Source organism: Corylus avellana, chromosome 6 (genome assembly GCF_965113065.1).
Source record: "Corylus avellana chromosome 6, dhCorAvel1.hap1.2, whole genome shotgun sequence".
NCBI lineage: Eukaryota > Viridiplantae > Streptophyta > Magnoliopsida > Fagales > Betulaceae > Corylus > Corylus avellana.
The window spans coordinates 17,752,744-17,824,832 of NC_142495.1; the positions used below are offsets into that span (position 1 = coordinate 17,752,744).

General features: G+C 36.3%; 3 protein-coding genes and 1 non-coding gene across 5 annotated transcripts; all 4 read left to right on the top strand.

Moving 5' to 3' along the window:
* Nucleotides 1–4,995: 4,995 nt before the first annotated feature.
* On the top strand, nt 4,996–7,779 carry LOC132187060 (uncharacterized). Its single transcript, XM_059601213.2, has 3 exons — nt 4,996–5,597; nt 6,457–6,642; nt 7,242–7,779. The coding sequence occupies exons 1-3, from the start codon at nt 5,133–5,135 to the stop codon at nt 7,518–7,520; spliced, it is 930 nt and encodes a 309-aa protein (XP_059457196.1). The 5' UTR covers nt 4,996–5,132; the 3' UTR covers nt 7,521–7,779.
* Nucleotides 7,780–18,998: 11,219 nt separating this feature from the next.
* Nucleotides 18,999–37,438, top strand: LOC132186826 (protein disulfide isomerase-like 1-6). The gene is made up of 12 exons (XM_059600915.2): nt 18,999–19,737; nt 20,153–20,282; nt 30,697–30,862; nt 31,040–31,158; nt 34,518–34,598; nt 34,689–34,778; nt 34,888–34,959; nt 35,064–35,132; nt 35,602–35,682; nt 36,075–36,209; nt 36,893–36,946; nt 37,035–37,438. Exons 1-12 carry the CDS (start codon nt 19,217–19,219, stop codon nt 37,128–37,130), a joined length of 1,614 nt encoding a protein of 537 aa, XP_059456898.1. The 5' UTR covers nt 18,999–19,216; the 3' UTR covers nt 37,131–37,438.
* Nucleotides 37,439–57,968: 20,530 nt separating this feature from the next.
* Nucleotides 57,969–58,075, top strand: LOC132173158 (small nucleolar RNA R71). Its single transcript, XR_009439254.2, has one exon. It is a non-coding gene; the product is annotated as a small nucleolar RNA R71 (small nucleolar RNA).
* Nucleotides 58,076–62,976: 4,901 nt separating this feature from the next.
* Nucleotides 62,977–67,066, top strand: LOC132186761 (sulfite exporter TauE/SafE family protein 3). 2 transcript variants are annotated; one of them, XM_059600800.2, is made up of 11 exons: nt 62,977–63,195; nt 63,369–63,528; nt 63,626–63,826; nt 63,910–64,002; nt 64,080–64,171; nt 64,256–64,342; nt 64,441–64,491; nt 64,590–64,811; nt 65,604–65,697; nt 66,271–66,411; nt 66,588–67,066. In XM_059600800.2, exons 1-11 carry the CDS (start codon nt 63,001–63,003, stop codon nt 66,671–66,673), a joined length of 1,422 nt encoding a protein of 473 aa, XP_059456783.2. In that variant the 5' UTR covers nt 62,977–63,000; the 3' UTR covers nt 66,674–67,066. The 2 variants fall into 2 exon arrangements, with proteins under 2 accessions (XP_059456783.2, XP_059456784.2); XM_059600801.2 differs by lacking the exons at nt 65,604–65,697; nt 66,588–67,066 and having other exon boundaries at nt 62,998–63,195; nt 66,271–66,396.
* The last annotated feature ends 5,023 nt before the right edge of the window (nt 67,067–72,089 follow it).

Below are 72,089 nucleotides of genomic sequence, written 5' to 3' on the forward strand. Positions count from 1 at the left end.
TAAATTTTTTATTTAAAAAAAATATATATATATATATATACTTTTTCAAAAAAAAAAAAAAAAATTGGGGTGGCCGCCATTTGGGGTGGCTCGGCCACTCCCTTTGGCCATGGTGGTGGCTAGGGGGTGGTCGAGCCACCCCCAAGGTGCCAAGGGGGTGTCTGAAACCACCCCCAATGGGTACAGGGGGTGGCTGAGACACCCCATAGAGCCAAGGGGGTGGCTCACCCCCCAACACACATTGGGGACCCAAATTTTTATTTTTATTTATTTTTTTATTTTGAAATAATATATATATATATATATATATATATATATAAATAAAAAATTTAATTAGGTGGCACGTCATCACCACTTATGCAAAGTGTCAAATTTTAATTGGGCCACGTGTCAGTGACGTGAACTTCCATTAAGTCAACTAACGGTCAATGGACAGAAGGATCAATTTGGTTTTCATCAAAATCACAGGTATCTCCTGTGATAAAAATCAAATCTTAAGCGAAAAAATAAATAAATAAATGAAATCCTATGGGGTATTAGGTATTTAAGGGTGGGGGCCGGGTTGAGGATTATTTATAAAACTATTTAGGTTAAATGTTTGGGGAAACTTCACTGAAGACCCCCAAATTTTTACCCATTTTGAAATACCTCCCTAAACTTCAAAATATCTCAATTTAGTCCATTGAACTTTCAATTGCTCTCAATTTGGACCCCTCTGTCAGATTTTAAATGTTACATGATGTTTATACCCCTGACTTTGTATAAAATTTCAACTTCCCAAACGTTTTTTTTTTTTAAAAAGAAAAAAACATAAATCAGGGATATTTTGGTCTTTTTTTATATTTTTAACGACGAAAATTGACGGATGGGTCCAAATTGAGAGCAATTGAAAGTTCAAGGGACTAAATTGAGAGATTTTGAAGTTTAGGGGGGTATTTCAAAACGAGTGAAAGTTCGGGGATCTTCAGTGAAGTTTCCCCTAAATGTTTTATAAATTTTGGAGAAACTTCACTAAAGACCCCCAAACTTTCACCCGTTTTGAAATACCTCCATTAAACTTCAAAATCTCTCAATTTAGTCCCCTGAACTTTCAATTGCACTCAATTTGGATCATTCCGTCAATTTTAGCCGTTAAAAATACAGAAAAAGACCAAAATATCTATTTTAAAAAAACGTTTTGAAAGTTGAAATTTTATACAAAAGTCAGGGGTATAAACGTCATGTAACGTTTAAAATCTAATGGAGGGGTCCAAATTGAGAGCAATTGAAAGTTCAGGGGACTAAATTGAGAGATTTTGAAGTTTAATGGGGGGTTTTATCAAATCAGGTAGAAGTTCAGAGGTCTTTAGTGAAGTTTCCCCATAAATTTTAGGGGAAACTTCACTTTGGCTCTCTGAACTTCCACTCGATTTTACAAACCCTCTTGAACTTCCAAATCTCTCATTTTGAACTCTTGAATTTTCAATTACTCTCAATGTGGACCTTCCGTCAGATTTTAAATATTACATGACATTTAAACCCCTGACTTTTGTATAAAATTCCAACTTCCAAAACGTTTTTTTATTTTTTTAAAAATGAAAATTAAGGACATTTTGTTCTTTTTATGTATTTTTAATGGTTAAAATTAATGGAAGGGTTCTAATTAAGAGTAATTGAAAGTTCAGGGGTCCAAAATGAGAGATTTGAAAGTTCAGAAGAGATTTGTAAAATCGGGTGAAAGTTTAGGGCGCCAAAATGAAGTTTTCTATAAATTTTATTTTTTATTTTTTGTGAAATACGTGATTCAAGAGCCAAACATGTAATTTTTTGTTTGCATGATGCGAGGTGACACTGCCATGTCAGGGAGTAAAAAAAATAAGAGTAAAAGTGACAGTCTCTTGAGATAAAGATTTATTTTCTTGTCACATTTAGAAAATCAATAAATTGAAAGCTCTCATATTTTTAGATTATTTGGGGGAGCCTTTGGCATGGCAGTATTGTCTCTTACCTTTGCATATCATTTTGGTTAGTGTAATTTTTCCTTTCATAATCTCTACATATGAACTTAGGTAAAGTTTAGAGAATGATTATAAATGTAATGAAACTTCAAGGGGTTTAAATGATATTTCTCCTCTTTTTTATTTTTTATTTTTTTATTGAAAAAAAAGAAGGTGTTAACATTAAGACCACTTAGCATTTCTAATGGAGGAACCAAATGGTACTTTTGTCCAAAATAACTAATCAGATTTGTAAAAAAACCCCTCACATTGGTTTAGCAAAAAAAAAAAAAGCAAAATGGATACTTGATTGGATTAGCCAAAAAAAAAAAAAGAAGGCTATACGTAGCAGCACTTTTAAGGGAGCTATTTTATTTTTTATTGTTTCTCTTACTTGCTTTATCTTTTTCCTAAAATTTTTCCCACTTTTCAAGGGATCATTATGAGAATATTTTTTCACAATTTTTAATAAAAAAATATTAAAAAGATATTTAAATGATATAAATAAAAATATAGCTAATCGGATGTAAATGACCTTTAAAAATTCATTAGCTAAACTAGATAAAGTGGGTTGTGAGGAGCTATTTTGCATAAAAATTTGGCTCCTCCATTGAGAATGGTCAGAGCATCATATTGAGCTATTCAAATAAAGGTTAAATTTAAAGAGAAAAACTCGCTTTTTAAAATTTGAAGAGTCACTTTTAAAATGAACAAAATATCAAACTCTTTATATCTTCATCTACTTTAGTTAATTATTATTATTATTATTTTAATTTTAATTCTTGTTTTGTTCTTGGTAGACGCGAGAGAGAAGAAAAATGAATATACAAGATCAAAAAACTAAATAACTTTAACTTTTTGGCACTTAATATTTACAGAGTGTTGTTGATTAAAGTTAAATTTGAAAGAGCTTGTTAAATGACTTTTTTTTGTGAGTTTTTTCAAATTTTAAAAAAAAATTAAATTTAAAAAGTTCAATGGGGATGCTCTTACAACGTTAAAATGCATTTAAATTCTGATAATAAAAATATATATTCTGGATTTTAAATGAAATTAAGAAAATTCTGATCTCCATCATTGCTGTTGGGTCTGGCGTGATGAATGTCACTGCCATGACCATGTGTTGAATCCACTTCTGTTTGTAGAAAAAGAAGGGGCGCCTTTCCACCAGCACTTGTCCTTTCTTTTCTAAGACCCGGTGTTTTTACAATGAAAATATATATATATATATATATATATATATATATATATATATATATATTTGAAAGACATTACTCATTTTTGATAGTTTGAAAAAATGTTAATACAATTTTTAATTCGGAAAAATATTATAAGTTAAATATTAATTTGAGAGAATGTCTATTGAAAAACAAGAGCAATAGGTCCAGTGAAAACCCAAGGTAAGCCTTTATTATTATTACAAATTTTGAATAGTTTGAAGAAATATTGATAATTTTTATTTGGAAAGAATATTATAAATTGAGTATTAATTTGAGAGAGAAGTTATAAATTGAGTCCCCGCATCATTTCTACGTCAACATCGAATTGGTTCGGAAGAAGGTAGTGCAAGTGGCGCAGACAAGTGGTATGATTATTGGGGCGACGGGTGTGAAAGAGAAAGAAAAGATGGAAAAGGAGGAAAAGGGGAGGGGAGTGGCTCAGTGAGTTCAGGAGGTGAGTAAGCGAGTTTGATTTTCATTAAATTAGGTGTTTTATTCTACACCATATCACTAAATTCATATTGATCTAACAAATTTTAGATTATAAGAGAAAACTAAAATTGACACAAATATTATGTGTGATTGATGGAATTTGGGCCCATGTAAAGCCCAATAATGTATGGTCACCATGCAATTTGCGTTCGAGTAATGCTATAAATTATTATAATATTTTTATTGTGTCTATGCAAAACTTGTGTGTCTTTAAAATTAGGAGAAAATACAGTTTATCTTCTGAAGTTTCAGGAGTTTTTTAATTTTAACTCCAAAGTTCAAAAATTGGCAATCTACCCTCCTGAAGTTTCAAAAATTGACAATTTAAACCCTCCATTTAATTTTTCTGTCAAAATGGACAGAAATCTATGAAATTACATCATTACTCTTAGGCTTTTTTTTTTTTAAATTTCCGTCAAATTTAACGGAAAAAGTAAACGGAAGGTTTAAATTGCAAATTTTTGAACTTTGGGGTTAAAATTGAAAAACTCTTGAAACTTCAGGGGGGGGAACTGCATTTTCTTCTTAAATTATCATTGAATTTGTAATAAATCACTATCAAATTTTGATCTAAAAATAATTTTAAAAGTCAGAAGAGACGCAAGATGGACATGAGAAAAACATTTATTACTCTTAACACTTTTGACCAAAAAACGTAAGAAAATGCTACATTTTCTTCCTTGGTTCTTGTCTTATCCTTTCACTTTTTAAAATTACCACTGGATCTCTAGGGTCATATAGATTCTACACGTAGACTCCACTAATCTAATTGTAATTTTGAAAAGTGGGAGAAGAAAAAAAGAACCAAAGAAAAATGTATAGCACATCTTTACTCTAAAATACACACTCATAAATGTAATTACCATTAAATTCAAAACTCAATAATAATTCATTCAAAATTTAAAAATAATTTTCACTCCCAAATTGTATTTCGCATTGCTCTAGCTTTAGAGTAATTTGGGCATTGAGCCCTACCCACCCTTCTTGCTTTTCAAAAAAAAATTCACTGGACAAAAAATAACAAAAGACAAAGGATAATAAAGTTTATCCTTTGGTGGGGCTAAAGACAGATACGAGATTAACGTAAAAGACAAATTAATAAATATTATTCTTTTACTCACTTAACATGACAATGTCCAAAATATCCTTAATTAATTCAAATAAAATGAGTGGAGCATAGCGAGCGAGGCTGGAAGAATCTAATTAGGTAGTGGTTAAAAAGGGAAAAAAAAAACAATAATTGCGAGCGAGGAAAATATGATATATATTTCCTCCATTTTACTCCATATAGGCTGCCGACACATTCCCGAACCTCCCCCATTACTTTAGGCTTCAATAGGTTCGCTACCCAATCTCCTGCTCCGAACCTCGTTTATGATCCGTTGCTCTTTTTCTCCACAAACCGTCGAGGAACTCTGTTTTTCGCTCTCACTCTGAAGCAACGATGCTTTCGGCGAAATCTGAGTCGGATATCACTAGCTTGGCTCCTTCGTCGCCTTCAAGGTCTCCGAAGCGGCCTGTTTACTACGTACAGAGCCCTTCAAGGGATTCCCACGATGGCGACAAGTCGTCCTCCATGCAGGCCACTCCAATCTACAACAACAGCCCAATGGAGTCCCCTTCCCACCCGTCTTTCGGCCGCCACTCGAGGAACTCGTCGGCCAGCCGGTTCTCGGGTATTTTCCGGTCGTCTTCCGGGAGAAAAGGAGGCAGGAAGAGGAACGACAAGGGGTGGCCTGAGTGTAATGTGATTTTGGAAGAAGGGTCGTACGATGACCTTCAGGACAAGGCGTTTACAAGGCGCTGTCAGGCTTTTCTGGCTTTGTTTAGTTTTGCGTTACTCTTCACTACCTTTTGCTTGATTATATGGGGGGCTAGCCGCCCTTACAAGGCAGAAATTTCCATGAGGGTATGCCATCTTTTCTTCTTTCTTCTCTCATTTTTGCTACAAAAGTTGTATTTAATTATCAATTTGTAGCATCAAATGGGTAAATTTTACTGCTCATACTTTATCTTCAGTTTGCTTGTCTCTCCAGAATGATGAGGTGATGGAAAAATACAACTGCTCTATTTATGCATCTTATACTTGCTGGAATTGTTATGCTCAAGTTTCAGCAATTTTATTCCCATAAGCTATTTTATAACCTTTAAGCCAATTATCAACTAATAATCCTTTTTTTTTTTTTTTTTAAAAAAAAAAAAAAAAAAAAAAAAAACATGTAAATTTTTACTCTCTCCAGTCAATGAGATATAATCCCAGTAGAAGGTCAATGTCTTAATATTTAGGATTGGTTCATGGATACCTCCAAAATTGAGTAGTGGGTATTTTTTTTTTTCTTGAATGGGTAAATTTTTTTAGAAGGAATATAGATTCCAGATTTAACTCCAATCTCCAGTTAATGCAACTTAGTATAAAAGGTAAAGCACAAATGAGCTTTGATTTGATGATTCTCACTCAACCATTTGATATCATTCAATAGCTTATGCTCTTGAAAAGCCCTTTCGACAGTTGCAGGACAAAAAGAAGCATGTATTCTGTATGATTTTAAGCCTTTGAAAAAGCAAACCATGTCTGTGGGCGCAGGATAAGATGTTCATTGACCTTTTAATCCTTTTATAAAGGGATAGATATTTAGAACAACTTCACTTTCTTTGCAATACTGATGTCCCATAAGCTATTGATTCTCTCTTGAGGGGTTCTTTCCTTTTTATTTTTTATTTTTGTTTACTGTTAATTACATATTCTAATAGAGGATGTGATGCTGCAGAGCTTGACAGTACATAACTTATATCTTGGAGAGGGTTCAGACTCCTCTGGTGTTCCAACAAAGATGCTGACAGTGAATGGCTCACTGAAGATGAACATATACAATCCTGCTCCATTGTTTGGCATTCATGTTAGCTCCACCCCTGTCAATCTCATCTATTCAGAGATTACTGTTGCAACTGGTCAGGTCAGAATTCTTTCCACCACCTTCTTTTTTACCCCTACCGAAGTTAATCATGTGAATTAAAAGCAAAGAGGAATTGATAAATGCTTCTTAAACCAAAAAAGTAAATGCCCTTAAACCCACGACCGATTCTACAATTGTTATACAACTGGGATGACATAACTGTAAAATTTAGTCAGTAATTTTTCTTCTTTCAAAGCTCTTGCATATCTAAAGGTTGATTTTCATTGTCACGTTATCTCACTTGTATAATAGTTGTTTAGCAGTCTACTAATGGCATATTTGGGTGTGCGTTTGAGGGGTTTAAAAATACGTTTAATACTCAAAAAGTTCATTTGAAAAAAAAAAAAAAAGTACTCATTTGATAAAAAAATTGAAAGCACTTTTAAAAGTCCAAAAAGGTAAAAAATGATCAAAACACACTTTTGGTAAAAGGTTAAAAATGAAGCTTTTGCCGAAAAACGTTTTTTTGACTTAAAAACTCAATTTCTCAAACACAATTCCAAACGTGTTCTAAATAACATTACTCTAAACCCTAATGATGATAGTTTAGTTGGAAGTTTGAGAATCACAGTACTCATTTGTGTTTCTATGAAATGCAGTTGAAGAAATATTACCAGCCAAGGAAGAGTCACCGTATTGTGTCAGTGAACATGGAGGGCAATAAGGTTCCCCTGTATGGGGCAGGGTCAGGAATGACAATAGCTCCAACTGGTGGGAAAGTTCCGCTGACATTGAACTTTCAAATCCGGTCTCGAGGGGATGTGGTAGGGAAGCTGGTGAGAGTAAAGCACCGAAGGCAAATCTCTTGCCCTTTAGTCATCGATTCCAGTAGCACAAAACCCATCAAGTTCAAAAAGAACTCATGCACATTTGAATGATGATAATTTCATTTGTTGCATCTCGTACTCAAATCTAGCAGTGACATAGTATTTGCCGGTGAATCTCTTCTTCCCCTTTGGTCATCCAATCACATGGACTGCTGGATTTGTATCTGCAGGGAAGAAGAAAAATCTGTATCATGGGAAACATTGTGAGGATTTTGCAAATAAATGTATTTATAATGAGTGCAAATTTGCGTGTGGTGTAAGCAATGTATGATGTTGATGCAGTTTATGTAATGGGTATTAGTTTTTTAAAGCATTGTTGCAAGAATAATACACCTTAGTCCTTATATATGCCTCCGGTGGCCTTGTGCGGGATCAAGATGTTGTTCATTTTACATGTCGTTGGGCCCTAATGTATCCTGACCTGAAAGACACGCAGAGCTATGCAAATTAATTTACGGAAAAACAACAAAGCCTATGAAATCAAGATGTTTTTGCTCTTTTTTCTCATATGGGGCATAACATTGAGATGGTTTCGTGGGCCATTTAAGGACCTAAGTAGTTGTACCAACCTCCAGATCTTTTGAGCAGTCGCTGAGGCTTAAGTGGAACATAAATCAATGACTTAGTAAGTAAGTCGTGCATGAATGCATAAGTATGTAGTGAACTCATTCTTTTACAAAACATGCGAGTATAATATTTTTAATGCATTGAGACTTCTTAGCAAGAAAATAAAATAGAAAATCATGTTGATGTGATCAAGTATACATATAGATACAAGAATATAAAGATGGTCGTAACTCTCATCCATATGGCATATATGTACCATTAACCCGTTTATAGTGAGGTTTGCGCATCTCGTATGACCTCTGGTACAACCCCGATACACTAGACCTTGCACATGGCACGATATCCACTAGTTGATCAATGAAAGTCCTACCATGGGTGACATCACTCAACCTTGTGATACCCGCAACTGGTGACCTCACCCTATAATTTGGTTACATCGGTCACAAATAGCACTTGGTGTAATTGTAATGCCCTGCTCAGCTAACCAACCTATACTTAACTCAGGGCGCCTCCTAAAACTCATTCACGAAGTAAATACGTCCCATGAGATCAAATGAACAATCATAGCGGAAGAATTCTGAACTTAAATTACGATAGCGAATCTAAATAAATTCATTATTCAATAATTATTGAGGGCCAAAACTAAATCTTCTAAAATAATTAAACTTAAGTCAAAACCTTACAATCTTAAATATCCTCAAAACATCTCAAAAAAAACTTTAAAGTAGATAAAGTCTCAAAATATCATAATCAATATCGAGTCTTAATCATATAAATTGAGTCTTAGTCATATAAATTAAATATAGAACGTTGATCATCTCATGCCAAGCGTCCTCATCACTATGCTCATACATATCCTGCAGCCACTCGATATCTAAAACCTCAAAGATGATCCTGACTATGTTCTCTACAAATACAAATCGTCTCCATGGCGTCGTCATCTAACTGTTGATTAATCATACCGTCATAGCTCAACTCTATATAGTTTATATGGCCCCTTACTCCTTCCCAATAGCGTTTGCGCATTCTCGAAAGAACCTCTAGTACACACCTGTGCTCCAGTGTGCACAAACTAGTGGTGTAGTGCCCCAGAATTTTCAAAGCTATTTAAATAGATTATTTCGATAATGATGTTATTTTAATATCCATTGTAGCTAAGGATTTTAATTCTTGGAAAATTTATGGTGTTACAGAGAGTGGTAATTAAAGAATGGTAATTGGTGAAATAATAGGATAGTAAATGGTAGGAAGAATTGTATGGGTAGGTAGAATAGTTAATAGTAGGTATAAGGATGGTAGAATTTTGAATAAGAATGTAGAATAGTCAATGGTAGGTATAAAGAGAGTAGAATTTTAAATAAGAATGTAGAATAGTCAATTGTAGGTATACTAAGTGGGTAGGTGGAATAGTAAAATGAGGGTATAATTGTAAATTGAAGGTAGAATAGTATTTGATTTTCTCCTATAAATAGAGCTCTTCTCCTTCACAATTTCACTACTCCTATCCCATCTCTTGCACATATTCTTCCTTCTTCCGCTTTTTACTCGGTCTTTCTTCTTTCTAAGAGTGTTTATTCAAAACAGAGAGAGAAAGAGCGAGACAAAGCGCTACAAGAAAGAAAGAACATAAGAGATAGCGGACTTTAGAAATAGTTTCAAAAGATATACTAGTGGTGTTAGTCAGATTGGAGCAACTAAATTCCTTCATACCACTTTTAGCTTCAGTCTAGAGGTAAGTAAATTCACTAACTTTTTTAAAATTACTTCATGTCATGCTATTTATTCATTCTTTAGTAAACTGTAAATGATTATTTTATTTACGTATTATGAAGTTATGTTGTATTCATGAAGGATTTCTAAAAGAATTATTTAGAAAGTTTCTATTTATTTAAACGCTTTCTAAGTACAACAAGTTTATATTTGAAAAGGTTTCCAATTTGAGAAATGATGATGATTATAAGAAAGAAAAATGATGATAAACCTTTCTACATGTTGCCCTAAGATGCATCAAAAGAAGTACAAAGAAAAGTACAAGAGATGAGATAAATGTTTATGAAATGAGGGCACATGTATGGAGGAGAGTATTTTTTGCTCCAAGATAAGTGAGAATGAGAAGAGTTCGGTACCGATACTCGGATGGAGGCGAAACCACTGAAGGAGGCTATGCCAGAAGGTGGTATTCCATCAACCAGACCGTTGAGTGCACCAAGAAAGAGTTAATTGACGGTCGGGCATGGCTGTGGCCACAGTTCAGTGCCATGGTCACAAGAACCCGCAACCCTCGTGCACAGGGGTAACAGTGTACATGGGCCCTATTATGAGAAAATGATACTATAATTTCAACGATGATATGCTATGATGATTTACAATGATGATTTATAATGATGCATTATGATGATGATTTATAAAGATGATTTACAACGATGATCTATTACTAGATGTAATAGTATGTATATGTTACGGGAGATGCAACCGTACCTACATATATTATTATGGCTAGAAGTATACTTATTTGCGAAAACGATTTTCAAAACTGAGAACAATTAGTAAAACTATTTATGGTTGTGGATTTTACTTGCTGGGCTCTTTTGGGCTCATTCAGTTTTATTTCTTGTTTTCAGGTAGAAAGGACGCTGTAATAGGAGGCCGGAATGGGGGCAGGAATAATTATTAATTTTCAAAGTCTTTTCATATAAGTTATTGTAATAATATGATATTCCGCAACTAAAGTTTAATGTTTTCTAATTTCGCTTGTAATAAAATCTCTTGAAAAATGTTTTATACATTTATCGTATCCTTTAAAATCAAGTACTCTGATAGACCTTATAGATCTTTGCAAAAAAATTTGTTGTAAAAGAAGAAAAGTGGCAAACTCAGCCTTAACGGGCTGAGGATGTTACAAGTGGTCATCATCATCAGCCCAACTAGGTCCAACCTTGGGTGGTCCACACTACTAATAATGTTGTATGTTGTGACCACCATGTGAACATGGCTGTGCGTGGTCACTCAGCTGTCCTCTTGGACCAATAGCAAATCATAAATCAAACTGAACCATAGGGTCTTGCCTATTTAATGGTAGCCCATGACACAAGGTCATGTCTACTAAATGCACTTATCTTCATTGTATTTTAAATGCATTTTATGTTACTTTTATTCTTGACCCGTGTTCTAAGATGAAGATGTTGGTGTTTTGGTTGAGAAGATGTAATGGGCCTAAGTGGGTGGAAGATGTAGAGAAAATAGTGAGAGGCTTCCTAAAATGTTTGATGGACCTATACAATAAGTTTCATGTGGGGGAGTCGTCTCATTGGTGTGGATATAATAAAATTCGAGTGCTAATTTGAATGTTGGTGATGACTCGGAAGATAGCGATGAACAATATAAGAAGATGTTTCCCACCACCGTGAGGAAGAGAATGATTTGGAGTGTAGGTTGGAGTTGGATTGGTGTTTAATGGATGAGTGTGAAGCAACAACAAATTTTTTTGATATTTTAGCTTGGTGGAAGGTTAATGCACCCAAGAACCATATCCTCGCAGAGATAGCTCGTATAAATTAGTTATTTGCAAATTCACTTTACTTTTTAGGGAAAAATATACGTTAGCCCCCTAAACTATCACTCATTTTGCAATTATGCCTCCGAACTATAAAAAAGTGACATTGATGCCCCACATACTATCATTGTGTGTCAAATTAGACACTTTTGCATTTTTATCCCCAAAATACCCTTGAAGTTATTAAAAAATAAATAAAAAAAGTACCATTTGAACAAAAAAAAAAAAAAGTAAAGAGTATGAAAAAGGTCACCCCTTTTTGTTTTTTGTTTTGTTTGTTTGTTTGTTTGTTTTTTTTTTTTTTTGGCTTAGTTTTTAAGTAATTCTAATTTTTTAAATGTTTATTTTTGAATAACACTAAGGGTATTTTGGGAAGAAAAATGCAAAAGTGTCTAATTTAACATGCCAGTGTAGTATAGGAGGTTCGTATGTGACTTTTTAAAGTTTAGAGGTGTAAGTGCAAAATAGGTGATAGTTCATGTGGCTAAAGTGTATTTTTCCCTACTTTTATTATTTATTAATTAATTTTAGTTATTTATTCATTTAACTTGTTCTATTGTAAATTGGCCTCCCACTCAATCTTCAAGTTCAATGGCTGATTCATCTTTTGCCTAAAGGTTTGCTAGTAATGAAGGTTATTATTTTTTGAATTGTCATGACATTTTAATTACAATTGCAGGTTATCATTTTTTGAATTGTCATAATATTTTAATTACAATACAATTGTATTAAGCACATTTCACATTTGTATATGCTTGTGCCTTAATATTAAGTTTATAAGTTTTTTGTTGGGATCTCCACAGGATTTTGCTAGAAGGCCAAATGGGAGTATGTTGTACACTTTTTAATGTGTTTTACTTGTATGTTGTATACAATGATTGTTGAAATTTTATTTGTATCATATGTTGTGTAGAAGTTAACCTACAAGAATTATGAAAATTTTATTTGTATGTTGTGTTTAAGTCCTTGTTAAAATATTGGTAAATGAGGCATAACTTGTATTCCTAACAAGTTATGATTTACATTGAAGAATTTTTTTTTTTTTTTTAGTATAAGTAAATGTAAACTAACGTAAATTTTGATTCAAATATTTTAGATTTTTTTAATATGGGCTCATTTTGGAGCAATTTGGCCCAATGTGGTATATAGTAATCTATATGCTTGTTAAAGAGTGCACATTTTTATGCCTAAAAGGCACCGAAAAGGCACAAAAAAGGGCAAAAAACATAAAAGTGGGCAAAAAAAGAAGCCCAAAAGGCCCAACTTTTAAAAAGTGGTTATAGCAAGTGGCTATGTGTTTAATAACTGATTAAAGGCAGTTACGGTTAGCGGTTTTAGCAAATAACTGCTAACTGTAACTACATTTTCACCCCTAAGTTTTAATGTAGAAAACTAATGTCATAATTAGGTCATAACTAACATACATAGTCTACTCGAGATATTAAATTTCTCAACAAGGTTGGCATTGTCCCAAGGGACCTGTAATATAATACTGGTGCCCTGGATATTGCACGCTATCATTCATAATACTAGCAGCATGACCGAGTTTAACATCGGGTGGCCCACGCTATTAATAATATACGCCATGTAGTGACCTGCCAATCAAACATTGCTGTGCCGATCACAAATAATCATTGAATCCAAAGCCCATATAACACACATTTGAACGTAGAATCAAGTTTATATAGTAAGCATATGACCATTATACTGCACATACTAGTGTACCACGTCATACGATGCATCTTGATTATTAAGACATTTACCCAATTGCATGAAAACTAATTATGCACATAACATACGAGTGCTCAGTCAGCTGACATATCACAATTTTATGAAAGCAATCGTAAGCATTTATTTACTTCGTACGCTCACTCGAATCCTAAGACATTTCGAGGCTCTGCTATAACGAAACATAGTTTATCGTTATGTGTAGTACTAGAGAACCTATTATAAATACATAAGTAATTAAGAGGCAAACTAGCTAAAAGGTCACAAAACCCTAATTTCACCAATTATGGACACTATTCGAATGTTTTGGCTTGCGGTTGAACATTGGACTCAAGTTTAAACTTTCAGTGAGGTTGTAAAGATACTGTCTATTAGGAAAAGACAATAACTCTTTAAAAGTCTGCTTTAAATTTTGATTCTAAATTCTGAGCAAATTGTGGACTCAGATGTTTCATGGAGGTTGCTTTAATGTATCAAAGAGTGAGACCTATTATTGGTTGAAATAACCTCAATACATTGGGTGATCATATGAAACATTGTGGGATAGCCTTTTCCAAGAGGGAATCCAAATTCTTTGTTGGTGAACAAAGAGATAAGAAATTTACCATTGTTTTAGATTTTATGGATATTATTCTCAAAGTCTTCAACCAAAGCATTTTGGTTGGCATACCAAAATATATACATGTGTTTTGCACAAGTATGAGAATAAGGTAAAATAAAGAGGTAGAGAATTAAGTGATAGTATCCTTAACCTTAATTATGCTACTAAATATTTCATGAAGGAATCATAAGTCAACATTAAGTAAATCAAATGAATTAATTGTTTAATAAAAAATATTTATTGTAATGCGGTCACAATTATTTAGTGGAATTAATTGTGATTAAAATATTGTTGTGTAATTTACAAATATATTTAAGCCAATAATATATTTTTCCTTTAGGTCCCTCACTAAGCTGACGTAATTTAACCATAATAAGGTTTTTCTTACAGAGGAGGGAAGAACGACTGTCCACCGTTCTTCCCTTCTACCCTTCCTTATCCCTCTTCCCCTTACTAGTAGTGCTTGGTGTATTCTTTGTAGTCTCTTCCGAACTTCATGTTTGGTGGGTTTGTTTTAGATCAAGTTTATAGATTTAGTTTTTCAAACTCAGATCTACTCATCTTCACCAGCCAAGGTGTGTCTTCTCGGAGATGTCTATGATGCCGTGCTCATCCGTTGCTGCTTGTATTGGGGATTTTTTTTTTTTTAGTTTTTTGTTTTGATTTTTTGTTATTTTTGTCCTAGTCTTTGGGTCAAGAATGTGAGTTATTTTCTTGACCTTTTAGGCCAATGAGGAGTAGATCGGTGTGGGGGATTATCTATCACGGCCACAAAATAAAGTTTAAGAATTTGGGCTACCCATGTCTTAAATATAGTTTGCGCGAAGCAAATTTGTTTCATAATTGTAATTGTATATTGGTTAGCGGAAGCTGAAGTCATAGATAGTATTTAATTGTAAGAATTTTGGATTGTATCTATGATTTTGTAACCTCATAATTTTTTGCTATGATTTATCAAAGCTTTACGCTCTGTGATGTAACAGCTTTATACTCTTGATCTTTTATCAATAAAATTTGACAATATTTCCTTTTAAAAAAATAAAGGTTTTCTTATTTTTATGCTACTTGTTTTATTTATTTAAAACATTGACTAGAGAGATACAATACATAAATACATGTATTGGAGAGGCTAGGGAATTCCCTGGCCCTATGCGTTGAGTACAGTGGGAAAAGGCTTGGGATAAAACCCAAGCCCAGGGCCCAGCAGCATGTAGTAGACGCAAGGGCTAGGGAAAAATTTCCCTGGCTCTGTGCACCACTTTCTAAGGAGGTGGAGGCTAGGGTTTTAACAAGCCCTAGCCGTCCACTCCTAGTAGTCCCGGTGGAATTGGGTTTCTACTACTGTTGCTACTTTGTCCCACATTAGTTATTGCTCAAACTCTGCTAGCTTGCTAAGCCTATAAATAGAGAAGAGCCTAAGCTCTCAAATCACTCAACTCATCAAGTTTTCTTAATAATTAATTTTTAGAAACTCTCTCAAAATTAATAGTTCTTGTGTTAACTCACGAAGAATAAAAGTTTAAGATTTGAAGAGCAAAGTAAGAGCCCACACTCTGTTGGTTATTATCAGCCATTGGTGAAAAGATCTAGAAGTCTCATCATTCCTGAGATCTATCATGTTCTTGAAAAGAGAAGAACTTGTTTTTCGTGTTCTTGAAAAAAGAAGACTTTGTTCTCCGTGTTCTTGAACAAGAAATAAAATGTTTTTTATGTGCTAAATTATTCATATTTTAGCCCCTTAATTTATATTTGTTAAATCTCTTAGTTTTGTTAGTTTGTGCAATTTTATTTCCTTTTTGTGTTTTATGTCTTTTTATAGGTTTTTGAGGAAAATGAAGCATTCTGGGAAATTCAAGCTGAAAGGGCAATTTTGGGAGATTTTGGAAGTAAGAAGTCTAGAAGTGAGCCATGAAGCAGTTCAATCGAGTGCACATGGCCTAGGATCGATCGCAGGAGTGCGATCGAGCGCACAACCCATGCGATTGAGCGCACTCGGCTGCTAGATAAAATTCAGACACGCGGCAAGATTCCTTTGTCCTCCCAAGCTAGGTTTTCCAAGTCCTAGTTGAACTAGGACTTTAAACCTACAAGTTTACTAGGACTTCTAGGGTTGCTAGGTCTTTCATAAGCCTATAAATAGACCTCTAAGCCTCACAAATTATAGACACAATTTAGAGAGGAAGTTCTAGGAGAAGGATTGACGGCTCTACAAGGAAGTGTTTTTTCGAGTTTATTCTTTTCCTTTTCATTTTATTATGAAGATGATTAACATCAAACTTATATGTAACTAAATACTTTAGTAGGGCTAGATTGAAGCCCTAATCATATCTCTTTAATATTTCAATATTGGCATCTTTGTGATAATCGTTGTTGTGCAAAAATCTACATAAATTAATAGGTAAATAATTGTACGTTTTACTTGCAAGTGCACAAGGTCAACATGGTAGTATAGGGTGCAAGTACAGGATCATTCCCACGAGGATTGCTGAATTTATGTTTAAAAATAAATTCCTTAAGCAAAAACAAAATAAAAATTGATTGTTGATGTGATGATGACAAAGGGTAGGGCTTTGATATCCACCACTAATTATATTAAACTAGTACTTCAATATGCCAATGCTTTGATCAAGTTATGCATATTTAATGTTTGCCAACCTAAGGGCATGGGTGTATACTCTTTAAGCTATTGATTTCCCTAAGCAACGAGTTAGGCATGGGTGTATACTCTAACTCTTCTCTTTCCTAAAGGATTTAGCATGGTATATACTAAGTTGTTCTTTAGAAAATCATATGTTCTATGGAAATCAACAAACACACAGGGCCTAAGGTATGAGTGTGTTCTCCTAGTTCCCTATGTTGATTAACCCAAGAATCGCGGGGTGTGGATTCTTTTGTTACTTAAGTTAAACGCAGGACTGGGTCATCCAAATTGATCTAACTAACAAGTCCATACCACATGCACATGTTGATCAGGCATACACATATGAGGAATTCATGCAAGCAGGTATTAATCAAGTTAAATAGCATAACATGATCATCACAAGGTGCCAATATTGAAATATTAATTTAACATAACTAGGGCTTCAATCTAGTCCTATTAAATAAATTAGCTACACATAGAGTTGATGTTAAACATCTTCATAAAAGAAAAGAAAAGAAAAGAAAGAATAAACCCGAGACTTGACTTGAGAACTCCTATTCTTCTCCTTTCTCAAAGCCTCCATATTCTAAAGGCTTAGAAGTCTATTTATAGGCTTTAGAAGTCCTTGGAAAAGTAGTAAACCCCAGGGTTTTCACAGGGTTCAGTCCTATTACAATTTGGAGTTTGAAAAACCCTAATATGGAAATAGGGACATTATAGCCACCACTTGGAATGTCTCTTGCGCACGGGTGCGCTCGATCGCAGGTTTGCGATCGATCCTTCTTTTGCCTGTGCTCGATCGCTCCTAGCTTGGCTTATGCAGCATCTCCTTTGATATTGTGCTCGATCGCAGGTACCTTGCGATTGATCGCAGTACCATGGAGTTCCAATTTTCCTATATTCTCTTTTTGAGCTTAAATCACCCAGTTCTACTTCACTTTCTTCCAAAAGCCTATAAAAACATCAAAAACACAAAAAGGAAGTAAAATTGCATAATTAACCAAAACCAAATGATTAAAACATGTAAAATAATGGCTGAAAATATAAATATTTTAGCGCTTATCACACCCCCAAACGTACATATTGCTAGTCCCTTAGCAATACAAAACAAAAAATAGGAATGGAAAAACATAAAATAAAAGATAAATCCATCTTTCGTGGGATGTACGATTGCATTTAGCATATGCAACAAGTCTTTTAAACCACTAGGAATTCCCTAGTGAACGAGTGAAGTCTCGTGAGGGTTTTCCAGAAATGTTACCCACAAACATCATGGACAGTTCATGTCATCCCAAAAATTAAAGTATCACTTCAAGATCATGATTTTTATTCATTAGCAAGCTTAAAAAGATGAACCCCATCTTCACAATGAATTGGAATCTCAAAGTGCAATTACTTACAAAGGACATGCTAAAATATCACAAGTTTGAAAACAGTGTAAAGTGAATTAGCACAAAATTGTGAGGCTTTCAAATATTTCCAATATGTAAATGTCTCCAAATCTCAAAATTCACTGAAATTCCTATTAGAATGACACAAGGCATATTTCTTCTTTTTTTTTTTTTTTTTTTTTTGGTCAGGTTGTGCAATGTTGGTTCTCTTAAGCTTTCTAATTGACCATTGTAGCGAGTGTTAAGTCAATGGCTCCCAAACCAGGTAGTTTTAGGGCATTAGGTGTAGAGACACCCCTGAGGACCTACTAACTCGAATAAAAAAAGCTACAAAACCAACTAACCATGACAATGATCAAATCCAAATTTTTCACCTTTTGACGTGAACACTCAGTGCTTTGAAACAAGAGGTCCAGTTACTCAGTGAAAAGCCATCAATGATCATTTATTTCACTTTTATTTTATTTTATTTTAATTTTTAATTTTTAATTTTTTCAATATATATGCCAGACGTCATCTAATAAGTCATCCAATTTCATCCAAGATGCAAAAACACACACATTAGACCTCATGTCATTCTTCACAAATTATGTGCTAATGTGCTTGTGTGATCAGATCAAACATGTGATTTTTCAACTGGCCTAAGCAAGTAACCAAACTAACTGATTCACTCATCAGATCATGTGTTCAAAATTTTAAGCTTACTGAAGAATTCAAGCCACAATTCTTTCTACATCAACCTAAAATTTTTGAGCAACAAGAACATGCATAACTCTTTTTTTTTTTTTTTTTTTTTTAATTTTTAATTTTTTTTTAACAACACACAAAACAAACAACATGAAATTAGGACAGACTGTGTGTGATCATGTGTATCCATACCTCCAAACTTAAATGACACATTGTCCCCAATTGAATCAAATTGAAAGGTCATAATGAAATTTATTGTTTTTAAAATTTGGGTCTTATTAAAAACGCTAAAGAGAGTCTTTTTTTTTATCAAAAAAAAAAAAAAAAAAAAGTTCAAAGGAGGTGTCCACAAAAACATTTCTAGCCCTTTTTGACTAGAAAGTTTGCACGACTACACGTATATCTCGGTTCTCAATTCAGACGGACCCGCAATCAATCGAATCTCTTGTTACGGTAAGGTCTTCCCAAGATTCACAAGCTTCTCAATAAACAGACTGTCGTAGCACAGATCTCATTCAAGACCACGATTACTGCCCACAACAAATCTCAAAACGTCACACTCATATATTGCTCATCACCATGTTTATAAGAAAACACACTTCGAGATTCGTCTTTTTCACCCTCATTCTTTTTCTGTTTCTGAGTTTTCTCATTACCATCAAGGCTTCTGAGCCCACCCCAAATGAAAATGAAGATGAAGATTTGGAGAGTCTTGAGGAATTGATAGCACTGGATGAAGAAAATGAGAAACATGAACAAGAAGGGTCTCCCAGTGTGAGGTCATCAGAGGCTGAGGTTTTAACCAGAGCCCAGAGGATTGTTGTTGAGCTTAACAGTGAGAACACCAAGAGGGTCATTGATGGGAATGAGTTTGTGCTGGTTCTGGGGTATGCGCCTTGGTGTGCAAGGAGTGCTGAGCTTATGCCCCAGTTTGCTGAGGCTGCAACTTCACTCAAGGAATTGGGGAGTTCCCTTTTGATGGCCAAGCTCGACGCCGACCGGTATCCTAAGGCGGCATCGCTTCTTGAGATCAAAGGGTTTCCTACTCTGCTTCTGTTTGTCAATGGGACTTCTCAAGCGTACACTGGTGGATTTTCAGCGTAAGTTGCTGCTTCTTTGTCAAACTATAATTAATTGGACAAAAGGTCGTATTTTAGCCAATCGGCTATATGAATCTTTTATTCATTGTTTTTTCCTGCATAGGGTGGTATGTATTATAAACTTATGGCTTATAATGTGTTTGTCTCCTGTCTTTTAGAGATGGTGGTATGTTTTATAAACTTATGGTTCATGATCTGTTTGTCTCTTGTCTTTGCAGTGTATTCAACTTAAATCAAATATATTTTCCTTAATGGTCCTGTCATAGTGGGCTTTTTCTTTAGATTGCCGATATATTTTGAAGGACTTTCTTCATCTTGTCATGGCATATCTATGTCTTAATTCTTCAATGTAACTGTGCAAAGTTGCAACTTGGAAATTGTATTTAATGTGTTTTGTGGGGTTAATTTTCCTTAGGGAGGAAATTGTGACCTGGGCGAGGAAAAAAACCGGTGTACCTGTTATTAGAATAAGGTCAGTCGCAGAGGCAGAAGAAATTCTCAAAAAGTACCATACTTTTGTTACTGGTCTGTTCAAGAAATTTGAGGTATGTGCATTTGAATCGTTTCAAGAATCTCCTGGAATTCAATTTCTCTGCCTTAATGGTACACCTGCTTTTGAGAACCAGCATTACTTTGAAAGGGATGAATTATCATGTGTTGAAAAAATGTTGTATTAATCAGTTTTATAATGGTATAACCATATGTCAGGGGTCGTGAATGAAACTATTGGTTACTTGGGAACTTGATGCACAAATAATTTCGTTTGTTACTCATGCAATGTGGTCATCCCTTACCTAAAATTGTTAAGTGACCTTTGGTCGTGCTTAATCTTGTCATTTCACCTGTTAATAGCACAGTCTTCAAACTCTGTTTACCAATCGCTAGGTCTTCTTGTGACATTGCTCCTACAATTACTGAAAACATAGCTACTGGAAGTCATATGATTACTAGCAGAATTTCTAAACATAAATTGTAAAATAATTGGTATACTGCAAGGATTTATTGAGATAAATTTGGTAATGACTATAAGCACCAAATATAATCACAAACAAGCTTTTCAACATCGCCATTTGTTCTTTCCAATTTTCTGTGTAATCTTCTTTGAGCAATGGCAACCTTCCCAATATCATTCCACATGGCTGATGTTCTTTCATTTGGTATGTTGGTGAACGTATCTCTTTACTAGGTTATCTGGTTGTTTCTTTATATATTTTCCTGTAAGTGCTGACAGAGTAACATTGGACCAGGAAGGAACTGAGTTCATTAAATACTCAAAGTTGACTTCAAAATGTATGGTTGACATTGGTCTTATGCAAGCATTAAGTTGGGGAATAAGAGTCTCATTCAGGTGTATAATATGTCAACTCCAATTGCGATAAAGACTTGCATGAAAGGTAGGCATTGCTTTGGTCCAGTGCAGCTGAGGCATTGCCTAACATTTCACCTAGTATCGTCTTGTTTAGCTGGGCCACTTTCTTTTTGGGATTAATAGTTTATTAAGAGAAAGGCAAAGGCTTTGTACACGAAGAGAAGGCGTCTAAAATATAGAAAGTTAACAAGATTTGAAGAGGAGTAATTAGGAACATTGACTATGTTTCCACTTGACACAGGCTTATGGGCCCATGACCATCGGGCCATGGAATGTTTGACAACACTAATTCGGATAGATAAAGGCCCCCGGAAAATTCCAATTCCGGCATTCATCGGCTTATTTGAACTGGCACCACCTGAGGGGAGTTGTTGATTGGAGCAAGACATTTTCAGAAGAAAGCGATGATTTGCAGAGGGGAAGAAAGTGGGAGCAACGAGAAAGCAAGGAGCTCAAAGGCAAGAATGAGAGAATGAAGAAGTGAAAGAAGGGGAAAGGAAACATTTATAGGGAGAGGTTCTTGGGAATGCGATCCGTTGCATTTAATGAAGGAAATGATTAGAGGGGGCGGACAGGACAACCGTTGTGACCTTTGGGTTATTCCTCAAAAGATGAGTCCTGGGAACCACCAAAAAGTGGATGCGTGGCTAAGGTGTAAACACGTGCCCCATTATTCTAGGAAGCGTAAACGGGTAAGCCATAGGGAAGTCCTTGTGCGCGTGTGGAGGCAATGATAAATAACGGACGAAAATCTTAATGATTCTTCAAAAGGTGAGCCAAGACAACTCGTCGAGGAAGCGACATGTGTCCTGGGCATGCTCTGGCAGCTTGGGAACCCTGGAATCACCGAAAACCAGTCAAAGGACACTCAATACGTGGCAGAGATCAAAACACACTCATCACGAGGCATTTAATTAAGGCTGTCATTTCTGAAGCATCTTTTCGACAGCCACAGTGGCGGGCCTTACAGATGTTCCCATTACTTGAGCATCATGCAACGGCTACAATCCAGTTGTTGAGGCCAAGATAGATTAAAATGCCACCTCGAGCACCAAAGTGGCCATGTTCTCGGGTAAAATTCTTGCCAGTTCCCGAGACAGTCATAAAGTCCCCATTATCTGAGTGCCTTGCATAAGGGAATTGGGGGGTAACTGTTAGAGATATTCCACCCGACGCAAGCTTATAGGCCCACAATCATCGGGCCATGGAATGTTTGACAACTCTAATTCGGATAGATAAATGCCCCTGAAAAATTCCAATACCGGGATTCATTGGCTTATTTGAAGTAGCTCGACAGTCGGGTTTAGAAGAAGGTAACAAGTACGCGGGTATGAAGCTTCCTGGGAACAGAGGGCTCCTGGGACCTGAAAATGGATTAAGATGATAAAGCGCCAGGACAACGGTGTCTCGGGAAGGGTGCATGCATCCTCTCCATGGAAGATATCCACAGAAAGATACGATGGATCTGTATCCCCCGATTTGGGGAGAACACCACAATTGGCGGAGATTTAGATATGTTCTTCAAATAAGGATAAGACTTATTAAAGATTCCAACCATTGAAGATCACTCTCCATATCAAATCAAATTCTTGATTCTTGGCTGAAGATACCAAGTATAACTCAAACAACCTAGCCTATAAATAGACCCTTTCACCAGGTACAAACCCTAGATTGAATTATTGTGCATTGGGCATACTCTTTCCTCAGAGAGACGGAGGAGGATCCGGCGGAGCACCCCCAGTGAGTTCTCTTAACAATCTACTGTTTTATTGGGATTTTGGAGCGTGAAGGTGAAGAAAGAAGATCAAGCTACCTTGAAGAAAGCATTTTTTCACCATACTGGAAACTGTACCAACAGGCTACAACCTAATTTAAGAGCGAACTCAAAATAGAGGATTTAAACATAGCACATTAGACTTGTAGTCCTCAAAGAGGCACCTTATTCTTTCTCTCCAAACACTCCACATTAAAAGTGCAACAATAACTTTCTTGATAGCCTCCTGTGGTTATCCCATTCCTTGTGTCTTCCAACAATGTAGCAGCTCTAGGATATTGTTAGGCATAGCTCACAAAACACCAAATACGTTGAGAACCAAGTGCCAAAGATAACTAAAGTACTCACAATGGATAAGGAGGTGATTTATAGTCTCCTCATTCTTTTTGCATGGGATCACCAATTCACAAGAGTAAAGTCCTGCCTTCTAAGTTTGTGGAGGCATTCTTGGAGCTAAAAGATACTTCAAATTTGAGAACATGTGGCCAAAGTTAGAGGGTTTTGTAGATAAGGTGAAACAGTGGTGGTCCTCCTATCACTTTCAAGGAACTCCAAGTTACATCCTAGCATGCAAACTTAAGGCTCTAAAATCTGACTTAAAAGCATGGAATGAAGTTGAGCTTGGCGATATAGAGAAAACGAAACATCTTCCTTGAAGGTTTGGAGGAAGAGAGAGGTTTAGTGGAGGAGCATATTTCGAGGAAGGTCGCTGTGACTAATTATTTGGAGAGGATTACGCTTTTGGAGGAGGTGAGTTGGAGGCAAAAATCAAGGGCCCTATGGTTAAGAGAGGGAGACAAGTGCACAAATTTCTTCCATCAAGTGGTCAATTCAAATAGAGAAATTCCATTGAGCAACTGGTGGATAATGGCTAAAGTTGTTAAGATCAGTTAGGATCAAATATCACATTGTGTAGTTTTACAACAAACTATTTACCGAGCATTTTAGTTGGTGCCCCAAATTGGATGGCATCTTGCTCGACTCCTTTGGGAGAGTCCCTTCGAGGATGATGAGGCCTTTGAGGTGGTGAAAGCCGTAAATGGTGACAAGGCTCCGGGTCCTGATGGTTTTACTATAGGTTTTTCCTAAGCTTGTGAGGTGCTTAAAGCAGACATCATGAATGTCTTCCATTATTTTCATGCTAGAGCTACATTTGAAAAAAAGCTTCCATCGCACCTTCATTTCTCTTATTCCAAAGAAACTAGGGGTTGTTGATACCAAGGAGTTTCGACCTATTAGCTTAGTACGTGGAGTATAAGATTGTGGCCTAGGTTCTAGCTAATAGGTTAAAATTGATTGCGGAGAATATCATTTTTAAGCCTCCGAACGCTTTCATCAAGGGTAGGCAAATCCTAGTCTTTGTTCTCATTGCCAATGAGTGCATTGATAGTAGGCTTAAATTCGAGGTTCCAGGTGTCTTATGTAAGTTGGATATTGAAAAGGCTTTTGACCATGTCAATTGGAATTTCCTTTGTATATGTTGAAGAGATGCAGTTTTGGGCGAAGATGGTGTAAATGGGTGGCATATTGTATTTCATCTGTGCACCTTCTCAATCTTGGTGAATGGGAGCCTATTAGGTTTCTTTAGTAGCTCTCATGGCCTAAGACTGGGAGATCCATTGTCTTTTCTTCTTTTTCGTTATTGTTATGGAAGCGCAAAGTAAAATGATTTCACCTCTTGTGGATGGGGGTCTTTTGTTGGGCTTCATGGTGGGGTCAAGGAGTGGTGGTGCTATCAACACTTCTCACATTTTATTTGCAGATGACACTTTGATTTTTTGTGAGGCAAATTCAGATCACCTTTGCAGTGTGCGTAGTTTGTTTTAATGTTTTGAAGCGGTTTTTGGTCTGAGGTTTAATTTGACTAAATCGGAGTTAATTTTGGTTGGCAATTTTTTGAACATTGAAGGTCTGGCTAGTACTTTGGGCTGCGGGGTATCTTCCTTAGCATGAAGTAGCTAGGTCTTCCCTTGGGAGCTTCGATTAAAGTCAAGTCTATTTGGGATGACATTATTGAGAAGGTAGAGCATCATTTGGCTGGATGGAAGAGGATGTACTTATCTAAGGGTGAGAGAGTTACCTTGACTAAAAGCACTTTAACTAATTTGCCTGCCTACTTCATGTCCCTTCTCCCCCTTCGTATTGGTGTAGCCAATCGCATAAAGAAGTTACTACAGGAATTTTTGTGGGGGTGGTATGGGTGAAGAGTTCAAATTTTCACTTGGTAATCTAGACTAAGGTGTGTATGTAGGGATAAGGTTATGATTAGATAGGATAATAGTTGAATTGGAATGCAATTCCAATTCATTGGGATTAGATTATTTAAATTAGTATTAGTTTATTTAATATTAAGATTAGGTTATTAGAATTAGAGTTTATTTGAATTTGAATATTAGAACTCTAAGTGTTATCACTTTAAGCTTTATCTACTTGTATTTCTAGTTAAAGACGACTTGTTTATTAATGAGAATCAGAGAATGAATTAGACGTATGTCTTTGTGGTTTGTATCCAGCCCCAATTGGATTCACTTGTGGTTTGTCTCCAGCCCTAATTGGAGTTCATTATCAATACCATTTCCATTCTCATTTTTACATTCATCCACTATTCATCCCTTTCATCAGAAATTACCTATCAGTGTACTCTGATAGATGGAGGGTTGGGGGTTACGAAGTGGTTGCTCTCAACTGGGTTCTCTTAGGGAAGTGGTTGTGGCGCTATGCTTATGAGAGAGTTAGCTTATAGAGGGTGGTCGTGGATTCTAAATAGCAATGCTAAGGGTGGTTGGTGTTTTAATGAGGTTTATGGGTCTCATGGGGTGGGGCTTTGAAAGAATATTAGGAAGGGTTGTGGGAGTTGTCTAGCCACACTAGATTTGAGATGGGGGATGACTACAAAGTTCATTTCTGGCATGATGTTTGGTGTGGGGCTTAAACTCTCAAGACTTCTTTTCCAGACTTGTTTAACATTGCCCGTTTTAATGACTTTGCTCTGTGGACCATTTGGAGCTTTCTAGTGCCTCCTATCAATGAAATATTAATTTTCTTTGAGCGCCTCATGATTGGGAGATGGGTCACCTTACTTCACTCTTCACTTTGTTGTATTTCGTTAGAGTGAGGCGGGGCAGCGAGGACATATTCTTATGGATTCCTTCCAAGAGAGAGTTGTTTGATGTTAGATCTTACTATAAGGTTGTTTTTCCCCATGATAACACTCATTTCCCTTGGCATAGTATGGCTCCCTTGGAGGAGTATTTAGCTGAATAAGGCTTCCTTGAGATTGACTTTCTTTGCTTGGTCGGGCCTTAGGGAAGATCCTCACAGTGGACAACCTAAGGACACGGCATATTATTGTGTTTGTGTTGCATGTGCAAGAAGAAAGGGGAGTCAACAGACTATCTTTTACTCCATTGTAAGATTCCAAGTACTCTTTAGAATTCTATCCTCAATAGTGTAGGATCTTCCATTGCGAGATGTCCCTCAAGGATGCTTTTCTAGGTCTTTTCAATATTGCTAGCAATAAGGATGCTTCCATTGCGGATATCCGGGAGTGTTTAAATGGTATGGTTCACTGGAATGTTACTTTTACTCGCAGAATTCATGATTAGGAGGAGATGGTCTTAGCCTCTCTCTTCTCGCTCTTGTATTCGTTATCGATTCGTGGGGAAAAGGAGGACCGGATATGGTGGATCCCATCAAGAAAAGGGAAGTTTGAGGTACGCTCTTTTTATAGGATGCTTGTCTTTAAAGAGTCCAACCACTTTCCTTGGAAAAGTATTTGGCGCACCAAGGCTCCTTCGAGAGTGGCGTTTTTTGGTTGGTTGGCCGCCCTTGGGAAATCTCACCTTGGATAATGTTCGGAAGAGAGGTATTGTTGTGATTAATCGATTCTGTATGTGTGAATCGGATGGGGAGTCTGTGGATCATCTCTTTCTTCATTGTGGAGTTGCGCGCAAGTTGTGGGATGTTATTTTCTCTCGTTTCAACATGTGTTGCGTTATGCCTAGAAGCGTCAAGGAGATGTTTGCTAGTTGATGGTCGGGCGGAAGAACCCGTAGTGCCGTGGTGTGGAGGATGGCTCCCCTTTGTCTTTTATGGTGCCTTTGGAAGGAAAGGAATGCGAGATGCTTCGAGGATTTGTCGAGGAACCTTGAGGACCTTGTTCATTTCTTTTTGTACACGCTTTTCACTTGGACTACAGGCTGGTTTGCTCCTTTAGTGATCAATTTTCCTAATTTTCTCTTTATGTTTTCTTCTTCTTTCTCCCCAGCTTAGTCGCTTTCTTGTATACTCCCTGTGTACTTGGGTTGCGTCCCTTTGCGCTCTTTAATGCATTATTACTTATCAAAAAAATAGTGTAGGGCTGGTTTGGGTTATGCCTAGAAGGTTAGTAAATCTCTTTGTGTGCTGAAGAGTGCCAAAGGGTAGGTTTTAGCTTGATGCAGTTTGAAAGATGATTCCGCCTCTCTCTCGGCGATGCGTGAGGGAGCGTCTTGACACCCCTCATCTACTTGTCGGTTTTTTGGCATTGTTGTCCTTAATTGGGTCACATGGGGTTGTTAAAGTAGTGGTGCTCTCTGGAATCCAAACTCCTTGAGTTGGCAGTGGAGGGTGGATCAACGGGATTGAGGATTCCTAAGAAAAGTAGGGGTTTCACCCACTCTATGTTTTTTTGGGAAGATTTGATAGTTGCCAGCTGTTAGAGATTGTTGAGGAATTGCTCTTAGCAAAGAGTTCTTCGTTTTTTGGAAACGATCTAGAGCTGACTTTCCCGGCATAATTGCTTAGCGATGAGCTAATAAGCACAAGCGCTTTCTGGTTGTGGAGGATTATGGGGATGGTAGAAGGAGAGGATCAACGGGAATCCAAACTCCTTGAGTTGGCAGTGGAGGGTGGATCAACGGGATTGAGGATTCCTAAGAAAAGTAGGGGTTTCACCCACTCTATGTTTTTTTGGGAAGATTTGATAGTTGCCGGCTGTTAGAGATTGTTGAGGAATTGCTCTTAGCAAAGAGTTCTTCGTTTTTTGGAAACGATCTAGAGCTGACTTTCCCGGCATAATTGCTTAGCGATGAGCTAATAAGCACAAGCGCTTTCTGGTTGTGGAGGATTATGGGGATGGTAGAAGGAGAGGATTTATTTCATGCCGGAAGGGAGAAATGGTAAAGGTTGGAAGTCATTCGTCTCGGAGTTGCGAGTAGTCGTGAAGTATACCCAGTCCATTTATGGCACTGGTAACAACAATTCGATGCTGGAGCAAAAATCCATGGCAGAGGTGGGACTGAAGAAGAGGTCGTTTGTAGAGGTGATGATGCACATGAGACCAACAGCCTTTGACGCCTTTTGCAAAGGCGGGATTGAGGGAACCAGAGCTTCTAAAGCTAAAGATGAGACCAACAACGAAGCATTTGAAAGCTGGCAAAGGAGACAACAAATGAGTCGAAACCTCTGGCAAAGACACACGTGTTGAAGGGTGGTTTGAAAAAGCTTGCATCGAAGTTGATAGGGCGGAGCGACTCTGACATGGCGTCTTGAGATGGATAAGATGTTGACAAAGAAGACAGCGTATTTTGGTGAAAATCTCAACACGTGCTTCAAAAACACATTAGCTTGCATAAAAATGGACGTGAAGAGGTGTTTAAAATGGTTGGACTTGGGCCTGAGTCCTTGTGCGTGTGGGCTGATGGGTCCTGCACCTAAGGCCCAGATGTTAACGCGGTAGTTAAAGCTTGTGTAGATAAAGGGAAGGTCAAGATGGGTTTCATGGGTCCTGGCCCAAATTCTTGTTTAAACCCAAATTCCATAAATGGGTTTTGGGTCAGCCTGTGTTAAGGGCCATGGATCTAAAACAAAGGGTATTGGTTTGGGCCTGAAGTAGGTCATGGGTATGGATCCACCCGGTGACCCATGTCAGAGTTGCTCTGCCCCGTCATCATCTTCTCCATCTAGACACCATGTCAGAGTTGCTCCACCCCGTAGACTTTGATGCAGGGTCTTGGTTTCAAATAGTGTGCCGGTAATTTCTTCCCACCACTTTCACCAGTTGCCGACGAAATTAGAAGTGGGTCTCCTTTGTGCGACAAGGACCGAGTGAGACATGTTTCAAGGGCCATGTCTTCCTTAGGTTTGCCTCTTGACCACACTGTCCTCCTTTCCCAGTCGCTGACGGTGATTGTCCTCCATTTACCTTTAGCCCTAGGCCGGGTGGGAGTTGCCAGCTTGGCTATACCCCTCTAAGGTCTTGCCCCCTTGATGTGTTAGGGGAGTTGGGCGGTTCAAGTTTTGAGTGCTGTCTTGCCCCCTTTTGTGTGGCCGTTGCTAATTGAGCTCCGTTTGTTTGTTTGTTTTTTTTGTTGATAAGTAATCAAAATATCGTTGAAAGGGCAAAAGGCTTAGACTAAGTACACAAAGAGAATGCATGAGATACCAGTTAGAAAGAGAAAACAAGTCAACAAAAGCATGTAAACTAAGAACATTAAGATCTAAGGCAGCTGTGCATTGGTAAAGAGTTTTGAAAAAAGAAAGACTTTAATTCTACCACAGTTCTCTTGTGGTCGTCAAAGCTTCTATAATTTCTTTTGCTCCAAAGATATCACAAAAGAACCATCTCCCACACAGCTGCACTTTGAGGACAGCTTCACCACCCTTTCCAACAAGCAAATAGGTCTACTGTTCTAGGCATAACCCAAGCTAACACAACCCGATTAAAAATCACTTCACAAAGCATTGGTGATCCCACAATGGGGAAGAAGGTCCATAGGCTCCCATCTCCTTTTACACATATGACACTAGTTAACCACAATGACATTTTGTTTCTTTAGGTTATCCAAGGTGAGGATCTTCCTTAGGGCGGCAGTCCAAAAAAGAAAAAAAGCGCTGCTCTCAGGGGTGCCTTTTGTTGCAAATACTCTTCCAAGGGAGTGCTATCATGGGGAACAAGGATATTATAGAAACATGTAATCAACATTCCTTTCTTGTAAGTGACCCAACATAACTTGTTTGCACCTCCCTGCCTCATTCTAAAGAAATACAACAAATTAAAAAACGAAGTAAAAACATTCACTTCCCAATTGTGAGTTGTTCTGATAAAGCTTTCATCTAGATAACTCCAAGTGGTCTACCACTGAAGGATCATTTATGCAAACAATACTATACAAATTCGGGAAAGTATTCTTAAGGACTTAATTTTCACACCACATATCATGTCACAATCTAATCTTGGAGCCATCTCTTACCTTAAACCTGGTATAACTAGAAAATACTTCCTAGCCCCGCTTGATTTTTTTCCATAACCCCACCCCATACTACCAATGAACCTCATTAGAATAAGAATTTCCCTATAGGAATAAGAATCGAGTTGATTCTTTTATTTATTTATTTCCTTCAGTTAACTTTAACTTATGTTTCTATGCAGTAGGATTAAGAGTAGTGATACAGTGTAAGAAATCTTGAGTTGTAGAATATTAGTACATTATGTCAATTCTTAACATTTGTTTTAAGCATGTATTAGTAATTATCTTTGAAGTTTCATAAACGCAAGAAATAGAAGTTTTTATTTTTCATTCAATATTTTATCTATTTTTTGGAGGTTTCTTATTAGCCCTGACTTGCAAAGGGAGCACAAAGGTTGTTTAGTGGACTACTCAGGTCAAAATGTTTATGAGATCTGCCACATGTTTTGGTTTTGGGGGTTAGGTCTTCATTGTTTCAATCCATTGGATACGATAATAGAAAAATGACCAATCTAGATTGTCTTATGAACCATATGGTTTAGCTTCATTTGAAGTGAATACAGTAACAGAATCTGAAATATTCACAGGGACCTGATTATGAAGAATTTGTTAAAGCAGCCATATCTGACAACGGAATCCAGTTTATTGAAGTGAGCGACACTGATGTTGCCAAAGTTCTTGTCCCAGCTATCAAAGATACTAACAATTTCATTGGGATTGTTAAAAGTGAGCCAGAAAGATACACTCCATATGGTGAGTGTGTGATTTGGTTGCAGCATGTCTATTACTACTGCTTAATTTCCTGTTTCTTGATGTATCCCAATACTTGGTACTTTTTCCATGCTTGGTTTCTTACATGTTTCCCAAAAATTACATGAGTTTGCCACAACTTATTGATATAATGAGTGATGAATTTGTTTGACTTTGCAGAAGGGACCTTCAAAATGGACAAAATATTAGAGTTTTTGGACTGTAATAAGTTTCCGTTAGTTACTAAATTGACCGAGCTAAATTCTGCCAGAGTTTATTCCAGCCCTATCAAGCTTCAGGTTGCTAATACTTTCTTTACTATACATTTGTTTTGTTTTTGATATCATATATAAATTTTTCTCAATTGCTTTTTATGCGTAAGAATATGAAGTTGATAACTGACATAGTGAAAGTGTTAACAAAGGTGGGACTCCTGCATTTACAGTGCTTCAAATATGCAAAATGTTTGAAAGGATCTCCAATAAGTTTTCTCTTTTTTTCTTTTTCTTTTCTTTTTTATTTTTATTTTTATTTTTATTTTTTTTTTATTTTCTTAAATCTTCAACATTTGTAATGAAATTTCTTGCTGCTGATGAGGTATTTTAGACCTTACAGCTTACAAGGCTGACAAGATGATTCTTCCTATGATGTCCATTGTCTACACGATAAGCTCTTGAAAATTATGTAATGAGGAATAAAAAAAAATAATTGAAAATGACTTATTAAAAAAAAAAAAAAATTGAAAATGAAACGGTTTTCCTGAAATCAAGCCAATGTTGTACTTTTGGATATCTCTTATTGCAGAATTTGTGTATTAATTATGGGATGCCTGTTGGAAGTTGTTGACGAAGTTCTCTTCTGTTATAGTTTAGGCCTATGCTTCCTAATTATTATTTTTTCTTTCAGTATATTATGAACTTCGTAAACATGCTGTTTTCCATTCTTAGGAAACTTGGATGACACCCTTGATTTTGAATTTCAGGCCTAAGGGGCCAGCTCAAATTTGCATTTCTAAACTTTGGACTGTTTAACCCCTTGTTCTTGCCAATAAAGTCAAATATTTTCTATATACTGGTGTACTTATCAAAAAAAAAAAATTTCTATATACTGGTGTAATTTGACACCTGTTTATTAATGTGAGCTGGGATGGATTGCATTTATATTTGGGAATTATTGGGCAATATTATAGCCCTTAGAAGCCAAATGCAATTCTAATCAATTCTTTTAGGCACTTTTTTCATTTAGAACCAAACTGAGCCTTATCTCAAGAATTGGTTGGGCTGCCCATTTTTGCCATTCAGCTCTATAGGGCCACAACCTACATAGAATCCTTAGGGATCACGCTTTTGTAATTGCCTCATTTGGCCTTCTCCTTGTCCTTTCGATGCCTCATTGCTGCTTCATTATTGGTCTTGGGCGATTTGGTCTTGGGTGATTCTCTTCCCGCCTCAAAAAAAAGGAAAAAACTTCACTTACCCTCTATGATGTTTCATACTTTTGTAATCCTACCCTTAAACTTCCAGGCTTTGTTTGGTTTGCGAAATGCGTATTCCATTAGGAAAGGTAATAGTTATTACTGGGAATAGAGTGGAATGAAATAGTTTTTTCTATTATTTAGTTTAGTAATAACATACAAGCTCTAACTGGAATTGAATCAAAATTACTAAAAACCCTACATTATTATTTTTTTTTTAAACTCATATTAGAAAATAAAAAAATAAAAAAACCTAAAAAATATAGTGGGTGGCCGGCGGTTGCCGCGCCACCCCTGGATCGCCTCGTGATGGACCCATGGGGTGTTTCGTGGGTGGTCGCACCACCCTCGGTGCCATTGGGGGTGGCTGCGGCCACCCACGACGGCCAGCGGGGGTGGCGACGACCATCCCAGAGGAGCTTCGGGGGTGGCCGCGGCCACCTCGAGATACCACGAGGGTGGTCGTGATGCCTTAGGGCTGGTCCCGCGAGGCGTCCGGGGGTGGTGCGACCACCCTTGCCTCTTCTATGGGTGGCCGACCACACCGCTATGGGTGGTCAACCACCCACTTTAATTTTCATGTTTAATTTTTTTTTTTTTTTTTTTTTTTTTTTTTTTTTTTCCGAAGTTTAAAAATATATATAGGTGTTTGTGGAAAATGTATTCCATTCCTTAAGAAATAACTATTCCTCTCATTTTTTAGAAAAATAGCTATTCTTGTGTATAAGGGATTAGTGATTTTTATGGGAATAATTATTCCTAGGAATGCCTTACAAAACAAAAGAATGACTATTCTATAGGAATATTCATTCTATTTCTGGGGTCTATTCCGTGAACCAAACAAGCCCTAAAAGGTTGCAATGTCGAGTCCCCATATTTTAGAAGATTGCAATGTTATTCCTCTGTTAGGATTTTCCTTTAAATCCTAAGACGTCAAAATACCCACATTAAGTAAAATAAAAAAAAAACAAAAAATAATAGACCTGCCACTAAGGCCGACCAAGGCCAGGCTGTGGGTCTATTGACCCATGGCTAAGGCTAGCCCTGTGCCTGGCTTTTTTTATTTTTTTATTAAGAATAGATTTGTATTTTTTTTAGTTTGACAAAGGTAAAAGTGACACTTCACCCGCATATTGTCTTATTTAACTCTAAATCCTAACAGTAAGGGTGACATTGCAAAGTTTTCAAAGATTTTAATGATTGACTGTACAATTGCCAAAGTGATGGAACATCAAAGAGGGGTGAGGAAAGTTTCCCCAAAAAAAAAAAAAAAAATTGTTCTCAATTAATGCCACAACCACTTTTTGGAAACCAGGTTCATTTTTTTTTTTTAATTGAACTGGTAAAGGTGGCGTTAAAACTGTTAATTTACATTTGACAATCCAGTTATAGCACAGAAGGAAAGAAAGAAAAACAGAAACCCTTCCAGCCTTCTTCCAGCCCGTCTGCACGGCACGGCCGATCCATTTTAATTCCTGGCCCTCTTAATAAATTGCCATGTGACCATATAGGGGGTGATATAATTGATGAAGTGAAGTAGGAAATTCAACATAAGCAGCCAGATGCATCATAAAATTCTGTCACTCAGCTAATTTTACAGAAAAGTTTATAGCATTGATGCTGCAAAATGTACAGTTTGCAGTCATTTTTACCAAAAATTCAGTTAGTTCCGGGAAGCATGCTGATGAATTGTATTATGCAGATGGTATAGGGAAAGGGATGGATATATACATGGTATATAGTATTATTTCTCATGTAATTAAGAAATCTGCAGAACAAATATAAGAAACATGCTAGACTATTTTGTTTTAATCATTTTCTCTAGTTATGCAGAAGCTTTGATCTTAATTCTGAGTTCCCAAACCTGGAATTATAAACCAACTATCGGACTGTCTGATGCAGCCTAGCATGATTCTTTCAGTGACCCTTGACCAAAGCCTATATGTATAACTTTTTTTAAAGAATTCATGGAAACTGTTCCATGGTGCACTTCTGCAAATATGTCTGCAATAGTATTTTACATGATGCCATTACTCAGTTTATGTCAGTATCATCAAATCTGTTTGTATTTCTTTTCTGTAAAGCATGATATCCTTGGTGATGCTTAATGTTAACCACAAGTTATATACGCCAGACATGGATATAAGGTAAATGTATTAATGATTGCTTTTCATTATTGTCCAGGTCATTGTCTTTGCAGAGGCTGACGACTTTAAGAATCTTCTTGAGCCTCTTCAAGAAGTTGCAAGAAAGTTCAAGTCAAAGGTAATTTGTTTTTCCTACATTTGAAGCCATTGTTGCAATTAGCCAACTTTTGCTAGTGTGAGTTTCCTAATGTGGATCTTGTGGATGTAGATAATGTTTATTTATATAGACATTACAGATGAGAACCTTGCAAAGCCTTTCTTAACTTTATTTGGGCTTGAAGAAGCAGAGAACACTGTGGTTAGTTTTCCAAGTAGCAACTAAATGTGTACTGTGATTCTATTGCTATATCTTTTTCTTTCTTGCAAAATCTTTAAGCGAGAGTATATACTGATGTTGTGCCATATAGGTGACTGCATTCAATAACAGAATCAGCTCAAAGTTTTTGTTACAGTCGGATCTGATCCCAGCCAACATAGAAGTAACAATTTTTTTTTTTTTTTCTTTCCTTTTTCCATTTCTCATTTTCCTTTGGGCAGAATCTGTTAGACAACTATAATGATACTCTGAAGTGGCTTTTTGTAGGAGTTCTGCTCACGGCTTCTTGATGGTACTCTTTCTCCTTACTTCAAGTCACAGCCAATTCCAGATAATGTGAGTATCTTTTATTCTTATGTTTTTGGGGGATCATGGAACTGTGTTTGTAGACTGGAGCATCCTTTTCTTTTTATTATTGTTAGATGATTCAGGAATAAAGTTGCAAGGCAATATTCACTTGTTTATCCTTTTAGGGAGATTTTTCTTTTTATTCTTTTTTCCCCTCCCAGGCAGCCAATTAGTGCAATGCGGCTACATTTTAAAGGCCATTAAAAATATTTGAGATCTTTTATTGTAACAACTTTAGTTCAAATTTTGTGTATGTCGTGAAATGTATAATCTCAAACTCATCAAAACGCTATCTAATACATTTTGTAGGTTCATTTTAAGTCCTATGCATAGCATGGACTTGATTAAATTTCTGAGACATGTATGAACCATTACACCTAGAATTATTATTTTTATGTCAATTTATATTTATAAATCGTTGCGATCTTCTAAATGTCTTTGAGTGTGAAAATTGCAGAGCGACTCAACCATCCAGATCATTGTAGGAAAGACATTTGATGACTTGGTCTTAAGCAGTCCCAAGAATGTTCTTCTAGAGGTTTGATATTTTTGTGCCTTCCATCCATTTTACCTTTGCTCCTGACATCTAAGCTCCATTATTTTAATTGAGAAAATGAAATACTGTTGGAAATATGCTTGCTTACCAAACAGGAATTGTGTGGGTGCTGTTGGTCAAAGCATCTTCATTTTGATTTGTAATCGTTGTCTATGCTTTAGTACACACATTTTCCCAGTAATAATATAGGAAACCACTTCCCTTCACTTTGGAGAATTGTGGAATTTGTTACATGCATGGTAATTTTCTGGTGTTCCCTATGTGATTGCAGTAAGCATTTTCTTGGTAACACTGCCAAAATTTCTTTAACAGCCCTAGGGTTTCATAGTTCTTCTAGAGAGCCTGAAAAACCTTCTATTCTCTGTTGGAGACAGGTACACACGCCATGGTGCATCAACTGTGAAACCACTAGCAAGCACGTTGAAAAGTTAGCTAAGCACTTCAAAAGTTTGGATAATTTGGTATTTGCAAGGATAGATGCTTCTGCTAATGAACACCCAAAACTGCAGGCAAGTGTTATTATCATTTCAGTTTTATTACGACATTAAGTGTGGATTAGTTTCAAAGTTGCAACATTGACGTAGATTATTCCATGCTGCAAAAGACAGAAGAAACATATTTCAAGTGGCCATAGAAAAATGAAATGTTACAAGTTTCATGCATTTAAATTTCATGTGTTATATGAAGGCCCCTTAATGGTTTATGCCTCTTGCTTATCTGATCAACTACAATCCCTTCATTATGTTATAGGGTATTACTTTGTGCTTTTAATTCTATTTTTGCTCAGTCGGAAAATTTTTTTTTCCATTTTTGTTCTAGTTTGATCTGTAAATGTTTAAGCACTTTTGTTTTTTTGGATAATGATATTTAATGCACTGGTTTGATCCTAGCTCACACAAGCTTTCCCAAATTGCATTAAAATACTTTTTTTTTTCTTCTTATTTAAGTTTCTCTAGGCTTGATACAATTCATACAATCCCATAATTCATGTGAATATTTGGCTAACCCTTTGCAAGTTTCATTTTGACATTAGAATGAAAGGGGTGCATGTTTCCTAGTAACTTAGAATTGCTAGAATTTCATTGATGAGAAACATTTTTAGCCTTCTATACTGAAGTTTTGAGATATGGATTAACACAAAAGTGATGATACTGATGAATGTTTTGCCTTTGTCATTGTTTTGATATTGCAGGTAGATGACTATCCAACACTGTTCTTTTATCCTGCAAGTGATAAAGCAAATCCGGTAATTATTTCTTGATAGATCTAATACCTGTATTTTTACTTATCTGTATTCTAGCCAAATTGATGGAAGAATTCTATTATGCTTGCAGATCAAGCTATCTACAAAGTCCAGTTTGAAGGACTTGGCAGGGTCTATCAACAAAATTTTGAGAGCCAAAGATCCTGTGACGAAAGATGAATTATAGAAAAATATAGTGAAAAAATATATTAATAATTCAACTGATAAAGAAAATGTTATCAAATTTGTATCACCAATAGAATCCTGAGCTTTCCCTTAAATTTAATCAAGGAAAAGAAAAATTCCTTGGTCAAGGCGTTTCTGTAGTGGAGTACTATATGTAATTATGTATGATATTGTCATACTTTCCCCCAACAGCTCAACACTGGCTCTAGGGGTTTTTTTATTCATGACTGGTGAGGTGAAGAATTAACTATGATAAATTTATAAACAAATTGCATTGAAGTTTATAAAAAATTGCTAATGAAGAAAACATAATGGGATGTTAATACATGGTGAAATGTTATTTAGTAGATTTTTGTACGATTGTTATTATATAATTGGATGATGTAACAAGAAGATTAGGATGCAGATCATCACTTGTAAGAAAAACTAAAGTGTTGACTTTTTACTCTTAGGTCATCCAGTTATATTAGAGCATCCCCATCAAGCTCTTCATATTTAACATTTATCTAAATTTTTAATAAAATCCACAAAAAAACACAATTTATCAAACTCTTTATTCAAAGTTAAATTTTACATTTGTTTTAACTCATCTCCAAGTATAAAAACATCAAAAGCAAAAGTCATTTATTTTTTAATATTATTTTGGTTGTTGGGGTGGCATTTTGGTAAATTTCTTATATGGAATCTGAGTTTCATGGCAGTTACATTTATTAATAAAAAATAATATTTAGTTAAAGTAAAGAAATATTTAGAGAGTTTGATATTTGGTAGTTTTATAAAGTGGCTAGTTAAATTAAAAAATAAATAAATAAAAAAAGGTACAATTTCAAAGTTAAATTTAGAGAAATTTTAAAAGCTTGATGAGAATGCTCTTAGAGGTATACAGTTGTATTACTTTAAGAAAAAGTTCACATATACACCCATTCAAACTACTATTCAAATGACAGATTTCTCCCAAAACTTTCAAATGAGACAATGTTCTTCCTAAACAACTAGTAAATCGACAATATCCTCTAATGCTAATAAAAAGATAAAAAATGATCATAAATTTTTTCAATAAGACAAGTACTTCAATAAAATTAAAAAATAAAAAAAATAAAAAAATTATTTAAGAAAAAAACATTTTTTTTTTTGAAATTTTTGAAATTTTTACACCCTGGTTTTTGTTTTTTAAATTATAATAATTTAGTTTTAGTTTTTTTTTTTATTTTTTATTTATTACGAATATGTGTCATTGAAGGGGCTATTGTCAATTTTTTCATAGTTTAGTAAGAATATTATCTCAATTAAAAGTTTGAAGACAACATTATCTAGTAGTAGAGATGGATTTAGAGGGGGGGAGATCGGTAGTGGCCCTGGTCCCCCCCAAATCAAAAAAAAAAATTTTAAGGTAAAAAAAAAAAAAATTAAGTAAAAAAATAATAATTTAAAGTATTTTTTGTCAATTAGTCCTTTCCAAAAAATTTTTTAGCCCTGGGTCCCCTCCAAATTAAAAGCTGACTCTATCCCTATTAAGACTGGTAGTTTACATAGAGGCGCTGGTTGGTTTTAATGAGGCCAGAATTGTACAAAAAAAGAAAAAGAAAAAAAGAAATGACATACTAAAGCCAACTTGCTCATTCCTAGTTCTTTTCTTCCATTAGAGGGAAATTTTATCCCTAGTTTAAGAGGTATACTAGACTTTTCCCATGTTTTGTGAGGCACATGCATCTCCTCGAGAAGACAGACCTTGAAGGCCCTTATCCTCCTAAAACGTGAGAATAATATGGTGGAGCCTACAAGCACGTGAACACTCAAGAAATACAACCATCGGTATTGAAAGTTTGTTCTTCTTTCGAATCTTTCCCATTCCTTCCATTCTCTCCAACTCCAAGTAAGGTTCAAATATCGCGGAAGCATGTGAGATAGTGGATGAAGATCCAAAAAGGTGATGTTTCTAATTATTTTGCATTTAATGTGGTGCCATGGTCCTCCATGTTTTTATCGGACTACTTTTTGAATTATTAAACTTTACAATATAAACTCATATCAAAGTATGTGTGTGAGTGTATAAAATATTGATTGAATAGGTCTTTGAGAGATCTATCACAGACGTAAAATCATACATTTGTCTTCTTGGATACAATACATAAAATAACACAAAAGATGACAAACTTTCTTTTGAAATCATTACATGAAATAATAGTTTTTCTTTTAAAAACAACCCAACCCAATCTCAAAACATAAACTAAACAATCAAATAGAGTATGCAAATAAGGATTATATAAAGAAAGACAATGAAGTAGTTGCAAGTTTTGTGGATTTTACCGTGAGAAAAGGATTGAAAGAAACCCTTGATTTGAATTTATTTATTTTTTTTTTAAAGGAATCAGTTCAGTTTCATTCATTGATAAATGAGCATAAAGCTTAATTAACACAGAGCAAAAGCTCTGAAGCAACCATAGCCGAAGTTACGAGGTTACAAGCGTTAAAGATGACGTATTACATTCCAGACTCAAACAAAATCTACTAACCTATAACTAATTTTCAAATTAAACAACAGATCTGCACCACACAGACTCAAACTAATGCATAGGTAGCTTTTATTCCTCAACACTGAGGGCAAAGAACCCCAAGCCAAAACTCATCCTCCTCAACCCGAAAGTCAGGAGTTCACATCCACAACCCAAAGGTCTGGACCAAAGTAACAAACCCGAAGGGCATCAGGCGGGTTGATCGAGAGAGAAGACCGAGCATTATTAGAAGCAAAAACAAAAACGATTATAGGGAAACAAAACAAGACAGAAATAACGAAAAAAGGAAAGCCAGACAAAATTATAGGGAAATAAACAACATAAAAAGCACACCAAGAGGATGACAGTAGCCGGAAAGAAGAGCCGATCGTACGCTTGCCGAAAACTGAAAACGGAAAGGGCGTTGGAAGCTCATCGTGGTGGGGGTACGAGAAAAGGCCCAACAGAGGACGGCAGGCGGTGGAGCATGCGGAGGAGATCGGTGGCGCACTCAAACAGAGGGGGAATTTTCAGTGAAACCCTAAGAGCATCACTCATAAAGTGTACCTAAACAAGTAGAAAAAACAACAAAAGCAAATACAGAAAGAAACAAAAACAACCAGGGACCAAAGGAGGGGGAAGAGGTGGAGAGGAAGGGAAAGGAAAAAAATCGCCCAAAGAGCTAAGGGCATCAGGTAAATAGGCTAGCTCGCTAAGTGAAAGAGGGTGATGGGAGGGGAGGGGGGAGGCAGAAGAGGGAGAGGGGAGGAGGGTTGGAGGGGGAGAACAAATGGTTGCTAAAGATGAAACCCTAGCAGAGAGGGGAGGGGGCTAGAGAGAGACAACTCGTATAAAATTATTTTTCTTGATTTGAACTCTTCTTTCTTCTCTCTTTGTCTCTCACACTTCTAGAGATTAAGAAGTTGTGCAAACAATTTCTCCTAAGGTTTTTAAGGTTTTATAGGGACCGAAAGTCGAGTTTTTAGGCATAAAAAAAATATTTCATGTCGTGCCGGGATCAATCCCCTATTCACAAGATCGATCACAGTTTTTTTTTTTTTTTGTTAAAAAAAAACACAAGGACATTACGAAAAAGTACCATTAATACACTTTGTTTTAAAATCCATGTGTAATTTTTAAAGAGTTTTAGTTTTTTGGGGTGTTACAAAATAGACCATGTGAGTTGTCATTTTTTATTAACACAGTCAAAAGAATGATGTGAAACTCATAATGCAACGACTCAAGAAATTAAGTAACTGGTAATTAACTTCACGGTTCGCCTCCTAGTCACATTTTACAAGGATTAAGACTTAAGGATCTCTACTCCTAAAAAAGAGAATGATACGTAGCGGAAACATATGATTTATATCATTTTATCAACATTAGTTATTGTAATTTACAGCATCTACTAATTAAGAATCATCACATAACTGAAATCATACTACGGTGTTACCAAAGATCTAGACTAAATATACAAGCATGCATAAAAACTTTAAGTGTACAACATCACTCACAAATACTAATTTACCATAAGCAGCCAATCTAATCTCGCAATACGTCTTTAAGTGTCAGTCGAATCAATGCCATTATGCCAAACGACCGCATCAACTTCGAGGTCTATCTTAAAATTGACATCTAAAGGTAGTCCAACTACAAAACTACACATGTTTTATAAGTGGAAAAGATACATGTGCAAGTCTATGACTTAGTGAGTAATAATATAGATGGTGTACAAGTTATCATGTAGTTGTAACGTCCCCAAAATTAGGTTGATTAAGTCAACTTATCCTGGTAGGGTTATTGGCAATTCCTCCAATGCATTTAACTGGTAACAGATTGAAGGGATTGCCCGTTAACAATTCAGAGTAAATATAAGTAGAATGTGAAATATATGATGTGAGATTTCGATAACCATAAGGTATACAAGTTTTATCACTAATCATTGACTCGGAACTTCCAACTATATTTATTTACAAATTTCGTCTTTTTGGACGGTAGGCAAGTCACGTGTGACATGGTATACTCAAGATACTACCCCTTCTCAATAGGGTTGGCGTTATCCCGAGGGACTGGTAATACAACACTGGTGCCTCGGATATTGCACGCTACTGTCCATAACACTAGTAGCTCGACCGAGTCTTACCTCTGGTGGCCCACGCTAGTAATGATATATGTCATGTAGTGATCCGCCAATCAACCATGGTTGCGTTGGTCACAAATCAACCATTGGATCCAAGGCCCATATAAACGCATACACATTTGACCATAGAATCAAGTTTATATAGTAAGCTCATGACCATTTTGTTGCACGTAACGACGTACGATGTCATACGATACATTTTATTAATCAGTTATTAAGGCATTTACCCAGTTGTATGAAAAGTAATTATGCTCATAACATACATGTATTCAGTCAACTGACATATCGCACGTTTTTATGAAAAGGAGTCGTAAGTATTTACTTACCTCGTACGCTTGCTCAAATCCTCAGTGTAACGCCCCCAAAACTGACCTTGGCCAGCCTGGCAGGGTTACTAGAAATTACCCCAGTTTAACCAGCTGGTGGCCAAATGGGGAACACTGCCCTCTAAGCATTATCAGAGTTAATGCATAGGAAGGTGAAATAAATCTAAAAAATCTATAAATCATTACAGGTGCAAGTATAATCCTCAAATTAAATACATGGAGCAACTAACAATAATATAAGGCAAACCTGATAACAGTATGAAGATCTTAAAGTAAAGTATGTAGAGACAACCACACCACTCTTGGGTTTTAGGAACAAGCCGATGGACCATGCTGGTGCCCTGATCATTGTACACTGCTGTCTATAACACTAGCAGCCCGACAAAGTCCAAGCTCGAGTGGCCCACACTACTAATGATGTAAGTCCTGTAGTGACTGTCTATTAAGGCTGTGCCGGTCACGAAACAACCATTGGATCCAAGGCCCATATAACAATACACACATTTGACTATAGAATCAAATCTATATAGTAAGCCCATGGCCATTATACCGCACATACCGGTGTACCATGTCATACAATGCATCTTTTCAACTAGTTATTAAAGTAGTTACCAAGTTATTACAAAAGTAGACATGCTCAAATCATATGCGTGGTCAATCAGTCGACATATACCACATTTTTAAAGAAAGTGTTCGTAAGTGTTTACTTACCTCATACGCTCGCTCGAGTCCTCCGACATCATGAATCCCTACTATAACGAAACACGACTCATCTTCATAAGCGGCACTAGAGAACTCTACGAGGGTTTATCTAACGAAAAGAGACAACTTAAGGCCTTTGTACACGTTCATGTGCCTAAAGGGGCATGTAACACGCTCTCTGGTCGAGCGCTTATTCCCTAGGGTGAGCGTTCATCCAAGGGCTAGGGTTTGGATAGAATCTCCCAAAAATACTTCTAGGCTTCTATGTTAAGGCTACGGGTTAGTATCTCTTTTCCTAGGCTCAAAATAAAGACAATCATCAAAAGAAAACACAACACAAAGAATCAAAGAGGTGTTTAAAAGCGTTTTGAAAACATTCTTGGTTTTGTTAAGAAATAGGCACATCCAACTGCAAAACAAGCAACCTTTAAAGAGAACAAGGGTGGGTTGGAAACCTTTCGAAATCACTATTGGCTTTACAAGAAAATGGGCACAAGAACTTGTTATGGCATCTCTAAAACTTGTAACACTAAGAGAGTAAAAAAACATAAAAGAGGCATTAAGAAGTCACCTTAGAAGATAGCAAGGCTTCACACTTTCTCCCTTCTTTCTTCAAAAACACCAAGGAGACACTCAAGGCTCACAACAACACTCACACAGCAGCTTTAGGGAGTAACAAAGGCTAAAATAGGTTGAAGGGTCGAGTGGGGGTGGGTTTATATAGGGGAAAAAGCTGAGGGCGCTGCAGGGAAAATCTTGAAAATGTGTGAGCGCTAGTGTACTATGGTGTTGAGCACTCGTGTATTGTTCACAATGGGTAAAAAATGTGTTTCAGGCGTGCGATTTGGGTATTGTCCAAAGGTCTAAAAAATTGGTTAACGAGTGCTTGCGTACTGTAGCAGCAAGCGCTCGTGTACTGTTTACAAAAGGTAAAAAATGTTTAGAGGTACGATTGGGTATTGCACAAGGGATATTGCATTGTTCATGCGAGCGCTTGTGTGGTCCCTTGGGGCGAGCGCTCGCCTATTTAGGGTATTTTGGGCTTTTGCTTGCTAAAAGGCCTTAAGGCCTTAACACTTTGTTTTAAGGAATTATTAACCGGTTAAGAAATCTTTAACTCTTTCTTAAAAGTAATAAATTATTGGGATATTACACTCAGAAATATTGAGTTCTTGCTATAACGAAACATAGTCTATCGTTACTCATAGAATCTATTGCAAATACGCATGGTTCTAATTGAGAAGCGAACTAGCTAGAAGATCATAAAACCCTAATTTCACCTATTTTGGACATTATGCGAACGTCTAGGCTTATGATCGAATGTTCGAACTCGAGGTCGAACGTTCGATCAAAATGCTAAGGTACATGCATGGCTCCTATGTTCAAACCATCATGTAACAAATCTTATCCTAGGCTCTTAATAGGTACAATAAGACATTGTAAGTGTAGGAAAACAAAAGTTGTTTAAAACATTTGAAAAACTTTGCTCATTAAAAGGGATAAGGTTTAGAAGAGTTTACCTTAACGAGGGCAAAGAGACCTGAAGACCTCCTTCTCTCTTCCTATAATCTCTCTCTCTCGCTCTCTCTCTCTCTCTTCTAGGTTTAGCATAGGTGGGGTGTGGAAGTGAAGGATGGAGGCTGAAGGGTGGAAGTGGGGGTAATTAAATTGGGTGGGGTGGTTTGCATGTTAAACAAGGTGGATAATAAGTTAAAATTGCTTTTCATACTATCATCAAATATTTGGTACTATCCGCGAACGTTTGGTGTACTGTTACCCAATGGTTTTAGGGTTGCAAATCGAACATTTGGTGTAGTTCAGCCTTGAATGTTTGGGCTAGAGTTAAGGTCAAACGTTCGGTGGTCCCCCATCAAATGTTCGGCCATAAACAAAAAGTAAGATTTTGGTTGTTTCTTAAATAAAAAAGGATTGTTAAGACAATTGTAATTAATGGTTGTGTTATAAAAATATTTAATAGAAATGTTTGGTTTCCCTAATGGTCATAATTGGGTATTAAAGTTTTGGGGCATCACACTCTGGAACTTTAGTGGGCTTGCCGTCCATAGATATTGATAAGTGCTGAATATTGCATATTCTAGCCCCTTAATTCACATATGTTAAGCTCTTAATTTTGTTATTATTTGATATTTTGTGTTTTCTTTCAGCTTTTAGGTTTTTGAAGAAAAGAAAGCACTTTAGGAAAGTTCCAAGTGCAAAGGACAATTTGGGAGAAAAGATGGAGCTGTAGGATCGATCGCAGGCCAAGCTAAGATGCGCTCGATCGCACAAATAGCCAAGCTCGAGCGCACCAGCGCTCAAGTGCACAAGGGCCAGGATCGAGTGCAGTCTTGCACTCAAGTGCACCTATCTAGGATCGAGTGCAATCGAATGCCTAGCATGTAGCCAAACCCCTTTTCCACTTCAAATTGGGGTTTTAGTCTCCTTTTTGGATTATGAGACTAACCCACGGTTTTCCTAGGGTTTCTAGGGCTAGTAGGGTTCTCCTAATCGCTATAAATAAACCTCTAAGCATTGAGAAAAATATACAATCTTAGGGAGAAGAATTGGAGGCTCAAATCAAGAAGCACTTTCGGTTTCTTCTTTCCTTTTTGTTTTCATTATGTGTAACTAAACCTTTGTTAGGGGCTAGATTGAAGCCCTAATCATGTCTCTTAAAAAGAGAATTTCAACATTGGCGCCTTTGCTGCAATTATATTTTGGGATATTTGACTTGATTATTTCCTATTTGATTGAATTCCTTATATGAATGTGCTTAATCAACATATGCATGTGTTTGGATTTGTTAATTTAGATGACTGAGTTTTGGGCATAGTGACAAAAGAACCTCATCACGGGTTCTTGGATTAATCAATATGAAAAACCGGGAGTAGATATCATACCCTAGGTTTCCTGTGTTTGTCAATTTCCATATATTTATGCTTTCTTGAAGAACAACTTAGTAGATACTATGCTAAATCCTTTAAGAAAGAAAAGAATTAGAGTAGATACGATGCCTAACTCGTTGCTTAGGGAGATCAATAGTTTAAGGAGTAGATACCATGCGCTTAGGTTGGCAAGCATTAAGTATACCGGTATAATTATAGCATTGGGATATTGTTTATCTTAATTGAGTCTGATTAGTGGTGGATGTCAAAACCCTAACCGTTTCATTCTTATTATTTCAAAATTAATCTTTCAATTCGTGACAATTCAGTTAATTAAATTAGGAAATTACTTTTAAACAAAATTTCATTAATCCTCGTGGGAATGATCTTGTATTTGCTTACTATACTATCGTTTTGATCTTGTGCACTTGCGAGTAAAATGTAGCAAATATCGCCTGTTAATTTAGGTGGGTATTTGTCATAACAGGTACCTGGGCATCCTTGGTGATACGGGTTGTTGAGGTGCAACGCGGGTGATCAGGGCTCCAAAGGGCAAGGTCGCAGTTACCTCTACCTTCTCCACTTTACTCATGATGAATATCGAGAAGGTGGCAAAGTCAATGGGGATGTGAGACAACACCACGTAGAGGTAGAGTCCAAAATCTAGGAAAAGACCTATCATCAGTTCTAATCCTGAGCTAAAACAAGCCCTTAAGTCCAAATACACTCAAAATATACTTTTTACATGACCATCAAATGTTCAAAAAAAGGGCTATGAACGTTCCGCTAATAAATCGAATGTTCAGAAAGGGAAGGTTGAATACTTGGTACTGGTAGGAAACCCATTCCGAACCAAAGACCCACCATACCATTTCTAAGCAAGTATTAATGTCTTATCACGATCCCTAACAAAGTCCTAAACCATAATTACACATCCATGCAAAAGAAACTACGTTTGACATCATAAGCAACCTAATAACACTACTAAGACAAATTCTAGGGTCTCTGGTCGAACGTTTGGTGATCCATGCTCGAACGTTCGGGAATAGGGTTACAATTGAACGTTCAACTATCCCACTTCGAATGTTCGATACAATACAATAATCTTTAAAAAGTTCAAGGTCTCACAGTTGATCAAACGAGAACTTACCATAGCATCTTTAAATCATATTTAGAACATACTTAACCCTAATGAATGTTTAGGGTTACACATAACAACTTATTACATTGATTCTAAATATTGACTACTTTATAACAACTTCATAAAAAATTTACCCACCAAACACAATATAAGGTTCTATTAACAAGCTTAAGAGTATCCTAACTACAAATAACATGTCCATGCATCGAAAGGTGCGTCCATGATCATTAACTCGCTAACCTATAATTAATTTCATCATAAACTATATAATGACATGTAGATCCACATTAAACCTATTAAGCAACGGATTAACCATAAGGAAACCACTAGATATTAGATGCTCATCAAAATCCAAAACCTATCCTACCAATGCTTAACATCAAACTTATAATAGTCAACTTATAAGCTTAAAACTACTAACCCAAACATAAAAAAAGGTAAGCACAAAGGAAACAAGCTTATAATATCGGTAGAGACAAGATTAAAGTATGAGATTACCTTCCTTGAAGATAAACCTCAAGATTATCCTTCTTGATCATTCTTTCTCTCCTCTTTCTCTCTCTCTCTCTCTCTCTCTTTCTATGGTTCTCACAGCACATGTAACTATAACGCCCCGTGAAAATCAATTAACTGGTAATTGACTCCCTAGTACGTCTCGCAGCCTACATCCCTCACGGGACAAGACTTGGGGATCTTAACCTCTCCTAAATGAGAGAATACATTGAAAGACTTTAAACTACAAGAATAGAAAACAATAACTAAATACCACAAGTATAATCACTAGAGTAACGATAAAACATCATATCATAGATAGATCTCCCAAATGTATTGGTCGAAAACCAATCATCAAAATATTACAAACCATAATATAACAGTCTAGAAATAAGATAATAAGATCAATGCCTAATCTTGAGTAATGCTAACATGATGACAATCTCTATTAGCTTCGCCTGTAAGGTTCCTCCATCATCCCATATGGACTTTAGCCATATCGGGTCCAAGTCTTCAAAAATGACCTGAATCTGGTCTTAAGCAACTACCATGATCCAGTTTGAAGGCATCTTCCTCTATACTAGCTAAACTGTTCAATTTATACATAATAGAGGGGGAAAGTAAAAAGAGGTAAGTCCACGGACTTAGTGAGAGATAATGCACACAATACCCATGCCATTTAGTGATGAACTCCATTTGGTAAAGCACACAACATTTTAGGTATGACAGTTATCCATGAATGTAATATAGATATAATGCATGCTATAATCATGAGAATCAGTGATAGTTCAACGGTATGGTCTACCCGAGATATTACCCCTTTTCAACAGGGTTGGTGCTGTCCCGTGGGACCTATAATACAATGCTGGTGCCCCGCCCATTGTACGCTACCGTCCATAACACTAGCAGCCTGACTGTGTCTGACCTCGGGTGGCCTACACTACTGATGATGTACGTCTTGTAGTGACCAACCATTAGGTAATAGCTGCATCGATCACAAATAACCATTGGATCCAAGGCCCATATATCAACACACACCTTTGACCATAAAGTTAACATGTATATTAAGCCCATGGCCATTATCCCACACTTACCGGTGTACCATGTCATACGATGCAATTAATTATGTCCGTATTTTACATGCTTGCTTTTACAAATATCAATGTCATTATCTTGTTAAGTAGCACATTTCACAAATAATAGAGTTCATGGTGCAACAAAGTGTATATCGTGAGAGTTGTAAATATGCATGTTTTGGTACACAAAATAGTTGTGTAATGCAGGAAAATAAATGGTGAGCATTATGTGAGTTAAAACTCACCTAGGTCGAATAAAGTCTCCGAGTACTCCTCCAAATGATCCAGGTTCTCCGAATTTGCGAAAAACCGACTATTAGTCCTAACTCCAACCAAAACGAACCTAAGACTTGAAAATAGGGGTCTTAGGGTGCTTGGCCAAAAAGGCATTCCCTTGAATGTCTCTAGTTGATCGCTCGTCCCCTAGGGGCAAGCGTTTGGCTAGTGAGGTTCAAGTAGAATCTCATTTGGTTAAAATGCTTCTTGAGCCTACTCGACTAGTCCTAAGGCTACAAAAAGGGTTTCTAACACCTCCTAACCAAAACAACATCTCCAAGTAACAAGATTAAGTCTAATCGGAAATGAAAAGCATATAATGAGATTAAAGCTTATACTCCTAGGTATTAACAACTAAGCTAGTAAAAAATAAGAAGCTAACATAATAACCTAACAAAACACAAAAGAAGGGCAGTGGTTACCTCAACAAAGCAAGCTCTCCAAGAAGACCTCATTCTTCTCCAAGAACACTCATAACCTCACAAACTCTTAAAAACTAAGCCAACAGAGTTTCTCTAAGGTTTTAGAGGCTAAAATGGATGTTTAGAGTTGAAGGGCGTGGGTTTAAATAGGGGGAAAAAGTTGAGGGTCCTGCAGGTGAAATTTTGAAAAGATGAAAGCACTCGTGTACGACAGTGTTGAGCGCCCTTATACTATTTATCTAGGGGGTTTTTGAGTTGCAGGTAGCACGTACCGACAAAAACCAGTGGTCAACAAAAAGGCAATGAGCACTCGGCCAGGTCCCCACACGATCGCTCATGTACTGTTGCTAGGCAAGCGCTCGTGTGGTCCCCCACAGGAGTGTTTGTGTACTGTAGTTCGGAAACGAAAAAATTCCAAAAATGCCCATCCAAGTGTCCCTAGTAACCCAAGGTCCAATTAACCTTCTAATCAAGCTGTCTAAAGCCTAATTAATTATTTGGGCCACTACAGTAACGCCCCAAAATCCGGCCTTGACCAGTCTAGTAGGGTTATTGGCAATTACCCTAGTTTAGCTAACTGGTAGCTAAATAGAAAACCGACCCTCTAAGCATCATCAGAGTTAATGCATATGAATGTGATATACATCTAAGAAGTCTACTAAACATCCATGGACAAGTATAATCCTCGAAATATGGACACGGAGCAACTAACAACAATTTAAGCAAACTTGATAACAGTGTGAAGATCTTTCTTAAGCAAAGCCTGTAGTGATAAACATATCAATCTTTGATTCTAGAAGCAGTTTCCCTACAAGAGTAATGACTTAGTAAGTAAACCTCACAATTGGGTATGACATGAGCCTATTATTATTAAATAGAAGTGAACGTGCAGTTTTAGTAAACATTTGAAAGATGTGTTGTCTACGTCAATACACTTTTAAAGTATAATTTGGTTGATAAAAGACGGTGTACTCCCGGCGGCAATCGCCTAAGTATTTTAATACATAAAACTAATGTTTTTTTTTTTTTTTTATAGGTCATAACTATTATATATGGTATACCCGAAATATTACCCATTCTCAACAAGGTTGGCGCTGTCCCAAGGGACCTGTAATACAATGCTAGTACCTCGACCATTGTATGCTACCGTCCATAACACTAATAGCCTGACCCAGTCCGACCTGAGGTGGCCTACGATACTAATGATGTACATTCTGTAGTGACCTGCCAGTTAAGGTTGTGCCGGTCTCGAAATAACCATTGGATTCAAGGCCCATATAACACATTCATATACAATTTGAGTTTGAATCAAGTATATATAATAAGCCCATGACATTATACCACACGTACCGGTGTACCATGTCATACAATGCATCTTATCAACCAGTTATTGAAGCACTTACCAAGTTGTATAAAATATAGGCATGCTCATACCATATGCGTGTTTAGTCAGCTAACATATCACATGTTTTTTAAGGAAAGTGATTGTAAGTGTTTACTTATCTCGTGCGCTCGCTTGAGTCCTCCGACATCACGAATCCTTGCTTTATAAGCATTATTAGAGAACTCTACGATGTTTGATCTAATGAAAGAGATGCTAAAAACCCAAGTATCTTGGGCTAAGGGGCGTTTGCCTTGCTCTTTGGGTGAGCGCACGCTCTCAAGGGTGAGCATTTGGCCAGAGAGGTAAGACTCGGCCTGAAACTCTCAAAATGTGTTTTAGGCTTCTATCTAGAACTATGGGTTGGCACATCTCTTCCTAAGCTCTAAATAGACACATCTAGGTACAAAATAGACTATCATGTAAATTCAAAGAAAACAAAGGCGGGTTGAAAGCTTTTCAAAATCATTCTTGGTTTTGTAAGAAAATGGGTGCAAGAGTTGACCAAGGTATACTTTAAAAATGTGTAACACTAAGAAAGCAATAATAGCAGCATAAAGACTAAGAAATAAACTAGAAATCACCTCGAGGATGGCAAGGCTCCACCAAGGCTTCCTCCTCTCTCAAGGATCACTCCTCACTCTAGGGTTAAGATTTCTTGGTGTAAGAAAGGGCTGAAGTAGAAGGGCATGACATATATAGGGGCTTGGGGCGTGCTTTGGTCTGGAAAAGAGGAGAATGGGTTAAAATTGCTTTTCAGAAATGTTTGCGAGGGCTCGGGTACTGTTGAGCGAGCGTTCGGGTAGTATTTAAACAATGGGTAAAAAGGTTTAGGTGTATGTTTGGATTTTTCCCAATGGTTCGAAGATTGGTCAACGAGCGCTCATGTGGTCCCATGGCGCGCTCTCGCACCTAGGCCAAGAGTGTGTGCTCGGTGTTCCCTGTTGTGCAAATTTATTTAACTTGCAAGTGTACGAATCAATTGTAGTTAATGGATTACAAGTGTGAGGTTGAACCCACAGGGAATTGTATTCTTGAAAGCAATTTTAAATCTAAATTATTTAAACCCTAATCTAGTTCCAAATTTTTGAGAGAATTTTTTGTTTGAATGAAAAAGTAAAAACATAAGCAATTTAAAGTGATTGAAATCTTATGATGAAGCATTAAGGTTTCGGAATCCACACTCACAAATTCATAACAACATAATTTCATGATCTATAATATTCCTCAAAGTTCTCACATATAAATCTTAGGTTTGTTTTACTATTGCTTCAATGAATTAATCAAAAGATCCCATCTATCCATTCATAACCCAGATCACAAAAGAAATCAAATATTCAATCAAATCATTAACTGTAAGCGTAAATCACAAGAAAATATCCAATATTTATCAAAACATCAATTGTATCCAGAGAATAAATCACAGGGGAAATCCAATTTTTAATAAAGAAAACCAAGCAATCAATTGTATTGAATAATCTTAAATCATCAAGTGTATCCTTGAATCACAAAAGATATCCAAGAATTATTCAATCCAATTGATCAGAAGTAAAACAATAGAGCAATTAAACCATTAAATTAGGAAATATTAAATACATAAACAAAGTTGCTAATCATAAGTGAGGCTTCATCTTCAACCTTAGTTGAAGGTTTAGCCTCTCATGTTATTGAAAGACAAAACTTAACTTTTGCTAGTCCCTTAGCAAAACAAAACAAAAAATAAAAACAAAACAAAACAAAACAAAACAAAACATAAATCCTCTTTCATGGGAGAGACGACTGCATTTTGCATATGCAACAAGCCTTTTAAACCCCTAGGCATCCCTACTGGACGAATAAAGTCTCATGAGGGCTTAACAGGAATGATACCCACAAACATTGAAGCACTATGTTGTCAACAAGAAAGAAGTTTCACATAAACCATGGTTCTTATTGATGAGTAAACTTGAAAAGACAAACACCATCATCACAACCAAAAGGAAATCCATAGTCAAATCACTCACAAATAGACAATTTAGACCTCATATGTTTTGAAAAGTGTAAAATCATGAAGCTTTCAGCTTAAACTCAAGACAAGTTCCAAAAAAATTTGTAAGACTACCTAACAAATGAAATAACCAAGGCAAGATATGCATTTATTTTTCATAGGCTTTGCAATGTCTAACTCCCTTAAGCTTTCTAATCGACCCATGTAACAAGTGTTAGGCCAATGACTCCCAAGCCAGGTGGCTTTAGGGCACTATATGTAAAACATCCTTAAGGGCTTATTAACTTAAATCAAAAAGGCTACCACGCCACACTAGCCATATCAAAAATCAACATTGAACTTCACACCTTTTGACGCGAACACTCAAAGCTTAATAAGGCAAGAGGTCCGGTGACTCAGGAAAAAACTCTATATGATCTTTCTTTTCTTTATCCTTCTCATTTTTATTTTTTATTTATATCTTGCAAGCCAATGGTTATTCATCAATAGGTCATCCAACAAATCTCAAAGAGAACAAGCTTAAGCTCAAACATCATACCTCACAGAAAACATACTAATGTGCTAAAAAAAACTTTATCTCAAAACAAGTGAAATATCTTTTACCCAAAAATAAGTCAAATGACTCAGACTCCTAATGAGATAATGATGTATTCAACCCTTTAAGCGAGCTAATGAAATGCAAATCATAGTTACAATTTAACTCAAACTTGACAACAGCATAGCACAAATATATATATATATATATATATATATATATATATATATATATATATATATATATATATATATATAAAATTAAACTAAACAAATAAGCACAAAAATAAACAGACGAAATGTTTTTTCATACCCCCAAACTTGAATTACACATTGTCCTCAATGTCGGTAGAAATACAATACCGAGCGGTAAAAGGCACCAGAGTGAGCAAAGGGACGACCCCCAAACTTACTCGTGACAACACCCGTCCTGAAAAACACAAAAATAAAACAAAAATGAACATAAACGAAACAACAACAAAAATATGACTAAAAATACCAAAGAAAAGGGAACGCCTCCCATAAGAGCTAAGTTTACAGTCTTTAGCGAGACTTTTCACCATTGATGATTAAGTAGATGATGTAGGATCTTCCAAAGGCAATTCCTCACTCTCCGAAATTTCCAATTCCAAGAACAGCTTCAACAGCTAACCATTGACCTTGAGAGTACTTCCATTCTTAGGATCCTCAATTTCGATGGCTCTATAAGTAGAAACTGCACACACTATGAATGGTCCAGTCAATCGGGATTTGAGCTTTCTTGGAAATAGATGCAGACGTGGGTTGTAAAGGAGGACTTTCTGACCAACCTCAAATGATCTTCTCAAAATGTTTTGGTCATGGATCTTCTTCATCTGATCTTTGTATAGCTTGGCACAGTTGTAGGCATCATTCCTCAATTCTTCTAATTCATCTAGCTGTAGCTTTCTTTGCTCACCAGCCTTGGTGAGGTTGAAATTTAGCTGCTTTATAGCCCAATAAGCTTGGTGCTCCAATTCCATAGGGAGGTGACAAGCCTTGCCATACACAAGTTGGTAGGGAGACATGCCAATTGGAGTAATCTTCGCCGCGGTCTTTTTAGAACTAAAGTGGCCTCCACATGCATGATCCCGGTAAAAAGATAGGACATTTTGCTGGTCATTTTCAGGAATGCATCTCCTTATAATCTAATCTGGGCAGTATTTGAATAGGTAAGGATCATCCCAAAAGAAGTACTTTGCCCCAGCCAAGAATTTTGATCTGTCTTGTCTGGTCCAATGTGATGGCATTTGAGCAGTGACAAGGTAGTTCACTATGTCCGTGAACCATGGTGCAGGAGTTTGAAAGATGTGCATAAGTTGTTCATTAGGGAATGTCTTAGCAATCGACAAAACATTTTCATTAAAGTCCACAACCAGCCTGGATAGATGGTCGGCTACCACATTCTCGGAACTCTTCTTGTCCCGAATTTCAGTATCAAACTCTTGTAGCAACAGAATCCACCGGATGAGGCGAGATTTAGCATCTTTCTTTGACTATAGATATTTCAGCGTAGCATGATCTGAGTAGATTAAGACTTTAGATCCTAGCAAGTAAGATCTAAACTTATCCAGAGCAAACACTACAGCCAACAACTCATTTTCAGTAGTGGAGTAGTTGAGCTGTGCATCATTCAGGGTCTTGCTGGAATAGTATATGACATGCAGAATCTTCTCTACTCGCTGACCCAAAACAGCTCCCACAGCATAATCAGAGGCATCACACATTATCTCTAACGGGACCCCCCAATTAGGTGGCTGAATGATTGGTGTAGAAGTTAAGGCCTTTTTCAGAATCTCAAAGGTTGTCTGGCACTTGTCATTGAAATCAAAAGGAACATCTTTTTCCAATAGATTACATAGAGGTCTTGCTATCTTGTTGAAGTCCTTGATGAATCTTTTGTATAACCCAGCATGTCCTAGAAACGACTGAATCTCCTTAACTGTTCGTGGGGGCGGAAGGTTAGAGATCAAATCAACCTTAGCTCTGTCAACCTTGATACCTTTGTGGGAAATTAAATGCTCCAAAACAATTCCTTGTTTCAACATGAAATGGCATTTTCCCCAATTCAGAACCAAATTCTTCTCCTTACACCGTACCAGCACCAATGTGAGATGATGTAGACACTCCCCAAATGATGAACCAAAGATAGAGAAGTCATCCATGAAGATCTCCAGGTGACGTTCGACCATATCTGAAAAGATGCTGATCGTGCACCGCTGAAAAGTGGCGGGTGCATTACACAATCCAAACGGCATACGGCGATAGGCAAACGTACCAAAAGGACAAGTGAAAGTAGTCTTCTCTTGATCTTCAAGATCCAGTGGAATTTGGTTGTAGCTTGAGTAGCCATCAAGGAAACAGTAGTACTCATGGCCAGCCAATCTCTCCAACATCTGATCGATGAATGGTAGAGGAAAATGGTCTTTTCTTGTCACAACATTTAACTTCTTGTAGTCAATGCACACTGTCCATCCTGACTGCACACGAGTGGGGACCAACTCATTTTCGTTGTTCTTGATGATTGTAATCATTGCTTTCTTCGGCACCACATGAATGGGACTCACCCACTTGCTGTCTGAGATTGGGTATATGATTCCCGCATCCAGAAGTTTAATTACCTCCGCTCAAACTACCTCTTGCATGGCCGGATTTAACTGTCTCCATGGCTCATGAGAAGTTGTAGCATTTTCTTACAAATGAATCTTATGCATCACTACTTCAGGGCTGATTCCTTTAATATCTTCTATTGACCACTCGATTGCTTCTTTATGCTCTCTCAAAACTTTTAGCAGCTTCTGTTCCTGATCACTATCCAAGACGGTAACAATGATCACTGGCAGAGATTTTGTAGGATCTAGATACTTGTACTTTAGGGTGTCTGGTAGAGGCTTCAATTCCTGCTTGACAAGCTCAGCTGCTAATGAAGATGGATCAGGGGATGATGTCAAAGTAATTTCTTCAGTCTCCGTCTCTATCTCAGGAGTTGAGTCTAACAAGGCGTCATCTTGTTCCAATAGTGTGTCCAGTTCCATGTCATTTGCCAGTGCAATCAGGCATTCTCCCAAGGGGTCTTGAATATCTGGTTCATTGACAGTTTTCTCTACTATCTCCTCAATTAAGCATGTGCTACTGACCTCCTCATACTCAAATGGCTGCTTGCTGATATCAAAGATGTTCAGCTCCACTGTCATGTTTCCAAATGATATCTTCATGACTCTAGTTCTACAGTTGATTAGGGAATTAGCCGTAGCTAAAAAGGGACGCCCTAATATGATTGGAACTTGAATTTTTGCATTTTTGGTCTCTGTATCTAAGACGATGAAGTTTACAGGGTAGTAGAACTTATCAAATTTGATCAGCACGTCTTCAATAATTCCCCTTGGAACCTTCACAGATCTGTTGGCCAACTGAAGTGTAGTTCAAGTGGATTTCAACTCTCCCAATCCCAGCTGAACATATACTGAATATGGCAGTAGATTTACACTGGCCCCCAAATCCAACAGAGCTTTTTCAACTCGGTTGTCACAAATCTTGCAAGCAATGGTAGGACATCCAGGGTCCTTATACTTTACAGGCATCTTGTATTGCAAGATAGTGTTGACCTGCTCAGTCAGGAAAGCTTTCTTGGGGACGTTCGTCTTCCTCTTGATGGTGACCAAATACTTCATAAATTTGGCACAAGAAGGCACTTGCTAGATGTCATCTAGGAATAGAATGTTTATCTGCACTTGCTTGAACACTTCCAAATATCATCGAACTTCGAGCTTTTCTTTGGTGCTATCAGTCTTTTTGGATACGGAGCTTTGGGTATATACTTTCTGGAAGGATCCTTAGCAATCGGAATGGCAATTTCTGGTCCTGTGACTTTTGCAGGCTTGTCCTAGTTTTCCTTCTCTTCTGCTGCCCTAGTGGCCTCTTCAGGCATGACCACTTGACTATCCACTTTTTTGCCTGACTTCAAAGTGGAGATGGCTTATACATGCTCCTGACCATGCGTAGAGGTGGAGGAACTTTCAATCACAAATTGCCCTTTTGGGTTAGGCACAGGTTGACTAGGGAACTTCCCTTTTTCTTTTTCCCCCCCTTGATTTGCTATCTAGCCAACTTGTCCTTCTACCTTGATCATGGCCTGCTTAAGTTCTTGTATGTCTCTACCATTAGCCATGTTGGAATTCCTTAGCTCCTATACAGCTTGATTGGTAAAACCTTTTAGCTCTTGTATAGCTCGGGAGTTGGAATTCTTGAGCTCTTGTATAGCTTGGGAGTTGGAATTAGCTTGGGAGTTGGATTGGTCGATTTTTTCTATTAATGTTTTCATCATGTCTTCTAGTGATGATTGTGGTGCAGGTTGTGGCACTTGAGTGGTGGACTGATAAACAAGCGGTTGAGCTTGATGAGATGGCCGATACTGATTCTGAGTTTGAGTGGAGGTACCCCCTTAGTTCAATGGCTGATTCTGCTTCCAAGAGAAATTTGGGTGATTCCACCACCCTGGATTGTAAGTTTTCGAAAATGGTCCAGTTGTGGGTTTTCTGTACTCATTGAAGGCATTGCCTTGTTCAGTTGGGTACTTTGTTAACAAAGTTGGGCAGTTTTGAGTGAAGTACGTTTGACTATCACATAACCCGCATGCATCCAATTGGTAAGTATCTGCTACATTTACTGGTTTATTTAAGACCATCGTATCAAACTGACGCCTGAGAACCTTCAATTCCTCCCTTAATTCAGCATCGTTCCTCACCTCATAGATGCTTCCTGTCTTGGGAGCGGGTTGTTGTCTGTCCCAACTATTTTGACTATTTTGAAAATTCCAATGTTGTGCTCGTTTAGCCGATTCGTCGAAAGTTTTATAAGCTTCATCCCCAGTAAGACTTAAGAATTCTCTACCATTCATAGTCTCAAGTGACTTTCGCTCACTTGGTGTTAGTCCCCTGTAGAAAATTTGAACAAGCACCTCATTCTGAAACCCGTGGGGTGGGCATTTTATAGTAAGCTCTTTAAACTTCTCCCAGCTATCGGTGAATCTTTCCCCTTCTTTCTGTCAGAAATTGGTGATCTGTAGATGGAGGTTATTGATTTTGGAAATTAGGAAGAACTTGTGGTAAAACTTGCTTTGCAGCATATCCCAAGAAGTGATAGATCCAGGTCTATTGTTGAGTAGCCAGGATTTCGCCCTATCATGTAGGCACAGAGGGAATAACCAAAGACGCACCGCTTCTGTTGGGGCATTTTGCGTATTAACAATGTCACACATTTCCAAAAAGGTCCTCACATGAACATATGGATCATCATTCTCTAATCCTCTAAATGCAGGAAGGTGATTTATCGTACTCGGCTCCAGATCAAAGCGCGTAGCTGGCAACACTATACACGACGGTGTGTTGGTAATATTGGGTACGAACAGCTCCCTAAGGGATCTAGGTTGATTTCGTTCTCCCATCTTAACAGACTTTTCCGAATCAGACTTGGAACTTTGAGAATTGGTGGGTGAGTTTGGTGGCTATCTTAGATTTTCTCTCACTGTTCTTTCAATTTCGGGATAAAAAATGTTTAACTCCAGATTTAAAGACATACAACTGAACATGCAAAAAGGAGCTAACAACCTAACAAACTAAAAAACTGAAATGAATGGAACTAAATTAAATTATATTAAACTAACTAAACACAATTGCACGCAAAAATTAATTTAAACAGAAACTAAAAACTCACGAAAATGGACCAAAATCTTTTGGCTAAAATCTACTGAACTTGTTGTGGTTGTTGCCTTTGCTGTGAGTGCGATCGATCGCGCTGATGTGTGCTCGATTGCACTCGAGTTAGTGTACGAATGAAGATGCGGCAGTTGACGAGCGCAGGTGCGCTTGACTTGCTGTCTTGGCCACAAGTGCGCTCGATCGTAGCAGGGCTGCGATCGATCACACTAACAGGGGCGTGTGGAAGGTGGTTGCGGTAAAACTGTAACACAAACAAAACAACAAAAAAATTCTCTTCTTTTATTTTTATTTTTATTAGTAACATGATTAAAACAAAACAAATTGCAAAAAATAAAATCCTAATTATAACTAGTAGAAGAATAAAACTAATCTAGAAAGAAATTGATTTCAAAAAATAAACAATTCCCCATCAACAGCGCGAAAAACTTGTTGTGCAAATTTATTTAACTCGCAAGTGTACGAATCAATTGTAGTTAATGGATTGCAAGTGCGAGGTCAAACCCACAGGGAATTGTATTCTTGAAAGCAATTTTAAATCTAAATTAATTAAACCCTAATTTAGTTCCAAATTTTTGAGCGAATTTTTTGTTTGAATGAAAAAGTAAAAACATAAGCAATTTAAAGTGATTGAAATCTTTTGACGAAGCACTAAGGTTTCGGAATCCGCACTCACAAATTCATAACAACATAATTTCATGATCTATAATATTCCCCAAAGTTCTCACATATAAATCTTAAGTTTGTTTTACTATTGCTTCAAAGAATTAATCAATAGATCCCATGTATCCATTTATAACCCAAATCACAAAAGAAATACAACATTCGATCAAATCATTAATTGTATCCGTAAATCATAAGAAAATATCCAATCTTTATCAAAATATCAATTGTATCCAGAGAATAAATCATATTGGAAATCCAATTTTTAACAAAGAAAACCAAGCAATCAATTGTATTGAATAATCTTAAATCATCAAATGTATCCTTGTATCACAAAAGATATCCAAGAATTATTCAATTCAATTGATTAGAAGTAAAACAATAGAGCAATTAAACCATTAAATTGGGAAATATTACATACATGAAACAAAGTTGCTAATTATAAGTGAGGCTTTATTTTCAACCTTAGTTGAAGGTTTAGCCTCTCATGTTATTGAAAGACAAAACAAGATTAATTGAATTCATAATGTAAAATTGAGTACTTACAAATAAGAATCACAAATTTGAGATCCAAAAGCTAGGAAAATCTTAAACTCTCTTCTTTCTCCTCTTCAATCTTGAAATTTGTAGCCTCCTTAAAGTAATATGATAATTCTCTATTTATAAGCCTAAAACTAGGGTTTACAATTTGGAATGGACTTAAATTCGCTGCTAGATCGGATAAAGCCCTCGATCGCACACCTTTTGCGCTTGAGCGTACTCGAGCTTGCCGCGCATGCTTATTCGTGCGCTTAACTTTCAAGAGGGCGCATCTGCGCTTGATTGTGGGTCGCTGGCTCGAGCACATGTGAGCTCGAGCGTAGTGATCTGCACTCGATCATGTTGACAGATTTGCAACTTCCTTCCAAATGCAACTTTCACATAAAAACCCCAGCTTTCCTTCAGCAACCTATAAAATACTAAAAACACAGAATCAACCTAGAACATCAGATAATAACACAGCTAAATGATTAATACAAGTAAATTAAGGGGTCCAAATATGCAATATTTGGCACACATCAATCCCCTAGCGCGCGCTCAGCAGTGAGGGTGGTTTTGGGTTTTTGCTTCCAAAAGTCTCACAGGGTTGGGTTCTTTGAAAAATGTTTAGGTCTTTTAGTTTAAGGCTTTGTTTTAAGAAAACATTAACCGTTTTAGTAAGAAATCTTTAACTTTAAAAACATGTGTTTTGTCGGGTATTACAGCACCAAGGGGACGAAAATGGGGTTTAAGGGGCGTAGAGGTCCTACTTAAAGGCTCCCAACGCTACACATAGGGGTGGGGTGTCCAATTTTAAAAGGCTCTCAGATAGAAATCAAATGTTCGAATCCAACTTCAATTGTTCTCCATTGATTGTTCAAATCCAACTTCGAATGTTCGGCTAGATAGGAAATTCTTAAAAAGTCTGAGATCTCACACTTTACTTACTAAGAATCAATCATAGCATTCTTATGCTATAATTAGGGTGAACTTAACCTCAATTAATGTTCGGGTATTACAATGACCGAGCAGGAGGATGTATTTGAATGATTTGGCTAGGATGATCTTTGATTCTGACCTGGAGTTGGTAGCTACGATGGAGGCTAGTGGTGCGGAGTTGGGTTGTACACCCTTAGGATTTCTTTATATCTGGTATTTGATATTTTGTCACCGTTGAGAATTTCGTTGTTTCTTTGTCTTTTAATGCATTAGAACCTCTAGCTTTGGTTTGTAATATTTACTTTTGACTTGATGATCGATCTTTGATCGTAACACTAGATGGATATTTATGTTATGTTTTTATGTTTAAGCATAACTTTGGTGATTATCTATTGTGGGATTATCTCGTTTACTTTATCAAGTGAAGTCTTTCGCTGCATGTAAACTCTCTGATAAGAGTTAAATGCCCCCTTTGTTTCCATTTTGTCCGAATGAGAATAAGGTGATGCGTCATGGAATTAATTACCCATTAATATTTCCTCGGGGCGTTACATTAGAGGTTGGACTACCCATTGGTAGGTGTCTTCCAAGCTAAAGAGACCAAACCTTCAAGAGTGAATTTCTTTCTCTGTCTCCCTCTCTCTCTAACTAGGTTTAGTGTATCCTAGACCTCTTTATAGAATCTCTTCACGCAAGTAGGGTTAAAAATAGTCTCCCTTTAAAAAAAAAATTGTATGCACAGAATCGAACGCTCATTGGAAAATTTGAGCGTTTCATGTTTGAATCCAACTTCGGAAGTTCGATTATCATATAAATTAAAATAACATATATATATATATATATATATATATATATAACATTTTATTTGTAGGAAAATGTTCATAAATAATATTTATCATATTATTATTATTATTATTATTATTAAAATTTGAATATCAAGTGTGTTTAATTCTGCAGGACCAACCTTCAAAATGGCCCATGAGGTTAGTACGCAAAGCTTGAATGGGTAAACTACTTTATTGAGATATACTAGAATCTAATAAAATTTTCATATTTTGCTCATCAAAATCCTAGGTGGTAGTGCCATTTGCCATCAATTTGGGCCATGTGCCCTTTTACATCAACTTGGGCCATGTACACTTTGCCACCTAAAACTTTGATGGACAAAATATAAAGATTTTAGTAGATTCTAGCATTTCTCTACTTTATTTGCCCAAAAAGGGATTCATTCATTCACCTTTATTTTTGCAACAATTTTCGTACTCGAAATTTGGTGTTCATAGTCTTATTGATATCGACTTATACTACTTTATTTGGTATGAAAAATACGATGTATTTTAATTTAAGTTTCTCAAAAAAGTAACCAAATATAATCGGACTTTTAAATTATTAATAAATTAAAATTTAATAATAATTATCTCAAATTTAATGATAATTTTAAATAAGTACTAAAAAAAAAACCTATAATCTTCCTTATATCATCATTCTTGTGAAACATTAAAAAAGCATTCTTATTTCTCTCAAAAGCTAAGGAGAACACACTTCTGTCGGTACTTATCCAAAAATAAAAAAAAACTACGGAAACAGACAACAATTGCATAGAGACATAATATACTCGTAGACCAATACACTACCAATCAAACAGAAGCCACACAGGACCGATAAGTATAACTAACAGTCTTAGGTCTTTGCGCTCTCTATCTTTGGCTCAGTCTCCCCTTCGCAACGAGTCTCTCAACTCTCAACTCTCAAAGCTCAGTTGAGTTGAATAAACTCAACTCGTCAACTCTTTTGAGTTGAGTTCTTGCTCCTCTTTCATGCACGTGCAGCGTTTGGTTAACAACACCTACCAACTCAGCTGACAGAGTAATAATATTTAAGAATTCTGGTTACAAATTTGGACGTGAAGCGCTTAAATCTGAGATTCAATCTATTTATGTTCTTCCTCCTCTGTTTTGAACTCCAAAGAGCTAGATAGAGTGGCTTTTCGTGTACCCTTTTCTCTTTTGGTCTTGAAATTTATACTGCTCTCAAAGGTGGGGGAGCAGAGCTTTTGTGTGCTGGTTATCTTCAATTCAAAATTCGAGCTTTTCTTTAATTTTTCTGCATGTTTTTTGAGTTCTGGGTATAAGAAAAGTTGAAAGGAATTGATATATTGAAGGATATGATGGCTGGAGTTGGATCGCAATGGTGGGATTCGAGGTTAATTCAAATGGTTGTGATTAGCCTTGTCCTTGTGGCTTCGGTGTTTGTTTTGGCAAAAGAAAGCTTGGGGCAAGAAGATTCAAATTACAATTTGAAAAGATTGATTAATTCCTTATGGCAACCGGGTCGATTGGGTTATGTACATGTTTGGCCGGTGAGTCCAACTTTTGTTGTCTTTTAAATCATGTTGTAATCATTAGAAGTAATTAACCTCGTCGTCTCCAACTTTTTGTTCTCTTTTTGCTTCTGCATTTGAATATGTTGATATTTCTGCCAATTCATGGTGAATACCGTTGGAAGTGTTAATTTGAATGATCGGGTTCACAGGATATGGAATTTGGGTGGAGAATTGTTGTTGGCACCGTAATAGGATTCTTCGGAGCAGCTTTTGGAAGTGTGGGAGGAGTTGGTGGGGGTGGCATTTTTGTTCCTATGCTCACCCTCATCATTGGGTTTGATCAGAAATCATCGACAGCTATATCAAAATGTAAGTACAGAGGATTTTTTTTTTCTGATTTATTTTGATTAAAAAAAAAAAAAAAAAAAAAAACGAACTTTTGGTGTTTTGGAATTTGTTTGATCAGGTATGATAATGGGTGGAGCTGCTGCAACTGTTTTCTACAATTTAAGGCAAAGGCATCCCACACTAGACCTACCAATCATTGATTATGATCTTGCACTTCTTTTTCAACCAATGTTGATGCTGGGAATCAGTATTGGAGTCGCTTTCAATGTGATTTTTGCTGACTGGATGATCACAATCTTGTTGATTATCATCTTCCTAGGTATTGATTGGTTTGAATCAATTGCAATCTCCATTATATTCTTCTTCCTTGACTTTCCAGATCTGCTCACAATTCCCCTGCAGTAACTTCAACCAAGGCATTCCTCAAGGGTGTTGAAACATGGAAAAAGGAAACCATAATTAAAGAGGAAGCTGCTAGATCCTTGCAATCAACAGGTGATCGATGAACTTTGATCTCTCATTCTGAACTCATCTCCAAAGTTTTTGTCCTGGCTAACATCTTCTTCAATCAGGTAATGATATTGAAGAGATCAGCTACAAACCTCTACCAGGAGCCCCAACCAATAGCCCTGATTCGGAGGCCAAGGAATCTGAAAAGCCAAAGGTAAAAATATATATATACATAATACATAGTTAACATAATTTCCTTGACTCATGCCATTGACTAACTTCTGTAAATTTCCCCCAGGTCTCTATTATTGAGAATCTTTACTTGAAGGAAACTGGAGTTCTTTTTGCTGTCTGGGTCATTATCCTTGCACTGGAGATTGCTAAGGTTTTTATCAGCTATATATCTGCTTAACTTTTAGAGTTTTCCCTTTAAGCTTCATGCATCAAAGAGTTGATGGGTTTTCTCTCATGTTTTGGACACAGAATTACACAACCACTTGTTCAATCGCCTATTGGGTACTAAATCTATTGCAGGTAGGTACCTTAATCCAACCTTCCACATACAACTTGAATAAGAACAGAACAAATGTCTCAATTGTTTTTTCCTTAATTTCTTTTTGTTTCTTCTTCAGATCCCAGTGACTGTTGGAGTAAGTTTATTTGAAGCTATTAATCTGTACAAAGGAAGGAGAACCATTGCATCAAAGGGAGAAGAAGGCACGAATTGGCGAGTGCACCAGCTGATCCTCTATTGTGCATGTGGAATATTAGCTGGAATAGTGGGTGGCTTGCTTGGTCTTGGCGGAGGCTTCATTTTGGGTCCACTTTTCCTAGAGCTGGGAGTCCCCCCTCAGGTGAATTTACTGCATCCCTTCTAGTCCCATCCACATTTCCTATGTTAGGTTCTACTTATACATCTACCCCACCAAAGATTTGAACTTTTAGATAAGGATCAGCTCTTATCTTCTTAGGAAAGGATCTCTCTAGCTGAATTGAATGGAGAGAGCCGGTCTTTCATTTAGAAAGGCAAAATTGTCATTATATAATTTTTTTTTTTGACAATTTTGCCCTTTATTTAGAAGGACCGGTTTCGGTTGAATTCACCTGGAAAGAATCGTTCACCCTTTTTCAAAGGGTTTAAACTCTATATTTTATCTTTTTACTTTTTACTATTTTCTTTAAAATATTGTTTATTTATCAGTTTTTAGTACCATTCTAAAAGAAAAATAATTGCATGGGTTTTTTCTATTAATATAAACTATGCATACACGACTCAACAACTGAGCGGTAAACCGGATCTGAAAATTATTTGTTTAGAATTTTTTGCTACACGACTAGTCAAATTAATATTTTAGCTATTTTAATTAGCCCTAGTGCCTCACTTAAATGGGCAATGAAGTCAAGGGAGCAGAGTGTTATTTCTCAAGATACTCCAAAAGAAGATCTTATTGGGTGGTTAGAGATCCAACAAAATTTCCATCTTGACTTGTTACACATCAGAAAAGGACATTCTAATTAAATAAGTGGAAATTATTTTGTGAACAAAAATGGAGATAAAACTTTCTTTTTCTTCTTTTCTTTTCTTTTATTTTCTTGTGGGTGTGATGTTAGAACTTGAGTTTGGTGGATTTGGTGACCACTTGCAGGTGTCAAGTGCCACAGCCACCTTTGCCATGACATTTTCCTCATCCATGTCTGTTGTAGAATATTACCTTCTCAAACGTTTCCCAGTTCCTTATGGTAAGTCAACTCAAATTGAGTACATCAAGGAAATTACTTTTTTTTTTTTGGAAAACTTTCATCACTTTTGCAATAATTTTGAAGTTCAAAAACTCTCAATTTAGTGTATTTAACTTTTAATTTTTTGCGTTGTCACTGATCGGTTAAGTTTTTTCGTTAAATTCTGTCGAAATTCTCAAAATACATTTTTTTTTTCTTTCAAAAATTCATGTGTGGGTATTTTTGCAAATTCCGTTAAATCCGGATCAACTCAAAATCTTTGCAATATATATATATATATATATTTCCCTAAAAAAATAAAGAATGAATATTTTCGAAATTTTGACACCCATCCAAGAGGATTTAACTGAAAATCCTAATGGAAGGGTAAAATTGAAAAAAAAAAAAAATCGATAATAGATATACTAAATTGAGAATGTTTGAAATTTAGAAGAATAATTGCAAATGTGATGAAAATTCGAGAGGTAAAGTGAAATTTCCTCTATTTTTTCTTTCTTTCTTCTTTTCCTTTCAAAATTCAACACAAGTGATTATCATTTTTTTTTTTTTTTTTTTTTCTGATTTTTGTGGCAGCTGTCTACTTTGTTGCCATCGCATCAGTTTCTGCCCTTGTAGGGCAACATGTGGTAAGAAAGGTGATCGCTATACTTGGGAGAGCATCTTTGATCATCTTCATTCTGGCTACTACCATTTTTGTCAGTGCAATATCACTAGGTATGTGTCATTATTGATTGAACATACACTTTTGTTATAAGATTGATCATCAGATTGAATTATTTGAAAAAAGATTAATTGATCATCTAATTATATATGCTTTCATCCTATATATGGATTTTGATTCATTTTTTTTTCATCATTAACTGTCAACTTTTTTGTTTCTTTCTACACAGGTGGGGTGGGCATAGAAAAGATGATTGTAGATATTCAGGAGAAGGCGTATATGGGATTTGAAAACCTCTGTACATATGACTCATAATCTTGAATGTTTTTCCCTCTTGTTAAAATAAGGCATGCTAAACCATTGAAAAAGTTTACATGCAAAGATTTTTTTTGGGTAACTAAGAAATTTATTTTAGCATTGGTGTTTTTCGGTGATCAAATCCTGGGTTTTACCTGTCTAAACACCCGAGAGCACTGTTAGCTGGCACCGTTAGCTAGACATCTTGAAGCTATATATGGGTTATATGGGACTTCCAGAATTCTACCGGGTAGCTTCGTCAGCTGGAGCATGGAGACTTGAGAGTGTTAGAGGGTACTCGTATTTTGAGCTCAATATCATGGAGAGTGTTAGGGGGTTGTGCCCCAAGGTTCAATTAATTTGTAAGACATTTTAGTTTTAATTAAATAAATTCGTTTATTTACTTATTTATTTCAAGAGCATTCAGCATATAACTGTTTAAATATATGCTTTTAATGATTATTATATATATAAAAGGTCCATAAGTTATAATGAATAAGACTTAGGTTTGAGTAATCAGATTATCAGATTTAACTCATAACCCTGTAATTTATAAACTATTTTTTTGTACTTAGTAATGAAATTGGGCATTCTATTTGATAAAACTATAACAAATCAATCATGATCATCTATCTTAATCATTTGAAGTAAAGACTTCAAATTGATATGTTAAGGCGGATACAGTGGGCCACGTGAGTTATTATTATTTTATAACACTACTAAAAGAATAATACAAGTACTTATATCGACTTATTTGAATTATTTATATCAGATTGATCTAATTATGCTTCCAGCCTAGATATGGATTTTGACCTTTTCCCATTAACAGGCTGTTTTGTTAATGTATTTCTACTCAGGTGGGGTCCGCATAGCAAAAATAATTGAAAATACTCAGGAGTATATATGGCCCATATGGGATCTAACACAAGGCAGAGAGTGGATCTAACACAAGCAAGAGCAAAGGCAAAACGCCACCAAAACTAAAAAATAAGATTAAAAAAGTCCCACGATCTGGATTGAGATTTTCCTAAAATTTTCCTTAAATTTAAGATTTTCAAATTCAAAAATCTTAGCTAAGCGTCTAAAATAAGGCACGTTTCAGAATTTCTAAAATAAGCCACATTTCAGAATTTTTGGGGAAGCTGCTAAACCTAAAACAAGCCACGTTTTCAGAAAACCTAAAAAAAAAAAAAAAATGAGACGTGTTGCTGTTGCTGGACTCTAAAAAATATGTGGGTTTTTGGAGGGAAATGTAGGTTTGCAGTCTCCCCAAAAATTCTGAAACGTTGCTTATTTTAGATGCTTAGATGAGATGGATGGTTGAGATTTTTAGATTTGAGAATCTCAAATTTAAGGTATCTCAATCCCAAAGACCTAGCCAGAGCTCTATTAAAAATTTAAGGAGAATTGGGAGAATATTCTTGTTTGTTAAAGTTGGAATTTGTCAGCAGAGTTGGTGGTGTTCAGTAATGCAGCAAGCATAAGCCTGACCACATTTGAAACAAGAGACTTTTCCTTTAAATAAGAAGCCATCTACTGAATTAGCCATACATGCTTCAGCACAAGTCCCTCCTTTTAAGTTCCCCACCTCCTTTTCATTGAAAGTGAAAAACAAATAGGAAAAGTGTTTAGGTTAAGTCAACTACAAAGGAAATATATACACAATATATAATGCAATAGACTCAAACTTCAAAGGGTGCTGTTGAGGAGTGAGCTGATTTCTATTAAATTGGGCATCACATCACGTCTTGACTTGGACAGCAGCCATGGTTGTTAGATTTTATAGGTGGTGGATCTGCTAGCTGTACATGAGAATATACTCCTTTGATATTGTGATGCTAGCTGTACGTTTGCTTTGTTCTTGGGATTCTTAGGAGCTGGTATCATGAGATCTTGACGAATCTTTATGAGCTTAACAGAAAGGACTTATAATCTGCTCAACCTAGATTATTGCTTATGAATTTTTGAATCTGAAAGAAATAACTGGAACATCCAAATACCTTACAGGTTTACCTTCCTCGCAGCCTTGAATACTCAACTATTGCTCCTTGACAAGCCTTGCAACTCCACAAGTACTGAGCAATAATAGGACTACATAAGGGGTGCCCCTAAGTGCCCCTGTGATGTTCTTCCATATAGACCACAACCTCCGGGTTCTGGCCAAAATGCTAACACAAGTGTCAACCTCCAATTTGGTCCACTCTTCACCATGGTTTAAGAATGGATATGCTATAAAGGAGGAAAAATATAATGTAAGCCTATGACTTAGTGAGTAGTGCGCACATATACACAATCTTTTATAATGCATATAGGGGTGTCAATGCGGGCGGTTAAAAACCACCCGCTAATCGTTAATCGCTATAACCGCTAACCGTTAACCGCTTAACCGCTTAACTGTATTAACTGCTAACCGCCTAACCGCTATAACCGCCTAGCGGTTATTGGGTTTACTAACCGTAACTGCTAACCACTAACCGCCTTTTTATATAATATATTTTTATAATTATAATTATAAAAATATTTATACATATAACATAATCACTTGATCATTAAATCACAATTTTTTTTTAAAATGATTAAATCACAATTTGAGTATTAATATATTATCACTATAATTTATATGATTATATCATATAATCACTTGATCATTAAATTACAATTTTTTAAAAAATATAATTAAATCACAATTTGAGTATTAATATATTATCATTATAATTTATATGATTATATCACATGATCAATTGATCATTAAATCATTTGATTATATAATAACAAATTATACATATATAATATGACATAACTCATAAGTATACCAATTCATATTAATACAACAATTAAATATCTAGAGACTTATTTCCAATGTATGTTATAAACTTATAAGTCTATATAAGTCTACATATGCATATGAATAATATAAATGTATAATATCAATACTTAATCATATGATTCAATGACAATTCAAATACTTTATTCAAGACTTCAAGTGAATCATATTATTAATGTACAATGATGATATGATTCGTATAATATCAAATTAAGTAATTGACATTGGATTAAACAATGACCAATGTGTTACTTATAAACACAATTTAAGTATTAATATATTATCATCATATGTTGTGACAGTTGTCTGAATTCTAAACTTTTTTTATATGTTGTGTTGAATTTTTTTTTTTTTTTAAATGTCAACCCGTTATGATTTAATATTTAAGGAAAATTTTTTAAAGTACAAGTAAATAGGGGTGTAAACGAGCCGAGCTTGAACGAGTTTCCTTTGTTTGGACTCGGCTTGTTTAAATTTTACTTGAGCTCGAGCTCGAGCCGAGCTTAAGGACGAGCCAAAAAATCGAGCTTGAGTTCATAATAAGTCGAGCCAAGCCGAGCCAGTTCACGATCTAGCTCTTATATTTAATTTAATTTATTAATTTATTTTTTATTATAAATTTAAATTTCAAGTACTCTTATACGGCTCAAGAAGCCAGCTTGCATATGCGCATTTGCTTAGTCTAGCTAGCGGAGCATGGAGCCCGAGTCAATACAGTAAGGCACTTGGTTTCGAAGAAAAAGGATATGCATCATTTTATAATAAAAGGATGCTATTAGAAAAAAAAAAAAAAAATCAGTTTTTAATATTAATACGAGGAATTATGTGAATAACTACCAATTCGAGCCTTATACGAGCTGCTCACAAGCTTAGCCGAGTCGAGACGAGCTAGCTTTGTTTAATATTCGAGCCAGAATTTGTGTTCACGAAACGCTTCATTTAATATTCGAGTCGAGAACGAGCCGAACTTATGCGAGCTGAGCCCAAGCTTGCTCGCGAGCAGCTTGCTCTCTTAACAGCCCTACAAGTAAATGTAAATTTTGGGTCAAATATTTTTGATTTTTCAATATGGGCTCTTTTTGTAGCAATTGGGCCCAAGAAGACACTAAAAATACAAAAAAAAAAAAATGAGGGTAAAATAAAGCCCAAAAAGCCCACAAAAAAACCCCCAAAAGGCCCAAAAAGCCCTAAAGAAAGCCCAAAATGCCCAAAAAAAAGTCCAATTTTGGAAAAGCGATTAGTGGGCGGTTATCTATTTCACTAACCGCTAACTGGCAGTTAGCGGTTGCGGTTAGTAAAATCTACTAACCGCTAAGGTGGTTATGGTTAGCAGTTATTGCCAATAACCGTTAACCGTAACCGCCTTGACACCCCTAAATGCTTATGAGAACAACACACAATATCGTGCAATAGGGATTTCAATAGGAAAATAAGGCAGATGTTACGTGAATATATAACGGAGATAGATTTTAGATGTTACGTGAATACGTAAGGTTCTGAGGGAACCTAGACTTTAGATTCTAAGGGAATTTCGACTTTTTAGATTTTGAGAAAACCTAAATTCCCTTTTTCAAACTCAAAGTTTGTGATTAATTTTCTAATCTCTTTTGATTAAAATACCATCCTTTAAATAGGAACATTTCAACGACTTAGACTTAGAGTAGACTTCTACACTCACTTGGAGATAAACCTGTAGAACGATAACTACTGCAATACTGACTCTAAAATAAATAATTAGATAATTGAAATGCAAATATACGCAAGTTTATCTTTAATCTAAAAATACTGATAACCTTTTCAAAAAATAAAAAATAAAAAAAAATAAAAATACTGATAACAAAACTAATCTAAATTAATCTTAAATGAAATATAATTCATATTAAATATAAGTCTACTTTATCACTATTTTACTTTCGTAACATTCCTTCCCCTTAAGGAGACCTTGTCCTTAAGGTCTAGAAATTCTTTTCTTCCAATATTGAGATGTAGCCGATGACGTGGCCATGAAGTAGGAGATCTTGGAGCATTGAAAGTAACTATCACGTGACTCACTGAAGCACCTTTGATAAAAATCAAAACCATTTTTCACTTTTTATTTATTTATTTATTTATTTATTATTTTTTAATAAAAATTCAAGTTTGGTTTTGTCTCCTCTTTTGCTCCTTTTTTTCTTCTTCTCATTCATCAACGTTTTGGGCACCTACAGCTGCAAATGCAAACTTAGAAACAGATGCCCCCATTTTGCATTCTTTTCTTCTTTGGCCTTTCATTCTCTTCCTAGGTAGTCGTTTAGAAAGTGGAAACGTTACTTTAATTGTCGCCAAGTTTCCAGATCTACACCATTCGGTTCTTTTTGATGGTTCTGTATTGTTAAGCTAACTGATGATCCTACTGTTATCACAGCAGATGATGTTCCAGCAACACATTGCGATTGATCGCATCCTTCAGAGTATCAAGCGCAAGATCAATCGCAGTACCAGAGAGATTTATCATCCTTATCATCTGAGTGTGATCGATCGCATCCTTTAGAGTATCGAGCGCAAGATCAATCGCAGTACCAGAGAGATTTATCATCTGAGAGCATTCGAGTGCGATCGAGCGCAGGCACT

Bases quoted from the DNA above. Each gene is read 5' to 3' on its own strand.
- LOC132186826 (XM_059600915.2), top strand. From the start codon at position 19,217: ATGTTTATAAGAAAACACACTTCGAGATTCGTCTTTTTCACCCTCATT. The intron at 19,738-20,152 runs GTAAGTTGCTGC...AATTTTCCTTAG, and splicing joins TACACTGGTGGATTTTCAGC to GGAGGAAATTGTGACCTGGG. The intron at 31,159-34,517 runs GTTGCTAATACT...ATTATTGTCCAG, and splicing joins CCAGCCCTATCAAGCTTCAG to GTCATTGTCTTTGCAGAGGC.
- LOC132186761 (XM_059600800.2), top strand. From the start codon at position 63,001: ATGATGGCTGGAGTTGGATCGCAATGGTGGGATTCGAGGTTAATTCAA. The intron at 64,003-64,079 runs GTGATCGATGAA...TTCTTCAATCAG, and splicing joins TAGATCCTTGCAATCAACAG to GTAATGATATTGAAGAGATC. The intron at 65,698-66,270 runs GTAAGTCAACTC...TTTTTGTGGCAG, and splicing joins ACGTTTCCCAGTTCCTTATG to CTGTCTACTTTGTTGCCATC.
- LOC132187060 (XM_059601213.2), top strand. From the start codon at position 5,133: ATGCTTTCGGCGAAATCTGAGTCGGATATCACTAGCTTGGCTCCTTCG. The intron at 5,598-6,456 runs GTATGCCATCTT...GTGATGCTGCAG, and splicing joins AGGCAGAAATTTCCATGAGG to AGCTTGACAGTACATAACTT. The intron at 6,643-7,241 runs GTCAGAATTCTT...TATGAAATGCAG, and splicing joins TTACTGTTGCAACTGGTCAG to TTGAAGAAATATTACCAGCC.